Consider the following 72089-nt stretch of genomic DNA (forward strand, 5'->3'; position numbering starts at 1 on the left):
ACATGGACCCCTGGACACACCAGAGGTGGGATCAGGTGCCTAGGAGGAGTAAGCATCCCCTGTTGACAGGTCACAACCGCCATGAGCCCCATATCCTGATCAGGTAAACGGAGTTATCCGCAGTCAAAATCAGTGTGCCAAGAACGGCTTAACAATAGGTATGAAACACGTTAGACAGCATTTGACCCAATGCGAGGTTGTATTGACGAACTAGATCGTTATAACGACCATAGAATTTGCGAAATGCTGACTTCAATCGAGACTGTTGAAATCCCTGTACCATCAACTTGTTTGTCAGTAGCTTACCTCGATTTAAAAACTGACTATACCCAGAACAAGCTCTTGCATAACGAATCAGTTGAGATATATAAACACCATATGCAGGTGATAATGGAATATTGCTACATAAATGTGGGAAGTTGACGATGGAGAAGCTGAAATCATCCCGTTTGTCATACAGTTGAGTTGTTAGTTTGCCGTTAATGTCTACTTTCAATAAAATATCTAAGTATGAAGCAGAAGTGGACGACTCTGTGGTGTCCTTTATTTCGAGCTCACAGGGATATATCAAATCGACATATGAATGAAAGCTATCATTGTTAATAGACAAAACGTCATCGATATATCTAAACGTCGAATATATGGCACCGTCAACTGCAATTTGCTGCGAGCCCTCTGTAATCAGGAGGAAATAACTCGCATAGTGTTATGAAAAATGTAGGCCATTCGTAAACCCAAATTAAAGATTGTCATGTTCCATTAAGAGATATTTCGCTGATTCCTTTTCAAATCTCATTTGCTCGATCTCAAAATATTAGATTTCAAATAAATAATGGTGGTAACCAACTTATCTATAAACACTTTAATTCCCCTGACCACTCCATCTTGTCCATGGGGGTCAGGATTCGAGGACAAAATTACCATCATACAAACAATTCAACTTTAAGTACCCCTATTCGTAAGTAAAGAGAATATTACTGGATCAGGACTCTAGGTACAACATTTCCATAGGGATGCAATGATAATGTATACTATGGAGGACATTTGGGTAGTCCACAAGGAAATAACGTGAATATGATGGGACTTTTTCGACAGAAACAAAGACGTTATTGCAGTCATGGACATCGTTCATATAAAAGAACTGAGAGTTTTCAACACCAGAATATAGACTGAACTCTGTGATTATGGATGTTGTCCATTACAGTATCTTTAAACCACCGCGGGTCATGGGTGATATTCTTTCCGAATCATACCGCCAGTTCCTTAAACTCAAATTTACTAACAAAGAAATAGAGATCATCAACGTAAGCAACAGTCTTCGTCATAAAAAGGTTCAGTCTTTCATTGACATGTTCACAATTTTGATGCTACATTATGGGGGTACATGTAATAACATAGGCGATCCTCAAAAGTACCCTTAATGACATCCAAAATTCCATGAAACAAACATAAGTACAATTAAGGGGAAATGCCTAATACACTTATTGCATGGTCACATATTTTACCTCGACAATTGGAGAAAGTCATAGTCAAATTCATGCATATAGTCTTTGTCAGTAGGAAAGGAAGGACGACTCTTGTTAGTAATGTTGTTAAACTTGCACGCCACTTTTTGTATTTCGAGCGACTAATTTGGACTACAAATTAAGGCAGTGGGTTCACGGTCAGTGTGACCGATCAACATGAATGCTTACTCATCCTAGACAGCAGATATTTTTAGTTATCCTCCTTTCTGAAACATGTGAACGTGTGTGTTATTTATTTCCCTTCCGTCTCAGTATCCAACTTTGGTAAGGCAAAAAATGTCCCTCCCTCCCAATCCCATAGTACTTGTTTATTCTTTTGTTTAGGCTTGTAGTTTTCTCTTACAGCGTCATGGGCATTGAAAAGTGATGTCTGCGCATGTCTCTTACAAGGGAATTGACACGGAATGTGGCTTTGGACGGCGTTATTGGACCCAAGTGAATCTCGTAATTGATTATCAACTATGGACTATATTTTAGGATGTGTCTGATTTTAATTGAGATATATTGTCCCCGATACGTACTGTCTGCTCTAGGGTTATCGGATAGAGATAGGTTTTATTTCATAATTGTGTATTTTACATCTGATATATGCTGATATATTGTATGTTCGGTGCATTATATATATCATCTACCTATATACATGTAGCATGTCTTATTAGATGTACATATATCGTATTATCCCATATTTACCTCTTATATCTGGATATCACTCATACGATAAATCATTTGTATTCCAAAGTAAGTGTACTTACGCCGCGTGACGTAACGTGCATAGGAACTGAAATTGATGGAAATACCATAGGTGTGGTCAAATTCTTCAAAATTTAAAAACAATGAAGTTATAATGTGAAGTAATTAGTTACACGAGGTAACATACCTGTCCTTTTCATTATCCAGCCTAGTTATCGTCTCGAAAAAGTGAAACAGCATGCAGCTCAGCGTTGCAAACACCCCATGCTCATGTTTCGTATCGATCGTAGAATATTTTCGATGATCAATGAAAGAAAAATACATTAAAAGAAATAAAACCCACATTAGGTGACATGAACTGAAATCGTTTTTCTTCAAACTCAAAATGAAAACTGTGCTATTAAACACCTTCCCGCCATAACTGATCATGTCTTACTGTGCATTTTTTTTTCTGAGTGTTAGAAAACCCGATAGTTAACTTTATGAAGCGAACATACTAAGATCTTTTATCACATATTTACCCTTTATCTAGAGGATATCAACTCTCTAACTCCATGCAACAAATGAGCCAGGGATACACCACATTCAACTGCACACAAAATGATTCCATCACCTTCTTAAAGGAAGTGAACATGAAAATGTGACAAAGGGTTTAGATTTGTCATTTTGATGTATATAATGAATTCTGAAAATCACTAAGATGTAGCTTTCTTCAGTAGGGAGATATTGTATAAAGATTAACTAATCTTTTCAATCCTTGGGAGCTGCCATATTGAAAAAAAATATTACCTCCCTGCTGGATTATCTCTTAGCATCCACTAGAGGGCAGCACTGATGCTGACATCAGTAGGACACATTGTGTGTATTTTTGGCACATTGTAAGCACCAACGTTAAAATGTCATCAGCAGAGAGTGAATTAGATATGGGATATCAGGTTGAACCTGATGTTACAGAGGAAGAAATTGATTCTCAGAATAATACTTCTTAACCAGCAGTTGATTTTAATGAGAGAGGAATTTTCCTTGATTGATGTGCTTGTGGAAATTGTACAATGTAACTATGTACATTCAAGGGGTGTCTTTGTTGTCATGAGTTTGAATATTCTGTGTCAGCTAGATTGCATAAATATACACCTAAAGTGCAGTTCTCTACAAGCACATTTTTACACTGTGTGTCGAAGTCCTGTTATAATTGATACAGCTTACATTTATCCATGGATTTAATATGTATCCAGAGAGGGGTCTCAGAGGACCTGGATAACAACTTATTAAACAAGTAAGAAAAACACGAAAATGAAAATACCTTCTGTATTCACATGTATTAAAATCTTAACACAACATGGCATTTGTGTGTAAACATTTCCAACACATGTGATAGAATACAGTAACAATTCTGTTGCAGACATACTATCAAGATTTATGGCCTACAGACAGTTTATTAACTAGGTCAAACGTAGTCGGCCTCTTGGGGGGGGGGGGACAGAGTAGTTTTACCCTCATTTAATTGTTGTGACATAAATCAAGGGAGCATTTCATAAAGAGCACTGCAATTATGTAGGATTTCTTTAAAAAACATCAGACTCTGATACAGATTCTAAATATTCGTAAATAAGTATTTTTTAATGTCAATAAAGAAAATAATTGTAAATTGAATCTCCAAAATTTATCTGTGGTCCATGTACATAAATTGTTATAAAGTATATAAGTTACATGCCTATATTGCAATACTTTTATGACACAGTCACCTTAATATTTAAAATCTAATGAAATTAATTGATATGGAAACTTGAAAAATACAATGTGCTGAGTAAGTTCAGAAGTTGGAGGAGCTGGAAATATTTTGTGGGAGTGTTTTCTTCTTTTTCTTAATTCATTGTAATTAGATTTGATTTCAATTCTTTTTGCTCCAAAACCTTATCCATCAATTCTAATATGAATCCATAAACTTTTTCTGCTGTATAACAGTGACCCAGTCAACAGCAATGTGTCTCATCTACGTCAGAGCACAGATACATACTGGGAAATAATGGATGACCTCCATAAACCTTTAACTTAGAGTGTTCAATTGATCAAATCTCGTAATAGAAACAAGCAAATTAGATTTAGGCCACACTATTCAGTTTCAGGTCTTTTAAGTTTATTATGCAACAAATATTTTTTTCATGTTCACTTCCTTTAAATATACAGATGTAAGAAACACATGTACAAGCACATCTGTGACACAGATTCGCATGACTGGCATATTCATGAATAATCACACAATTTCAAAGTAACACGTTCTAAATTGTAAATGTTTTTCTCATTTAAAAATTATTGTTGATGAATTATTGTAACGGTCAATATTCATTGGTATCAATATCCCAACGAACCATTTGTAGAGGCTTAATGTTACGAATGTACTACAGGTTGTAGTTCGGAGGTAAACAAAACAATATACTGGGTGAGTATTATGGGTCTGTTAGGATAAAATATGTGACAAAAAGAATCTCCCAAGGCTCAAGAGTACAAAACAAACAACTTGTTGAAAAATAATCCTATCCAACGACAAACCATGGGAGATCCAATATTTATCTGTCCATATATCTGTCCGTATATGTTACATCACATCTTTGGTTAAAGGACTTGTCCCGTAATTTTAAAACTTGCATAATTTTATGAAAAATATTCTTTATACTATAGTTGAAAAGGATGCTAAATACAATAAAAATTGTTGTGAGCATATTTACAGAGATATTGCGAGTTGAAATTCAAATACATCAATATGCATATTTCGATCGGAGATTTACGCGCCATATTACTGTGACGTCATATGCGACAATTGGAATGAGAAAGCACGTAGTAAGCCGGTGGTGATTTAGGTGATAATCCTATTATTTTATCTATAAAACCGCTTTAACAGCATTATCTGTGTATTTACCCATCAATTAATGGACTATGGTGTATTGTGCGGCATACGGTTGCACCAATATTCAGAAGAAAGGGTGCCGATTTAATCATTTTAGTTCCTCAAAGGATGCAGCTCGGAGGATGGCATGGATCACACACAAGTTTGATGCTACATATATTAGACGGTTGTGTTCAAAACACTTTTCAAAACTTCAGCTAGACCGAGATCCTGAGAACTAGAAGGCGACTGGCTTTGCAGGGGCAAAGATTCTACTTAAAGCATGCCAGGCCTAGATGTACATGTACCTCTTCGTTTGTTCAAAGTCCCTGAGTTACGGGATAATTGTGGTTTTCTATCGATACTATTTAAATGTGCTGGGATTTTTATTGTCATAGATAAAAATATTTTTCAATGTTACAATGTTTGTTTTCAAATCGCTCGTGTCAAGTTCAAACTGCGTGTTGATGATTCTAAATAACAGGCGATTTTGTGAAAATGGCCAGCTTTCAATGCATGCCTGATGTTGTTTGTAATCTGAGCGATGAGAAAACACAGAAATCGGTAATTTTATCTATAATAATAGTTGTAATGGTCTACTCCATACCACACATAATAAAAACACAGGAAACGGTAATTTTGTTTGTAATAATGATTTACCTGGAATTTACCTGGCCTACAGATCGGCTGTTGTGTATATTTTTATGATATACACTGCACAGGAAACTTCTCAGGTTATCAAAAATTATGCTTAGTGTCTCGATTTGTGCAAAAAAAAAAAAAAATTCTACCTACATGCATACCGCATTTCTATTTCCCGAAACCTTCAAACTTGGTCATATTTATGTATTGCAGCTAACAGGTTTAGCCCATTTCAAAAACCTGTGCTTTTTAAAACTTCTAATTAAACTGTTATCTATCGTATATAAATAATTTCCTAAAATATAATATCACCCAGTGTTTCCGGGCACTTCCTGGTGTCCTGGGAGTTCTTAGTGTCGTAGGTGTAGTAGGTAAAATATCCATGCTTCGAGAGAATGAATAAATCCAAGTAGAATTGTGTACATGTACAACATGATCAAGATACCCCTCAATATGGGCCGTCTGTAGGGTTTCTGTGGACGTAGTGTTTGTGTAATGATGGTATCCCAAACAGTAGCTGACACATAGATAGTCTAACCCCCCCCCCCCTTTCTCTCTCTCCCTTACTCTCAATCATTGACTAAATGAGTAATTATTGTCATAAGATGCAACACTATTGCCATATTATTTCATCTATCTTTATTATTGCTACAGTTTTACACATTTCTCTCTCTCTCTCTCTCTCTCTCTCTCTCTCTCTCTTTATAAATATAAAACCGTGATAAATTATAAATAGCTCAATAACTATCTCTCTCTCTCTTTATAAATATAAAGCCGTGATAAATTATAAATACAAATATCTCTTCTTCCTTTTTTTTTTACTACTGTAACAGTTCTCAATAACTTATTTGTGCTTTTTTGCTATTGTTTGATTTCTGATTGTGTAATTTATAATCCATGTGGTATCCGAAGTCAATGCTATCAAAACTCAGGTATACAGGGGCTTTCCTCGAGATCTAAAGACTGCCGGTCATCATTAGCCGTGATTGTTATCAAAACATCTTTCCCAGGTAGCTGTAGACCACGGTTTTGATAACAATAACAGCCAGTACCTACAGGTATTCTTTAGATTTTGGGGAAGCCCGTGTTCGAGAGTTTTGATAGCATTGACCTGTCCACAACTGCTATTTTCTCGTAATTCAATTTTTTAAAAAAGACCCCCGGCTACGTTCATGATTTAAAATATGTATATATATCATATATTTGATAAGACATGTAAAAAGCCCTACCTAATTTACGTATTATTTTTAGCAATTGTGTTTTATTTTGATTTCGCCATGTTTACATCGTTCGATAGCTACGCGTGGATTATAAGTAAAATATTCACATCAAGGCATATTTTTTTTTTTTTTTAAATATATAAATGAAGAACATTAGTAATCAATTGAATGACTGTAAATTATAAATAATGCAAATAAGCAAAATGTTAACGTAATGTAGATGCGTGTACATGCATGTCAGTATGCACGGTATGCAGTAGGCTATATCAATAAATTCCATTCGTCGTTTTCTTGTTGAACAGTTTTAATGTAAAGGAATAATATCTAATAAAACAAATTCGTCATTGATGTAAAAAAAAATATCTACCCGTACCACACTGGTATCAAACGAAGTTAAATAATAACAGGTTTCTTCACAAAAAGCTGATCGGCGAGAGATGCGATTGTCGCATATGACGTCACGGTATCACGTGACCCGCTATCTCATTAGTAGAGATTTCGAAATCAGGAAGTCGATTTGAGTCGATTGAAATGTTAAATTAAACCTGAAATCTTGCTTTAAAAACTGGGAGATCATTTTTTATATGTATTGTGATAAAAGTTACTTCAGTTTCTAAATAATTCACGAACGTGGGACATGTCCTTTAAGGGCCATGACAAAGAAATACACTTTTTTAGTTTTATCACAAATGAGTAGGACAGGAATCTGAATCAATTCTGTCTGTTGTCGTATGTCTGTAATTAACACTTAGGTCCTGAACTATCAATTCTGTCTGTTGTCGTATGTCTGTAATTAAAACTTACCGGGTAGGTCCTGAAATATCAATTCTGTCTGTTGTCGCATGTCTGTAATTAAAATTTACCGGGTAGGTCCTGAAATATCAATTCTGTCTGTTGCCGCATGTCTGAAATTAAAACTTACCGGGTAGGTCCTGAAATATCAATTCTGTCTGTTGTCGCATGTCTGTAATTAAAACTTACCGGGTAGGTCCTGAAATATCATTCTGTCTGTTGTCGTATGTCTGTAATTAAAATTTACCGGGTAGGTCCTGAAATATCAATTCTGTCTGTTGTCGCATGTCTGTAATTAAAATTTACCGGGTAGGTCCTGAAATACCAATTCTGTCTGTTGTCGCATGTCTGTAATTAACACTTAGGTCCTGAAATATCAATTCTAGCTGTCTGTTGTCGTATGTCTGTAATTAAAATTTACCGGGTAGGTCCTGAAATATCAATTCTGTCTGTTGTCGCATGTCTGTAATTAACACTTAGGTCCTGAAATATCAATTCTGTCTGTTGTCGCATGTCTGTAATTAAAACTTACCGGGTAGGTCCTGAAATATCAATTCTGTCTGTTGTCGCATGTCTGTAATTAAAACTTACCGGGTAGGTCCTGCTGTTGTCGCATGTCTGTAATTAAAACTTACCGGGTAGGTCCTGAAATATCAATTCTGTCTGTTGTCGTATGCCTGTAATTAAAACTTACCGGGTAGGTCCTGAAATATCAATTCTGTCTGTTGTCGCATGTCTGTAATTAACACTTAGGTCCTGAAATATCAATTCTGTCTGTTGTCGCATGTCTGTAATTAAAACTTACCGGGTAGGTCCTGAAATATCAATTCTGTCTGTTGTCGCATGTCTGTAATTAAAACTTACCGGGTAGGTCCTGCTGTTGTCGCATGTCTGTAATTAAAACTTACCGGGTAGGTCCTGAAATATCAATTCTGTCTGTTGTCGTATGCCTGTAATTAAAACTTACCGGGTAGGTCCTGAAATATCAATTCTGTCTGTTGTCGCATGTCTGTAATTAACACTTAGGTCCTGAAATAATTTTGATTGCAAGATAAATGAATGATTACAATTAGATAAGAGACGAGAATTCATTATCGATTTCATTTTTAAAGAAAAACAATACAAAAGAAGAAAGAAAAAAAGAAGGGAAAAAATGTAAGCAAGGAAAGCTACATGCATTTGTGTATTATTTCATTAATCGGAAGAACCCTTTCCATAATGAGTTTTATAGATTTACAAAATTTAATTAAAGCTTTGCTATATCTTGTACATGAATTAGTTGATCGAATTGGATTTTTGCTATAATGAAAAGAATGAAGATAATGAACTTTAATCAACCTCATAAATCTTACCAAAAAAAAAAAAAATACAAAATCGAGAACGAGGCAAACATGGACCTCTGGAAACACAAGATATATATGTTGACCTCTTCATCTATAAATCATACATTATATATTGGTATGGTAATGTTGTATAAAAGCTATCAGATATTTCTAAAAGGTATTTTGTTTCTGAATTCATGCATCTCATCATATTGATATATCTAATGCTAAAAATAGCGTTAATGCAAGTATTATTCTTCTGCATACTTCACTGTAACTCACTGGAGAACATTTTTCTGCATATACACGTTATATACTGCATTTCATGGTATATATACACCACATACTGAATTTTACTGCACATACACTACACTTTACTATGAATACACCATCAATAATCTGGGCGTTTTACTATATTTAGACATGACCAGTTTGCCCAAACTCTATTTTGTATTGCTTATAGGAGTTATGAGATTGATCACTGTTCGCTATCTTCACCTTTCATGATACATCATTGAATGTTAGAATTTCTATTGTGACGTGGATTAATTTGTCATTTTTATACGTTGTTAGTATTGGTTACTATAAATTCCTAAATACACGCTAGGATTTTATCATCGCGTAATTTCGCAAGAAGCACCAATCGCGAAAAAAAAATTCTCGCTTTTATTTTTATGTTGCTAAAATACATTAAAAAACACTTGATCAACAGAGCGCTCGCGAATTCATTTTCTCGCGATTTGACGTCCATGAGTCATTTCGCGATAATAAGTACTCGCATAAAATAAGGAATCTGCAGCTTGTCACAAATGAAGAATTTTGAAAGAAAAAATGTATGAAAATGTCTAAACAAAAAACAAAAACAAAAAAACGCCCGAAAAAAAGACGTCTGCAATGCGCATAGAACAGCGTGCCGTTGTTAAAGTCGTGTTCAGCTCGGAATAAAGCCGATAGAGACAAAAAAAAACAAAAAAAAAAACAACAACAACAACAACAAGATGATGGAGGGAGCAGAAAAATATTGGACAGTATCAAAATTATTGGTATATAAGTGGCATAAAGGTTTTGGGGAAGGAATACATGTATATGATTTAAAGGACGATGTGATGTCTGAAAGACCTCTGCTATGAAAAGATAGCACGAAATCCCACGTTCATGACATCATCACAACAGACATACTTCTTACGTTAAGGGAAACCGCGTCTATGTCTTATCGTAGACGCGTCTATATCTTATCTCACTGATTCATAATATTTCACATATTATGAATGAGATGAGACACTTTTTAAAACGTAGATAAATTAGTGTTCTGTGGTAATGGCACATGTAGTCAAGCTTCCTGAAACATAAAAAAGAAACGTAAAAAGAGACCCCATAGATCGGAGAAAAATTATTATCCCTGGTTCGAATTCCCTCCATTGATTACATTAGGTTATAGTGCAATATCCTTGACCCAGGTGCCTATGGAATTGACGGCATGCTTTGGAACGATCATTACCCATAACCCGCGGTGATTTAAAGAATGTATGATGGGCAACATCCATAATCATAGAAGAGAGTCCATATGCTGGTGTTGAAAAATTCATGCGTGGACTAGTTTTGGCTTCTTCGAAGAACGTATTCAAAACTCTGAATGGAATAGAGTAAAGCTTTGTGCGAAAATGATTTGAACGTAATTGTCTGTTGACGTAAGGTAAAAGTAAATCAAGTGTGATGTCGTGTATATTTGGTCTTCATTGGCAATATCTTCGTGGTATTTGGTGATCATGTCTTCCAACAGTCTGTTGGAATCCCCATGGGCACGAATTATGCTCCTTTGCTAGCTTACCTGTTTATATATTCATATGAAGCAGACTCTATTCAAAAACCTCTACGTGAGAAGAAAAAATATCTTGTTGTGGCCTTCAATTCGACATTTAGATATATCGACGATGTATTATCTATTAACAATAATAATTCTCATTCATATGTCGATTCAATATATCCCAGTGAACTCGAAATAAAAGACACCACAGAGTCGTCCACTTCTGCTTCGTACTTAGATATTTTATTGAAAGTAGATATTAACGACAAACTAAAAACTCAACTTTATGACAAACGGGATGATTTCAACTTCTCCATCGTCAACTTTCCATATTTATGTAGCAATATTACATTATCACATACATATGGTGTTTACATTTCTCAACTGATTCAATACGCAAGAGCTTGTTCTGCGTATGGTAAGCTTTTTAAATCGAAGCAGGCTACTGACAAACAAGTTGATAGTGTAGGGGTTCCAATAGTCTCGTTTGAAATCAACATTTCGCAAATTATATGGTCGTTATAACGATATTGTTTGCCAACACAACCTATAATTGGGTCAAATGCTGTCTGACGCGTTTCATGCCGATTTTTAAGCCGTTCTTGGCACACTGATTTTGACTACGGATACCTCCGTTTACTTGATCAAGATATAGATCTAACGGCGAGTGTGACCGGTCGATAGGGGATGCTTACTCCTCCTAGGCACCTGATCCCACCTCTGGTATATCCAGGGGTCCATGTTTGCCCAACTCTCTATTTTGTATAGCTAATAGGAGTTATGAGATTGATCACTGTTCGTTATCTTCGCCTTTCATAGGCTTATTACATCTGGTCGGTTTGTATTGGTTTCTGAAAAACATCGAACGTTTAGGAAATTCATAATGTTTGTTGTTTGAAGCTTGGATGAAAGCCCGAAACTAATTAAACACAGGACAATCTTTTATCTTATTATTACCGAAATACCAACATGCATAGATGACATTATAACATAAGCACATCGATATTTTATACTTTTAGATGTTCCATATTTTTGTAATATCAAATTTCATATCTAAAAGAATTAATAAGGAAGAAGTCATTTTCTATATACATTGTGTAGAACCTAACGGACGTTAAACCTCCTTTTTCTACATCTCGGTAATCTTCATTTCCTATTTACAATAAAACGAAACAAATATCATGACAAATGGGATTACTTTAGGTTCTCCATCTTCTGCGACCAATATTTGCGTGACAGTTTTCCATTATCCCCTGTGTATGATGTCTGTGTCTCTTAAAGTATTCTGTGCATGGGGTTGTTCTGCGTGTGGTCCGTTTTGTGAACCGGGACGGGCTGCTAGCGGGGAGGGTGGTGTTGCGAGGATTTCAACGGTCTCGTCAATGTCAGCATCTTTCAAACCTGTCATTGGATCAAATACTGTCTGATAAGTTTCATAGCAATTGATAGGCCGTGATTTACACTCGGATTTTCACTGCTGATTACTGCGATTATCTAATCAAGATATAGGGCTTATGATGGGATACTTACTCCTCCTAGCTCCTTATCACCTGATCCCACCTCTGATACATCCCGTGACCCCTATTTGTCCAATTCTTAATTTTGCATTCCTTATAGAAGTTATGAAATTGATCAATGTTCGCCTTTTCATGGTAAAGCTTGATAATCGTCATTTTTTAAAGTTGATTTTATCAACTCCTCTATGTAATCACTCAGCTCAAAGTTATATGGACCTTATCATTCCTTTACAAACAGATGTCATTTACACTAGCACAAACATCCCGTGGGGATCCGGGTTAGAATAGGTCCTCAGTACCCCTTGCTAGTCGTAAGAGACGACTAAATGGGGCGGTCCTTTGGATGAGACCGCAAAAACCCAGGTCCCGTGTCACAGCAGATGTGGCACGATAAAGATTCCTCCCTGCTCAATGGCCATACGCGCCGAGCATAGGCCTAAATTTTGCAGCCCTTCACCGGCAGTGGTGACGTCCCCATATGAGTGAAATATTCTCGAGAGGGATGTTAAACAATATTCAATCAATCAATCAATCACTAGCACAAACTAGGTCGTAAAACGTTTACGTATAACATATTTTGATGCATAATTACGGTAAAATTGACTTTCTACCGTTGATCAATTGAATGTGTAAATTGAAAAACAACTGAAATATCACCAGAAATTCAATCTAATAGCAACAGCGATATTTCAAACAATTCTATTAAAAATTCTAACACGCAGACCACCGATCGTTATACAGTACAGGTCAAAAGCACGCATCCACGCGGACTAAAAGTCCAAAGCGTGGGGCTAGAAAACGTCAGTGTCCCTGAAGTTTCGGTTTCGCGTATTCTATAACAGTTGTGTGGACCTTTAAAATTCAAAGATAGCTATACATGTACACATATGTCCACAATCGGGAAATCAATCGGTGAAAGTTGCGTCAACTGATTTGTGTTAAATAGAAATTTAAGTGAACTGAAAATATCGTGCATCGCCACATTCAATGTTAGAGTTGCTGCCCACTTTATTGATAAAACCAATAGCTCGACAGTAAATTTACCTTAATTCCAAAGGCATTAACTAGTACAACAAATGTATATATAATATATATAAACCTTTATTGAATGAACAAGAGTACTTACAATTTTATATTTATCACAATCTATTTATACAATGTATAAGTTCCCCTGGCAGAACCCGGAGAATCACCAACTGCCTGAAGGGCCACCGCCCACCGTCCTTCAATTGGCAGGAGGCGCACTCACGGGTAACGGTGATGAACGAGACCTCTTGGTACCGTGACAAGAGAGAATACCACATATGAAGAGGAAATCAAGTACTTGCGGAGGTCCTCACTCTATCCTGCCTCCCCTGGTGCCATACACAGGGGTAAGCCACAAAACTTGCCCTTGGTACCTCAAGGGTCAAACCGGTCCCTAAGGTAAACAAAGGTGACCCCCACATCCCCCAGTACTGAGGGTGGTGGAATACTCAGAGTTTAGAGCCAGACATAAGTGAACTCCTCAATCGTGGTAATCCCCGAGTTCCGCCAAATGGACTTATCTAAATACAAGTTCACCCGCCAACAACGCGTTATCAGTGTTGATGCTTAACATGTGTCGAATTTCACCAACTGGTGCTTTCTGGAAAAACATACATTTAATATATGTAAAGAACGAGTCATACAACTACCACTCAAATGGGACTAATCTACCTGCTAGTTAGGAAATAGTCACCCCCCCCCCCTTTTGGGATTTAGTAAAGTTTCAAGACCCCCTTGCAAGTCTTGTGAAGCACAGCATTGTCCAAGTCGTTAAAATGGGTGTCGTCGTACCTAAACAACCTTGTCATCAAATGTAATAGTTGTATGTCTAATCACTAACCCCCCCCCCCCCCCCCCTTGCATTTTGAGAAAGCTTCGACCTCACGATTGATGTCTGCAAATAGCATGAACTTTAGAGGTACGTTGGCCTTATGCCAAAAAAAAAAGTAGCAGCACGTCTGACCAAATGATGATCTGGGACCAGTACTTTCAAACGCGGAGAGAAAGGACAAGGGACGTTATTGGCCAAAATTGGCCGCGTTTCAAAAACCGATCACATTTTGCAGGTAGAAAGGTGATAATTTTCTCGTTTCATTCATATATAACATGTACCATTTTCTTGTTGCTTGTATTGAGAATATAACGTTACAATATTGCATTGTTAACTCTGACGCTATCTTCCGACGGTTGCTTTTTCGGAACGACGTCATCGACGTTATAGGATTTACAGTCCCCTGATTCTTCTAGAATATTTTTCTAAAAGTTACAATATTAACTTTTTATATCAAAATACTCATTGATATCAAAGACTTTTGAAAACTGGCATGCTATGGAAAATACATTATTCATTTACATGTAACTTAATCGTGGTCATAGACATTTTGCGGAAGAATCTTGTGTTAATTAGAGTGAGGAAAATAATGCCTGTAAATATATTTGTTAAACGTTGTTGAGTAGAATGCAATCATATTTTCGAAGGTGCTGTTCGATATCCTCCTATTCAAATGAAATATGGACAATAAATTGGCTCTTGAATTTTCTTTTTCCTTTTTTAAACGTTGATTGAGTCGGATAAAATTACTTGTTATGCTATGTACACCAAGGACTATATAACAGGTCTGCTTACATGTGTATGCAATATACATGTTACAGTACATGATACGAATAAAATATATCTGCCTGCTGTGGGTATTTACAAAACATATTGAATAAAGTGTGGTAAATGTACATGTACTAAACGATACAAATTTATGTTGCATGAATGGGATATCATTTTCTTGGGTACAGCAAAACACCTCAAGTAATATATACATTAACTTCAGATGGTATATTTCATATAGCAAATGTATTTAAAATCCCTCACAAAAATGCGTCATGTTTATATCTTTACATTCCCCTAAATGGTCAACAAAGAGTAGTTCCAACTCTCTCTCTCTCTCTCTCTCTCTCTCTCTCTCCATATAGTGTTCATCTTTGATAAATGAAAATTACATCAGTCAGTGGGCATGTCATTGTATGCACCGACATTCAGTCTAAATCTAGAACAGACTCTGAGAAGTTGTTTAAGTACATGTATAAACAATGTAGTATATTTAAATGCTTTTCCCAGGCACTTATTTTCATACGCGAATAAGGAAATATTGAGTGAAACGCCCCCCCCCCCCCCCCCCCCCCCATTCTTGATAGTAGTATTGAATGAGAAAAAAATAGGCTTAAAATTATGAATTGAACCCATGTAGCAAAGAATATCCCCCCTCCCGGCGATTTAAGAATTCGAAGATCAGGCAGAAAGGTTTTTTTTTCATTTCCTAGTTAACTACCAACTTATCTTTCGACTCCACCCCCAATAAATGATGCCACGTGTCTGTTTCCAAGAGACAGTATATGTAACTACAACAGACCTTTTTTAAAAACGAATTTAATAAACATCATGCATCATTTTTCAATGTGCGGGCCAGGCCTATCCAGAACACCTTGACGTGAGAGAGAGAGAGAGAGAGAGAGAGAGAGAGAGAGAGAGAAGCGTCTACATATGTACATAACCTTACGGTTATACTCCAGTTTTCCTAATCATGGAGGGGCATACATCAATACTATTAATATAAACTTTTAATAAAAATCACCACAACACATATATTATATATTTTATAAGATTGATAAAAGTTGAAGTGTCATTAGACTGGTCAAGTTGTTCCCATAGCAAGAAAATGGTCGACATCACCCCCCCCCCTCCCCAAAAGTGGAGGGGCAACCCCTCTTCGATACTACGGTGTTTGAATATTTATATCTATACATGTATATATACACATGTACATCCTGCCCAATTACCTTTGTTATATAAGTGCACCTGTAAATGTGCATCTATTATATATATATATATATATATATATATATATATATATATATATATATGACCCCGTGGGGATCCAGGTTTGAGTAGGTCCTCAGTATAGCCTGGTTCCCGAGGCCTTCCGATGTGCAAGCACGAAGGCCAGGCACTCACTGTCGAATGGATTCTTCCACTGATCAAAATCCAATATGGCGGACTCAATGGTAAGTAATGGGAATGTACGTAAATGAGCGTATCATGGCTTAATTAGCTGTGTCACTTTCGATTTTATGTCATTAATTGCCAGAGACAGACCTTAGGAAATATATAATACTTGGTTTTCCATGTGACACGCTTGTTTGATATAGTCTTATCCCTTTGTTTTCAAGCAAGTAGGTGATTCGTCAACTCGCATATTTTTCACGTGTGTTAAATTAAATCTAACCGTGTCACTTCGTTTTTTCTACTATTGTTGGGTTGCATAGGGTTGCTGGTGAAGATATAGACTGAGTTTTATAGATGACACGCACCAGTTTTCCTATTTCGAACGGGCAATTTCAGATCGAATTTCCTCCACTCATTTTGACTGGTTATCCTTGTAAAGCAGTATAAATATGATTGCAACTGCTAGCTGTTTATGAATCTCCCTTGCATGTTGTAAATAATTGATATTAAGCAAGGCATAACATTTTATCCTAGAAAGATAGAAGTTACACCTACATGCACAAATTGTGTAAACACATACAATGTGAAAATGGACAATAAAGTTTTAATTTGGCCTTATGATTGATTGACTGTATATTGTTTAACGTCCCTCTCGAGAATATTTCACTCATATGGACCCAAGAACTTCCATCCAATGATTTTCAGGACCTATTATGTTGCAATCTTATGCTAGTTCAGTTTTTAATATGTAAGTTTGTCATTATTTGTTTCTCTATTTCTTAAAATTCATTCATATTCAAGGGTCACCATCAATTGCTTGTATTTAGACCTATACTTGATACTTTGGTCTTTTCAGCAGTAAGGGTCAGATCGTTCTTAATTAATTGTGTCACACTTGTGAAACAAGATTTCAGTTTATAAACTTATTCAATGATCACTCTTTGTTCTCTCTTTTCTCACAATATGCAATCAGGTACAGAGGACCTATTCTGACCCAGATAATCACTGGGTTACAAAGACATTTCTTTGAACTAGTTTTAAAGGTATTTCACATACAGAAATGCTAGATTTATTTAAATTTCAGAATATTAGACTTTCTTCTTGAACAAGGAATATATTCAATTCAAATGCTTTATTGATGACTACCAAACATGAGGCATACATTATATATACTTGTGTATTATATATCACACAAACCAGTATCAACTGTACAGAATAATGCAATATTTCTCTCCAAGGCTACCAGTTCTTAATGTATGCCAACATGGTGTAATGGTGCACACTTTCGTATCTGTACGATGGAGGAACAGGTTCGATTCCTGTTGTTGGCTTTCCTTTGAAAGAACTAGTAGAGATCTTCCATTGTTTAAGAATATGACAATATCATAGCATTTAATGTCAAAGACACACACTTGCGCAGAAAACATGTTTACTAATGAAATAGCTAAATTTCATTTACACTAATTAATTGCATAGAAAAGGTTTTTAACAGAAGAGGGTTGTGATCAAGCATTTCTTGTGCAACACATTCCAATCTGAAAGTTAGCAAAATTCCTCATAAGTGTTATCCCCAAGTAACTGAAACATGTCTGTGTTATATATTTCGAAGGTTCTTTAATCTCCACATGAAACAATGCCAAATCTCCTTTTTAAGGTCTTTCTAGTCACGTATTTCTCATGTCATACTGTGGAATGAATTGCTACTCCTCCTACTGCTAGCTAACTTTTTGATCTGAGAACTGACACTCTCAAACTTCCTCCATGAGTCTTGCTCAAAAAGCTCACCTCTGATCTAAAAATTATAAACAATGTCACAAACATCAGTATAATCAGTAAAGATTTGTATCAGGAATAGTAGTAAATACACAATACACATACATCATAAATATTAATTATGTCATAATTTTATCATAGATAAATAATGAAACAAGTCTGTAATTTTTGTAGAAGATGAACAACCAACTGTGAATTTTGAATGTCAATATATTTCCCTTTTCTTCTAAAGTTTTATATTCATGCAGGTTTTACTTACACAAACAAGAGGGAGGGAATGCTGATGTCTGCTTGTATGCATGCCACATTCGTCACTTCCACTCAGAAATTTCTCATTTTCAATAAAGTCATCTGAAGATCTGGCCTCTCCTTTTTAAAAGGATCTCCATGATGCACCTGAAATAAAACAAGGTAGGTCAGTTCATTATATACCAAAAAATCATGCATTTGTCACTATTGTGTTTTATCAATCCAGAAAATGTCAGTATTGAATTTAATCAATTTGGGATTGAATTTCTTCCACTAACAAAGGGAACATATTTTAGAATATGATAAACTTCTTAACTCACCTTTAGATGCCAGAAATAATTGTTTTTATTATTGCTATAAGAGGTGGGAAACTTGAAATAACAGACTGTAACAAATTGATTTAGTTGTTAACCTGTTCTGGAAGTCTGTAATTCTTTATTCAAGTTGGATGTCAATTCCTTCCAATATGAATTAGTGTGGAGGAGGATGGGTCCTTGAATACCCCTTTAGAAATTCTTTCTCCATCTCTTTCCATCTGGAGTCTGTAGACTACATGGTAAAATAAAGAGATCAATCTGGTTATCTTTCTTTTCTTTTTTCCACAAAACTATATTAAGAATCATTAATTTGGTACACAAGTACCACTAGACAAAATTTTCAATACAGTGAGAGGAACATAAATGCAAAACTTTGTTTTGGGGAATGAATGAGGGTTTCTCCAGATGGTGATCTTCTATATTTTTTTCTTTGAAGTTTTAGCAGGTGTGAATTTAGTATCAAATCCAAGCAGTACCAACGAGTTTGTGCAAAAGCATAACAATGAATGTTACTATAGCGCCATATCATGTACTTCAAATTATGTAAAAATTTGTTTTTGTTGTTAGATACAGAATTCCTGGCTACTACATAAGATTTTTAAATTGAAGTGTATGAACTCAGTTCTCTCATAAAGAAGACAAAGAATTTGAGTTACAAACAAATGCAAAATATAATGCTAACACAAATATAGAATACCTCAATGTATAACATTTGGCAATATATAAAAACTGTGGGCCGACCTACAAATACAATTTTGGACAAGCGGGACTGTGAGTCGGAGAGGAATAGTAACTGTTGACAATGAAATTGTTAGTGATCCCCTCTGAAATCTGCAGAATATTCACAGTAAACCAAAGTAACAACAGAAACTTTAAATCAAGCCTATTGGATCAAGCATAAAGTTGGCAGGTCAACATAAGAATTAAATAATTGACACTGTGAGAGACCATGATACTGAATTATAAAATGCATAAATAGCCTTATCTCCTACACAAGCAATATATACATCTTATTATACCTGTTGGCATGGTTTTGCATATTCATGAAGCATTATATATGAGGGTGTTTTTTCACCCACTATCATATGTTTCTTCTTTCCATATGTATGGAAAATTATCTGAAATTAAAACAATTAATATATATAGTGATACACATGTATATAATTTCGAGAATCTGTAAAATTGTACACTTTAAGTCCAATAAAAGCTTAAAACACCTCCATCATCGCACAAAAAAGTAATCGTTTAAACTTCAGCTATAGCCTATATAGTCTTATCAAAGTAAAGCACATCATGAGATCTATATGTAATCAAAAATTGTCCAAAAATGAGTGGAGGAAATTCGATCTGAAATTGCCCGTTCGAAATAGGAAAACTGGTGCGTGTCATCTATAAAACTCAGTCTATATCTTCACCAGCAACCCTATGCAACCCAACAATAGTAGAAAAAACGAAGTGACACGGTTAGATTTAATTTAACACACGTGAAAAATATGCGAGTTGACGAATCACCTACTTGCTTGAAAACAAAGGGATAAGACTATATCAAACAAGCGTGTCACATGGAAAACCAAGTATTATATATTTCCTAAGGTCTGTCTCTGGCAATTAATGACATAAAATCGAAAGTGACACAGCTAATTAAGCCATGATACGCTCATTTACGTACATTCCCATTACTTACCATTGAGTCCGCCATATTGGATTTTGATCAGTGGAAGAATCCATTCGACAGTGAGTGCCTGGCCTTCGTGCTTGCACGTCGGAAGGCCTCGGGAACCAGGCTAGTCCTCAGTACTCCTTGCATGTCGTAAGAGGCGACTAAATGGGGTGGTCTTCGGATGAGACCGCAAAAAAACTGAGGTCCCGTGTCACAGCAGGTGTGGCACGATAAAGATCCCTCCCTGCTCAATGGCCATAAGCGCCGAGCATAGGCCTAAATTGTGCTGCCCTTCACCGGCAGTGGTGAGGTTTCCATGAGTGAAATATTCTCAAGAGGGGCGTTAAGCAATATTCAATCAATCTATATGCGATATAGAGAAAAATCTGCCACAACAATGGTCGAAGTTTCAAATCGATCACAGGTTTTCGACGTTTTAAAGAAACCACATCTCGCTGGAAGATATAAATAATGATTTGCTGTTAATTTATTTTTAATTTAAACCGTTTTAAGAACCTTTGGAATCAATATCCAATTACTAATGTAGTAACATCTAATTTCAACATGCATCATATATATACATGCATGCCGCGGCATGTACGTTAAAATTGATGTAAGAAAACTGCTTTAAAGAAAAACCCGCACAAACACGTCAATATTATTAGCAACAAGTTTTATGCATTATATTTGATATATTTGTATCAAAGATAGTTTAAAAAGCGAAAAAAGTAACAGACATCCCAACTATCTAGCTCTTGAGATGTAACGTATTTTTTGCCGAAAATGAACGAATTTTGGTCCGATTTTTGTAAAAAGAAAATAAATTCAAGTTATTACAGGTCTATGCGTGTCTTTGATTATATTTTTTTTTAAATTCAATTTATTCTTAAATAATCTTATTTTGAAAAGACATGTTCCCGTGACCTTTGAAAACGAAAGTAGAATAATTTCCATTCATCATGCGGTGGATTTTTGATCCGCCTCCGTGACTCGAAAGGCAGACATCTGCATTTATTAGGTGCAGATATTTATGGCAAACCAGGTAAAGCATTAATTGTTTGACAGGACATACATGTATTTATTAAATCGCAGAGTAAGTAAAAGTTTATGAGGTTAAATGATGGAACAGTTTGCTTCAGTTCTATAACATGCAAAATATTGACTTTGCGTAACGAAAACGGCCGATTTACGTATTCATTCTTTTTTAAAATTCATATTGTTTGCAGCCAACAACCGACACCATATTGATAATGAAAGAAGAATATTAATGGATAATTAAACATGCAAAATATAAATCTGGTTGTTGCATGCAAAAGTTTTTTTTTCTTTAGTTCTATAACATGCAAAATATTGACTTTGCGTATCAAAAACAGCCGATTTCGCATTCATTCTTTTTTAAAAATTCATATTGTTTGCAGCCAACAACCGACACCATATTGATAATGAAAGAAGAATATTAATGGATAATCAAACATGCAAAATATAAATCTGGTTGTTGCATGCAAAAGTATTATTATTTTTCAGTTCTATAACATGCAAAATATTGACTTTGCGTATCAAAAATAGCCGATTTCGCATTCATTCTTTTTTAAAATTCATATTGTTTGCAGCCAACAACCGACACCATATTGATAATGAAAGAAGAATATTAATGGATAATTAAACATGCAAAATATAAATCTGGTTGTTGCATGCAAAAGTATTTGTTTTTGCTAAAGTTTATTCATAATTTATTTCAAATCAACAGATTCCGCTAAACAGCTCAACTTTAGCGTATATTCATGACGTCATAATAAAATATTACGTCATTTTCATGCAAGTGGGATTAGAAGAACATCCTAGTTGTGTAAATGAAAAGAATAATTAAGCATAGTATGAAAGTTGAAAAAATGAAAAAAATCTCGGCGGTATATAGCCAATAACGTCCCTTGTCCTTTAATTGATGAAATAAGTCCAACCTTGGTAGAATCCACAGATATTATAATCCCAAGTATACATCAAATACTTAGGTGTTGGGTTAGCTCCATTTACATAAAACAAGCATCGAACTGTTCCTATTTCATGCCTCTGACCCCAAACCAAAATATCCGAAAATTGTTATGGAGCGTAAGATGCATCCGTCCGGGACTACTGGACAATGAACAATGGAGGATCCCATTATCCAGACTACTGACTACTGTTGGATTTTCTGCAAATCTGGTATAATTTGTTAGTATGGTGCATAAACGACATGACACACCTACATCATACAGGCATGTAAAATCTAATTGTGTGATATCAAGAAAATCTAATGTAAGGAGTGTAAGCCCATGACTTCCATCTGCCCCATTGTTTGATTACTACATCTGGGATACCCCTCATCACTGCCTCTATTGCTGCCCCAATTCGCAAAATGCGTGTCCTATATATATTGCCCCTTGTTTATATTGCAGAATTGGAAGGTGGTGGTGAATTAGCTGTAAACTGATATTACGTTAGGGGATTCCATCGAAGTGGAGTGACTAATAGTAATTGCTGAAATAGTGTTTCTTACCGCTGAGAATTTGGACGATGAAATGACCGGACCCCCCACCCCCGTTTCTCGTAAAACCTAGGTTGTCAACTGGCCGAATTGATCAGTTCCGAACTGACGGATTGTTAGTACTTGCATGTTGAATAGATAGACTTGGTGCTACGTTGATGTACATAACTCACAACTCATAATCAATAACTCCCCAGGATGAAGCAGGGTGGCGCTCTTTCCTGAGGCGGTATTGTTCGTCGTAACTAGCCCACCCTGAATGACCTACTCTGCTGGCAGCTAATCGTATGTTGTGCATGTATCTTAGCATCTCTTGGGTTTTGTCGTGTATCTAACTATACACAGTGCGGATTAAACCGATTCATAGACGTATTCACTACAAACACCATTCAAGGTTCATCACTGTATTTTACTACCGGAAACATGTGTATTCACAATATATGGGAGACAACTAGTAATGACATTAGATTTCAACAAGTCATAGAGTTATCTTTCTTTTACTAATATACTATCAAAGTCTATAACATTCTAACTTGCATATATACTACAGGTTTTGTCTGGAAATTTCTCCAGATTGACGACACGTAAATGGTAAATGCTGTAGACCAAGCTTGTATGTTATATATGAGTTGACAATTTTTTATCACTATTTCGCCTGTACGTAGGTCCCGAGCCTGTTTTAACAGCAATGCAATGTCGATATAACGGCCCGCCCAAATTTTCTCGCGAATGGACTGAGGCACGTGAATGCCTATAGGGTCACACATGCTTGTATCTACTGGTGGGCGACTAACTTGAACCTGCTCCTCTAGAGCGAGACCTCCAACACATGATTGACTCATCTCAAAACCTACGTCCAGCTGATTTCTGATATCAAAACTAGTACATGTATCTGTAATGAGGAGTACAATCTCCTTTGCCTATCAAAGTCTACTCTCGTACCTCTGTCCGGTGTATTGGTTGTAGCCTCGATCTGGGCATTTCCATATGCGTTGTTGACCGCCTACAAAAGGGGGGGGGGGGGTGTAAATTCGATCAACGCCTGCGACTCCTGAACCATAACCGAAGACCACGCATTGTCGGTCATCCTGTCCGTAGAACTACCCAGTCCTGTGCTTTCTTTCCGAGTCTGAGCAAGCTGAGTGCGAGGAAACGACTGGCTGCTTACCATCTCTACCCGATTCCTAATATTACCGAACCTCCGCCTTTTTGGTCGCTTGTTTACGCTCGTTGCAGTAGGTGTAGCCCGCCGTTTTCCGTTTTTTGGCTGCATGTTGCTCGATGGTGATGGATTGACAAAATTTAAATTCTTAAAATTCTCGGATGTCCTTTCTGCACAAGCGTTTGAAATTTAAAATCGGAAATCAGGTATATTCCAGGCTTGAAACAGTCATACAATGCGCTTAGTATTCATAGTCTTACAAACGCTCAAAGTTAACAAGGCTGCAAGAGTTACCGCGCCTATCCAGTAATTAAATGCATTTATCGAAGACAATTTTTGATAAATGCCATTAATTATTTTAGTGTCCAGTCATGCAGTTCAAACTTTTCCAGACTTTCAATTGTAAGTAAAATCAAATTATTAAACCTGAGACAAGGGGTTCCAATTAGGAATACCATCAACAATTAACTACACGAAAAGGGTAAAAGAATACCGTTAATCATACACATGGACGAAGACCAAGTAAATGCGTTGAACCTGGCCAAAGAGATCATCATTTCATTATAACTGGCGAAGCCGATTGTGGAAAAAACATGCACACATATGATTAAAAAAAACCTAGCATTTCACGGTTTGGTAGGTGATTTTTCATGAAAATCCAAAAGAACCATAAAAGCAAAATTTACAATGTTCCACATTCTAACTATATATATTATTGGTTAACATTCATCTTTCAAAAGGTGTGAATCAATAAAAACAAAATATTTCATCAACCTCCTTTCATGAACGATGAAGATAACGAACAGTGACTAATCTCATAACTCCTATAAAGGTGAAGATAACGAACAGTGATCAATCTCATAGCTCCTATAAGCAATACAAAATAGAGAGTTGGACCGCTGGATATACCACAGGTGGGATCAGGGGCCTAGGAGTAAGCATTGATACACCTTTTCTCTTCAGTAATTTACACGTACTACGCCTTCTTGTGTATTGAGACAAACCATCACTCAGTGCGTCATCTACTACCAAGGTATAAATTCAAATCAGTTAGTTTTAATTTTCTCTTTCGGTTCTTACCAGAAATTAGTTTTTATCTTTGAATAACTGTCTAAGTTGTCATTCCTTTTTACTAAAGTCAGCATTTACCAAAGTTGAATCTAACGAGTTGAAACTTGCTAGAATTCTAGAACAGGAACAGAAATATTCTGAGCATGAATGATACCGAAGAAAACACTATCCTGGGCTCATCTTCATCGCCCAGCAAAGGCATTCCTACTATTCTCATTGCCTTCACTACAGATGCTCGTTTTCGTGGTAGCCTGCACGGGAAATGGAATTGTTGCTGCAGTCTTTGTTCGCCATATCAAACCAATGTCTGCAACAACGAAGTTTATTCTTTGTCTCGCCGTAGCCGATTTCTGCGTGGGGCTATCATCCACGCTCGTACGTTCGCAATTTGTCAAAAAATGTGTACACTTGTTTATTGCTATATCAAGTTGTCTTCATGATGACTTTGGCCTCCCAACTCGCTGCTGGCTTCACAACTCTTGATCGATACATAGCTATTTGTCATAACGCGTACTACAGCCGTATTATGAGACCTTCAGTTGTAAATTGCATGATTGTGTTTTTATGGACTTTTTCCTTCACTCTTGCTGGACTACCCTTTATCTACTTTAACAATTGGGATCAAGGCATTAGATGCAGCTTCGGCTACCTCTTGCATGACTGGATTTATCTGGTATCTGGTATGATAAAATATTCATGCATGGCTTTCTCGGTCTTTTTGTATGGTATGATATTAAAAACAGCTCGAAAAGTATATGCGAAATCTTTGAAGAAAGCCTCGGAGGATCCCAACAACCAACGTAACAGAAAGATAATAAAGAATATCCGTTCAGCTATGGGATACGTCACCTTGGCGCTGGTTCTCAGCTGAAGTTCGTATGAAGTGTATCGGGTGAGGTAAGCAATGTGACAATCATTCAATCGCACGCTGATATTATTACATGAGTTTGTCAATATTCCATCCAAAGTACTATGACCGAAAAGGAAAAACGATCTTCATTTGTAGGAATTTTGTTAAACAAAAAAGTAATTAATCATGAAGCTCACCCGGCGTATTCCTGCAGTGAAGCGTACATCCTATTTCTAAGATCAACAGTTTTTCTAATTGATTTAGAACCACAACCACACATAAAAGTTGATATGTAAGAATGATTGCTAAACTCTACTGACATGTTTGTCAAGATATCACAAGTACATGTAAGTCACAAAGTAAGATATTACACTAAAGTCACAATGTAACATATTACATATAAGTCACAGTGTAAAATATCACGTGTACGTCACAATGTAAGATATCACATGTAAGTCACAATGTAAGATATCACATGTAAGTCATAATGTAAGATATTACACGTAAGTCACAATGTAAGATATTACATGTAAGTCATAATGTAAGATATTACACGTAAGTCACAATGTAAGATATTACATGTAAGTCACAATCTAAGATATTACATGTAAGTGACAATGTAAGATATCACATGTAAGTCATAATGTAAGATATTACACTAAAGTCACAATGTAACATATTACATATAAGTCACAGTGTAAAATATCACGTGTACGTCACAATGTAAGATATCACATGTAAGTCACAATGTAAGATATCACATGTAAGTCATAATGTAAGATATTACACGTAAGTCACAATGAAAGATATCACATGTAAGTCATAATGTAAGATATTACACGTAAGTCACAATGTAAGATATTACATGTAAGTCACAATGTAAGATATTACACGTAAGTCACAATGTAAGATACTACACGTAAGTCACAATGTAAGACATTACATGTAAGGTACAGTGTAAGATAACACATGTAAGTCACAATCTAAGATATTACATGTAAGTGACAATGTAAGATATTATATCTAAGTGAAATGTAAGATATTACATGTAAGTCACAATGTAAGATATTACATGTAAGTCATAATGTAAGATATTACACGTAAGTCACAATGTAAGATATTACATGTAAGTCACAATCTAAGATATTACATGTAAGTGACAATGTAAGATATCACATGTAAGTCATAATGTAAGATATTACACTAAAGTCACAATGTAACATATTACATATAAGTCACAGTGTAAAATATCACGTGTACGTCACAATGTAAGATATCACATGTAAGTCACAATGTAAGATATCACATGTAAGTCATAATGTAAGATATTACACGTAAGTCACAATGTAAGATATCACATGTAAGTCATAATGTAAGATATTACACGTAAGTCACAATGTAAGATATTACATGTAAGTCACAATGTAAGATATTACACGTAAGTCACAATGTAAGATACTACACGTAAGTCACAATGTAAGACATTACATGTAAGGTACAGTGTAAGATAACACATGTAAGTCACAATCTAAGATATTACATGTAAGTGACAATGTAAGATATTATATCTAAGTGACAATGTAAGATATTACATGTAAGTCACAATGTAAGATATTAAATGCAAGTCACTATGTAAGATATTACATGTAAGTCACAATGTAAGATATTACATGTAAGTCACAATGTAAGGTATTACATGTATATCACAATGTAAGATATCAGATGTAGGTCACAATGTAAGATATTACATGTAAGTCACAATGTAAGATATTACATGCAAGTCACTATGTAAGATATTACATGTAAGTCACAATGTAAGATATTACATGTAAGTCACAATGTAAGATATTACATGCAAGTCACTATGTAAGATATTACATGTAAGTCACAATGTAAGATATTACATGTAAGGTACAGTGTAAGATAACACATGTAAATCACAATCTAAGATATTACATGTAAGTGACAATGTAAGATATTATATCTAAGTGACAATGTAAGATATTACATGTAAGTCACAATGTAAGATATTAAATGCAAGTCACTATGTAAGATATTACATGTAAGTCACAATGTAAGATATTACATGTAAGTCACAATGTAAGGTATTACATGTATATCACAATGTAAGATATCAGATGTAGGTCACAATGTAAGATATTACATGTAAGTCACAATGTAAGATATTACATGTAAGTCACAATGTAAGATATTACATGTAAGTCACAATGTAAGATATTACATGCAAGTCACTATGTAAGATATTACATGTAAGTCACAATGTAAGATATTACATGTAAGTCACAATGTAAGATATCACATGTATATCACAATGTAAGATATTACATGTAAGTCGCAATATAAGATATTACATGTAAGTCACAATGTAAGATATTACATGTAAGTCACAATGTAAGATATTACATGTAAGTCACAATGTAAATGTAAGATATTACATGTAAGTCACAATGTAAAATATCACATGCAAGTCACAATGTAAGATATTACATTTAAGTCACAGGGTAAGATATCACATGTAAGGCACTTTGTACATAACATGTAAGTCACAATGTAAGATATTACATGTAAGTCACAATGTAAGATATTACATGTATATCACAATGTAAGATATCAGATGTAGGTCACAATATAAGATATTACATGTAAGTCACAATGTAAGATATTACATGTAAGTCACAATGTAAGATATTACATGTAAGTCACAATCTAAGATATTACATGCAAGTCACAATGCAATATATTACATGCAAGTCACAATGTAAGATATTACATGTATGTCCCAATGTAAGATATCACATGTAAGTCACTATGTAAGATATCACATGTAAGGCACTATGTAAACAATTGTAAAATTTAAATAGCTTTGTTCTCACACGTACATTTAAAATAATGTATTTGAAAATCCTAACCATTGCAAAAAATAAAACATTACTGTTGCTGCTGAAATGCACTATTATACATACCAATCAAGCAAACACACAAAAATCAATGCACCCTGACATTTCATACGTTATCTGTTTGATAGGCAGTTTCAGCTTTTCAAGGAAAATCTTTTGATTCTATTTCTAATGAACATTAATTTCTGTCATGCATATCATGACCATTTACAATATAAGTTTGTAAGTTGACAAAAGACAATACAAAACAAGGGCACTATTTGCCCACCAAAATACACAATCGTACTTGTGTTTAAAAAATAAGTGTATTTTGTTGCGAAAACTACGATGCATATCAGATATTAAGAGTTCTGAATTGGGACAAATGTTTTGAAACGGTAATGGATGTGGTCTCTTCTGAATTAAAATAAGTGGAGTTTCTTTCTTTAAAGCTTTAAAATTTTCAGTTTTACGGCGACCCCAAAAAGAGGTCGTTAGTACGCATAGTTCGTTTAAAATTTAATATAGAATCCCTACTTATTAACTGATGATAAGATTATTATTTATTAACGTTAATTTAAAACTCTTCCCATCAAATATCTACGAAGGTACCAATGTATATCGTACAACTTTAATCGACACTTACAGTGTATTAGTCTGCTGTGTACATTATCTCTATTGTATAGGTATGGTCTCGATATGACTACCGATTTGACCTTCAATCTACACAGATGGCTTGTATTTCTGGGCATCTTTAACAGTGTTGTGAATCCTTTCATCTACGCCTACCAACGAAAAGACTTCAGGAAAGGGTGCCAGAAATTGTTTGGTTGCTACAGAAACAAGAGACCATCATGTTCCAACACAGGAGAGCTGAGTCATTATTAACAATTGAATATAAGTCCGTGTTCTGTGCTCGGATTAGGGTTTGTATATAACATTGACTATTTTTGAGACTAACATCCGGAAATTGGGATGAATATACACCAACATTTGGGTTTGGACAAGTGAAACACGTGATCAAATAGCTGGGGTTAAGTTCTGGCCATGAAAATAGTAATCATTATGTAATTACAATGTAGTGCAAACAAAATAATCTAGTAAAACATGCGTTGACAATTGAGTCACGCAAATTCATGAATTTTTGTATTTTATACAAAATGCCTAATGGGAAAAGTAGTGAATATATAAAGGTATTTCTGGAAATGCTACGTCAAGAAAAAGTATTGTTTATGATAATTTTGTGAATTGTATGTTTGATATATCATTTGAAACACGATACACATTTTATGATGTATTTAGTAATTGAAGAAAGATTGACGATATTAATTACTCGGGTTTTCTTATTGCTGATGATTATGACTATTGATCGTATGAAAATTGACATTTTACCATTATCTACAATAGAAAATCATTTCAAGGTAATTTCTCTGTCATGATATCCGGAAGTTCCAATGTCCACTGGTTTAAGCACCTTCGTGCAGGTTTCGTCTCTTCCGGATATATCTATATGTCCGGATACGGACATATCTATATGTTCGGATATATCTGGAAAAATCTAAACGAAAATTTTGATATAGTTTTGATACATATCTTAATACAATTTCATCACAAATAAACGCTCAGAAGTGTACTTTGCGATCCTAATTGTTTCTCGTCAGGTTATTTGATTGTGCATCTGTAAATTTCATCTTTGTCTTTTATCTAATATTTCCCCAGTGTTGACCTGCATTAATATCATATATACACTTGCAATGTATGTTTTACCATATTCAAAAATATCTAACCATTCGTATCCACGAATTATGTGACCGGTCAACTGGGGATGCTTACTCCTCCTAGACACTTGGGCCTATTACCGGTTGGGGATGCTTACTCCTCCTAGGCACCTGGGCCTATTGCCGGTTTTTCCATGGGGTCCGTGCTTCCCATACTCCTAAGTGAATATTCTTTATAGGATTAATCAGTGTTCGTTATCTTCAAATTTTGTTGTATCATATATATTCTTTTAATTACTGATGAAACCTACAATTTTCGTGTAACATTATGAACTAAGAAATAACTTGTAGTGGATCCATTCTGTTATACATGTAGTGGCATGCTATTTCTATACTATTAAACGTATACATGGTATGTTATCGTGACTTGTTTTTTTTTTATTTAAGATAGTGTGGAAATGTGTATTTGATAATTGTGCAAGTCACATTATGCACTTGTCTGTTGCATAGGAATTCAGTTGGGTTGGTCAATGGTTTACCTTGACCCAAACGGTCTACGGGGTGAACTTGATGGACCACGAGATGTTTTGTTTTGTCTGTATGCTTGTTTTACAAGTTTTCCTTAATATAGAAACCAGATGTACATGTGGGTAAAGTGGAAGAAATTTAGAATTATTCCTGGAACTCAGAGCCGTAGCAGTGAATGTTCATTATCTTGCCAATGCCTTCGGCGACAAGTAACCTCATTTTTTTTGGTATCATCTGAAAGGACCGCGACTCCCACCTCCAGATGCAAAGCGAAATAATAGTCCTACCTGTTTTAATATCTTAGCAGGATACACGCAACCAGCTGCACCATTACCACCGGTAAATATGTTCATCTTACTCTGAATTGGGGATTAAATCCCAAAGTGGAAAACAAAATCCAGTGTGCGTACCTTAAAAGTATTTTTAAATGCACCAGGAAGCCTGATAAGAGAGTGTTTGCAAACTGGGATAGAGGCACTTCGTCCTCCAAGAAAATTTCTATCAGTGGAAACAGGAATAAACCTCTGAGGTAATCATTATTTCATATTGATTACGTTGATTTATATTTATATTTTATGATATTCATTTATTCACCTCTGTCGGCGCGGGTTCGAATCCCGCTCGCGCCGGTAATTGAGGAAGTTTCCCAGTTTACTTTCGGAATGTCGGTGGTCTCTTCCCAGGTACATTGTATCTGGGTTCTCTCTTCCACCAATAAAAACTGGGCGCCACCGGATAACTGAAAAATTGTTGAGTGTGGCGAAAACCATCAATCAATCAATCATATTATATTTGAATACAACGATCCAGTCATTTTCCTTGGAAGCTAAACTTGGCAAAATTTGCTTTGATACTCGTAGACTTTAAATGTGAATAATGTAAATCTTCAAAACATTAACGTGATATCTTACAATGTTTTATACGAGCTCAGAAGAGAAGTAAAAGGCATACCTGATCTTTATGATTGTCAACGAACTGAAATCTATTCAGACTTCAAGTACCATAATTCATTGTCTACTTAGCCTTCTTGTACTGCGAAGTGTTTTTCACGCAGTCTTTCAGTACAGCAAACTGTTGTCCTGTCGGTACTCCAATATCGTGAACTGTTGTCCAATCAGGATTTTAATCTTGTGAACTGTTATCCACCCAGCCTTCCAATACAAAAGATCTCGTGGAGATCCGAGTTAGAATAGGTCACTAGTACCCCTTGTGTGTCATCTGAGGCGACTAAATGGGTCCTTTGGATGAGACAGCAAAATCCAGGCCCTTTGTCACAGCAGGTCTAGCAAAATAAAGATCCCTCCCTGTTCAAAGGCCGTAAGTGCCGAGCATAGGTCTAAATTTTGCAGACCTTCAACAAAAATGGTGTCGTTTCCATATGATTGAAATATGTTTCAAAAGTGACGTTAAATACTATACAATCAATCAATCATTCCAGTATAAAAAAGTGTTGTCCACTCAGACATAGTGTGCGAACTGTTGTCCACTCGGCCTTCTATTACTGTGAACTATTGTCCACTCGGCCTTCTATTACTGTTAACTGTTGTCCACTCACTCTTCCGGTTCTGCGAACTTTTGTCCTCTTGGGCTTCCAGTATTGAATATCGTTGTCCACTGTTCACATAATTTCAACAGAATCAGCGATTCCAAGACAGTATGTGGGAGACAATACGTGAAAAATTGGTAAATCAAGCAACCATTTTTAGTACTCTTTACAGCAGTTCATAATAACAAGGTGACGATAACAACATGAATCATTCTGATAAATCTTACGAGGAATACAAAATTTGGAATAATTTTGTAATCAATATCAGTATGTAAAGAACGGCATAGCTATTGGTATGAAACTCGTCAGACAGCATCTGACCCAATTACAGGTTGCATTGGCAAACTAGATCGTTATAGACCATAGACCAGTAACACATTACCTCCCCCCTCGAGGGATTTTTCTACACTGTTTTTTTTTGAAAGTGTGTATAAAAGAAAGGCAAATGAAGGTTGTTTGACAAATTTATGTTGGGGTGTTTTCAGGATATGGCCATTTGAATCTATCAATTTTTTTGCAAATTCAACATGGCCATTACCGTGTTCCATACCGCATTAAAGACGACATATAGTAAACACGGACAATGGGATAGGGGCTTCCCAGAGAGAACATGGCGAGAAATACGTATAAAACATAGAAGACAGCGTAATGTGTAATGTGGTACATATTTTTAAATATCTGCAAAATACAATTTTCATAGATACATTTCAGTCATGTCTTGAAATTATACTATGACAGGTATTCCAAAACAACATGTACCTATTAGCATGTTCAATACAAATAAACAGTATGATAAACGGTTCATTTCTGGATACTATAACCCACAGGCCCTATCTTCATATAATATACACAATACTGAGTTAGAAAATATAAATTTTAACATGAAAATCACTGCCTATATTTCCATGTCTTCTCACGATATATTTAATGCATGGAAGCCCATTAATGTATATAATCAATAAAAAGAAAGCACATGGGTTACTTTTGAGTATATATGCAAAAATTAGGGAAACCCTGATAAATAATGGCTCGACTATTGAGAATGGGACAGATTACAAACAATGAATTAATTTATAAATTATTTAGAGGAATGAATTATATTCTACATGTAATGGTAAAATAAAAAAATATATTTTCATACGTAAATTGAACAAATTTTCAATTTTCAGATAACTTTAAAAGATGCCACATAAAAACACACCTTTAAATATTATACCTGGAATGTTAATCCGCTTAAACCTCCTATCAACATCAATAATAAAGAGGTATCCTACATTATGGATATAATGTAGAGGATAAAGATACAATCTTTCACGGGGCACAGTTCTCAAAAGATTAGATTGATTGTTTTTACATCCCGTAGATAATTTTTCATTCATACTGAGGCGTCATCAGCTGTAGGTGAAGCACCACACATAGCGCTCAGGGTCGTGGAACCTCTGTTTTTAAGGTCATATTCGAAAGACCCATGATTCTCATTTATAAATGCCGAGCGTTTGGCGAAAGAGCAATAACTACTTATTTTAAAGTCTTAGGGTTGACGTGGCCATGACACGAGCGGGGCCTCCCGGCTCACGACCTCCTGGTTACGAAACGAACGCTCCAATACTGAGCTACCGCGACTGGTTCAAACGATTAGAGGACATGCAGAGTCCCAAGAATAATACATTGTAAATACATAGATTGTTTTACTAGCTAGAAGGTTTAAATGGTGCCTTACATGGCCTTTGTTGCTGGAGTTATCAATAATTTACCAATATTAGTTACTAAAAGTAAAACTAGAACATTGAGGAAGTTGCGCCTAATTTAGTGAACGATAAGAGAAGTTGCTCACTAACGGCACTTTTCCCCGCCCATAAATGTCTGCTCTGTAATAAAGGATCTCAAGTACAAGGGAAAAACATAAACTGGTAAAGTGTGACAAAACAGTAGAAGAAGCCATTAAAATTCTGCAAAGAATAAAAGTGACAATGACAAAATAAAAAGTTGGTTGGTTGATACTATATTGTTTAACGTCTCGCTCGAGAATTTTTCACTCATATGGAGACGTTACCAATGCCGGTGAAAGGCTGTAAAATCTAGGCCTATGATCGGCGCTTACAGCCTTTGAGCGGGGAGGGATCTTTATTATGCCATACCTGGTGTGATACGGGACCACGGTTTTCACGGTCTAATCCGAAGGACCGCCCCATTTGTAGCACAGATCCCCACGGGAGAATGATAAATAAAGTTCGATCTATTGATTGGTTGCTATAGGGGCGATGTTTTATCTAACCTGTAGAAATATCTACACTAGGTCCAATGACCGAAAGTCAAAAACTAAAGATGATATAATTCTTGAGCATCAGGGAAGGGAATTTGATTTTATCCGTATATAGATGAATACCGCGTAGAATTACGTGGTTTAGAGTATGACAATGCTCAGAGAAAGATGCTTGTCATTTATCCCGACTCGCATGACAGTGATTACAGAGTTTGAAACCTGAAATAAAAAAAGAAGGAAAATTTGGTAGCAAATTCGAACTTAGGATAACTCCAAAAGGCGAACTTATATATTCTGCAAGTGTTGGTATTGAACAAGCAAATGAGTCTGCATTTGCGTTAGCCCTTTCAGCCAAACGACAAGTCAAAGAGTCTGCAATGATGATCAAAAGGCAGATTTTTGACTGCCACAAGATTGCCAATAACCTACCACGGTGGAGCCACCTCTTCATCGTTTCTGAATACATGTGTATAGAATTGTTTGTTTTCTTTCATTTCTCTCTCAAGTCGTATCAGACAACCGATCTTTTTTTTAAATCAAAAAGGTTTGTCACATCGTGCTCTCATGACACGTGTCTTAGCTATGAATAGCAGATGGATATTACCTAAGCAACTCACGTTTAAAAAGACTTATGCACCATTCAACAAGAAGTACTGAGTCAATTACACTATTAAGCATGTTAGGTCACTGTAAAAGTTACTCACAAACCCTGGATCTTGACACTGCTATTGGCAATGCGATTACAAATTCTAGATTAATACTGCCTGCAAGCATATTTCTTACAAATGTTTCAGTAATTCATAAATACACCTCGCTACGTTCTTTAAAGCAAAATACATGTTTGCAAATTCCATATTGTGTTTGTGAGATTCTCGAAGGTTTTTTCTTCTTCATTTTTTAACAATGCTTTATTGACAAATTTCATGTTTTTGCCCCAAAACTTGAAAAGGTATCCATGCATTAGTGGCAAACAATCTGATTTACAATTAAAGGTTTATATACTTTCAGAAAATAATTGTTTTCAAAGATTCATATTACCTATATAGGATCTGACGAAGTTATCCATTTTTGGCGATTTTTAAAAAAAGAAACATAATATTTTTGACCCACACCTCGTAAATGCCCCAATACTTATGTCAACCAACTTGATATATAATCAAAGGGTTACATATGTTCACAAAATACCTCTTTGCAAATGTCAATGACATCTATATCGGATCTGAAGAGTTTCTCCAGTTTTCGGCTATAATTTTTACAAATTTTAGGGTTTTGCCCCAAAACTGGAAAAGATCTCCATACAAACAATCTGATTTATAGTTAAAGGGTTACATACTTCTAGAAAATAATTGCTTTAAAAGGTCCATATTATCTATATAGGATTTGAAGAAATTTCCCAATTCTTCAGCGATTTGTAAAGAAAAATTCATGTTTTAGCCCCAAATCTCGGAAGTACCCCAACATATTTATGTTAAACAACTTGATATATAATCAAAGGGATATCTACGTTTACAAAATACTTGTTTGTAAATGTCAATGACATCTATATCGGATCTGAAGAGTTGTTCCAGTTTTCGGCTATTATTTTTTTTTTTTTTTTTTTTTTTACAAATTTCATGCTTTTTTGCCCCAAAACTCTCAAATGCCCCCACATAGAAATGTCAAACAACCTGATTTATAATCAATAGACTATGTACTTTCAAAAAATACTTGTTTGCAAAAATCCCTAGGGGGTCCTCCATTACCTTTACTAGCCCATGGTCTATAATAACGACACAAGAATTTGCGAAATACTGACTCTAAACAAGATTGTTGAAACCCCTGTAACATCAAGTTACCTGTTTTCATTTAAAAACTTATCAAACGTAGAACAATCTCTTGCCTATCGAGTCAGTTGAGAGATATAAACACTATATTCAGGTGATGACGTGATAGATATAGGGCTGACTGAGGATGTGGTAGGTCGACGGGGGATGCTTACTCCTCCTAGACACCTGATCCCACCTCTGGTATGTTCAGGGGCCTATGCTGGCTCTACTCTTAATTAGTATTCCTTTTTTTGGACTTAAGAGATTGATTACTGTTCGTTTTCTTCACATTTTCTTTGCTCCATCAATATGGGAAATTGAGGATTGAGAAGCGTCATCCCTTTGATCATGAATTTAAGTTGCTAGTTTGTCGTTGACATCTATGCTAAAAAAATATGTAAGTGAGAAGCCGTTATGCAAGACTCTGTGGTGTCTCCTATTTCGAGTTCACTGAGATGTATTGAATTGATAGATCATTGAAAACTATTACTTATTGCTAATAAATAAAATGTAATCGATATATTTTAATTACGAGTTGAACGCAATACCAAGAGTTTTTTCCTCTCATGTAGAGATTTTAGAATAAATTTTACCTCATCAGAATATAAAAACAGGACAACAAACAAAGGACGATAGTTCGCGCCCATTGAAATTCCAACAGAGTGTTGGACGATTTGATCACCAAAGGCTACCAAGATATTGTCGATGATGAATTCCAGAATCTTTTCAATATCAAATTCAGAGTATTTGAGTTTAGAATCAAACTGATGTTTAACAAAGTATTTCTATTAAATACATGAATTATGATTAGATGAAAGGTGAAGATAACGAACAGTGATCAATCTCATACATCCTATAAGCAATACAAAATAGATAGTTGGCAAACACGGACACCTGGATACACCAGAGGTGGGATCAGGTGCCTAGGAGGAGTAAGCATCCCCTGTCGACCGGTCACACCCGCCGTGAACCTTATATCCTGATCAGGTAAATAGAGTTATCCGTAGTCAAAATCAGTGTGCCAAGAACGGCCTAACAATCGGTATGAAACATGTCAGAGAGCATTTGACCCAATGATAGGTTGTATTGACGAATTAGATCGTTATAACTACCAGAATTTGCGAAATGTTGACTTTAATCGAGACTGCTGAAAACCCTGTACCATCAACTTGTTTGTCAGTAGCTTGCCTCGATTTAAAAACTGACTATACGCAGAACAAGCTTTTGCGTATCGAATCAATTGAGAGATATTAACACCCTATGCAGGTGATAATGGAATATAGCTACATAAATATGGGAAGTTGACAATGGAGAAGTTAAAATTATCCAGTTTGGCGTTAATGTCTACTAGATATAAATATTTACTATTTTCCATTTTTGTTGAAGAAATACCTGTCCATGATGCCAAAAACTATAATCTTTAATTTATCGTGAGGAATGATTGTGTAAAGTGTTGAAAAATCATACGTTTTGATGCTGTTAATTTGAGAAAAGTTTTGGGATTTCATTTACTAGACGTTCTTCAGAATTTTTAAACATCCAAATTTGATTTACACCACGTTTGGCACAATACTCTTGAAGTATCTTCTTCATAGCTGGTCATATTTTCTATGGGAGTAAAACTAGGGGCTTGGTTGACCATCTACTGCACTCAGCAAGGTATATATGTTTGTAAGGGTTTTGTGAAGTTTTGAAATCCAATATAGAGTAACTCATATTCATTCGTCCCATCGACTGGGAAATGAAATATGTCTAAAACATGATTTTCAAGAATTTCATCTTTTGAAAGGGCAGCATGAGTATGAGTAAGATTACCAAATGTGGAGATGATGCCAATTTCGTTCGAAATGCAGTTTTACAAAGGCAACGTTGTTACAAGCTTTGTAAGCGTGAATCAAAATTTATTCCTCGTGTAAAATATTTAATTCTTTTATCACTTCTGGTTCACTAAACATGGAAGAAGTGATGGTATGCACGTTTGTTTGAATGTCTCTAACAAGTGATTTTAAGATTCCTCTTATACTTTTTTACCTATTCTGACAAGGTGCATGTATCGAGATCTTCAGTTGATATACGGCCGGCCAAACTTTTGCGGCCGTCAAATTTCGAAAACATTAGATCCCGGAAGGTAAAGACGGTGTCTCTAGAATATAACACGTGTTTGATATCTAAATTCAGACTGTTGTTTTTTTATTCAAACTCCTATAAACTTTCTTATTGTAGTTTTTTCCTATGATAGAAGAGTAGAGGTCCTTATTATCAACGATTTTAAATGTAATATATAAAACGAAGATTTTTATACTGCTTGATAAGAGCAAGGGAATGATTTCTTTTCAATAACTTGCATTTTCATGTCTTTGTGCGGATGATTTCAATGATTAAAACATGGCAAAATTAAACGACTTTATCCATCAATTTTGTCTTTAAAAACAAAGAAGGGTTACTAGTAACATATGTCGTCAATCATCATCCTATCAGCCATCGTTTGAGTGATTGATGTGACTGTTTTACTATTTCAATTTTCAGTTTACTGTTCAATCGTTAAATTAACTACTCAACTTCATGACAAACGGAATGATTTCAGCTTCTCCATCGCCAGCTTCCAAAATTTATGCAGCAATATTCCATTATTACCTGCATATAGTGTGTAAATATATCAACTGATTCGATACGCTAGACCTTGTTTTTTTAAATCGAGGCAGGCTACTGACAAACAAGTTGTGCACTGGCTTCAACGTCAGCATTTGGCAAATTCTATGTTCGTTATAACGATCTTGTTTGCCAATATAACCTATCATTGGGTCAAATACTATTGGACATGTTTTATACCGATTGTTAAGTTGTTCTTGGTACACTGATTTTGACTACGGATAACGCTGTTTACCTTATCAAGATATAGAACTCACGGCGGGTGTGACCGGTTAAAAGGGGATATTTACTTCTCCTAGGCACCTGATCCCACCTCTGTTATATCCATGGATCCGTGTTTGCACAGCTCTCTAATTTGTATTGCTTATGGGAGTTATGATATTGATCACTGTTCGTTATTTTCACCTTTCATTGATCATTTTCATTATCTTCACCCTTCAATGAGTGCAAGAAGTGCAAAAGGTCAACTTTAAAACACTCTATTTCTATAATAAACACTATACCCCAATTTTGTTCTTTTTAATGTCCCGAATTTGAATGTAGAAATACAAAATACACATCCCAAAATTATGATGATACTATAAATCTAAGGTGCAAACATCTTTAATGGTACTGCTTTACAATTTTATTATAGTGCACTGTTCTTTTATAAGTCGAGAACCACAAATATTATGCCAGTAGATATTGTATAGAAATACAATGTATAATCAACAACACTCAAGAAATGTAGAGGAAGGATGAAGCTAACACCAATGCATTCATCCCGTTCATGCTGGAATAAACAAGAGGTACTGTGAGCAATGCTCACTAAGAATACCCAAATGGTGTTGGTAATAGGTATAAATTACCTCTTTTCTGAGAGTAAAATACAAATGGAATGACAAACCGAACCAAATTGCTACTTCGATGTCCAGTGCGCGTGACCTTTGACCTTTTGACCCCAAAATCAATAGGGAACATCTTCATCCCATGGGTAGTCCATATGTATGATATGGTGACTGTAGGTGGAAAGGATAACCCTTTAGAGCCCGGAAACCATATTACTACTTCGATGTCCAGTGCGCTTGACCTTTGACCTTTTGACCCCAAAATCGATAGGGAACATCTTCATCCCATGGGTAGTCCATATATATGATATGGTGACGGTAGGTGGAAAGATAATGCTTTAGAGCCCGGAAACCATTGCGTCTACAGACGGACGGACGGACAGACAGACGGACAACCCGATTGCAGTATACCCCCCACACACACACACACAACTTGTTGCGGGGGGTATAAAAAGTAAACTTATAGTTAGCTTAATCGATAATACAAATCCTTGTTTACATATGCCATATACACATGATATAGATGAAAGGTGAAGATAACGAACAGTGATCAATCTCATAACTCCTACAAGCAATACAAAATAGATAGTTGGCCAAACACGGACCCCTGGATAAACCACAGATGGGATCAGGTGCCTAGGAGGAGTAAGAATCCCCTGTCGAGATATTTCTTTCATAATGAATATGCATTCTCTCTAACTAAACGAATAAACAATTAAAAGGAAAGGACAAAGGTCCGTGTAACTAAACGGCAAAATGCATACCACATACAAAATCCCTACACGTACATTAAAAGCGTTGCATGTTGATGAAGTGTGTGCATCTTTCAAACTATGAGAACAGTTGTGTGGTGTGTTTTTTTGTTGTTGTTGTTGTTGCGAAATTGGTGTCATCTCTTCTTGGACAACTATTTGTAATATTATGTCACGGATTACCATACTTAAATGTGATAAATGAAGACAATATTCACAATTTCACATGTACAATTATATATTTGTTACAAATAAAATAATAATAAATTAACAACAGCTTGCTTCGGTATCCGGTTTTACGGTACTGCATGGCGTGTAGATGTTCCTGAATTTAACGTCCGAGTCTGATCCACTCTTTTGTTGACCGATGTCGTGGGAGTCCACATGGACACATCACACATTAATGTTGATGCACCCCAACTATGGTTATTACAGTAGTACTTGGTACAAGCTAAAACCTTGTACCTCAGAATAGCACAACAAAGGCAATAACATATAGTATACTGGCTTTAACTTGTTACAGAATAATGGTATATTAGCTGATAAACTGTATTTAATAGCCATCGAAATTGCAGAGAAAGTGAATGCCTCCTTCTCACTGGACTGCCCCGTTCCTAATGAGAGCGTCGAATGACGTTTTAATGGTTTTAGTGATCAAATACACTGAGGTTCCATACAGGGTACTTACATTCTAAAACGAGGTCCCAAACAGGGTAAAGGTTCGTTTAATTTGCTCCAATGTGAATCGAAAGCAAGAGTACCACAAACAGTGCAACATACACCCGTCGGGCGGTGAAATTTAACCTGTAAGCACATTATGCATTCTGAATTGATATCGCACACATTTTGAATAGAAAAACCTTAAAGTAGGTCATGTTACGGAAAAGAGTCCGGGAACATGACAAACGTACAAAAACTATAAAAAGATATGGATAGATTTCAATGTGACACCTTTTCAAAAGTGACTTTTACTTGATATACTGTCTGTTGAAAGCAACTTCTCATGCACAAAATAAAAACAACAATGTAACACACCATTGGCATTCTGTTTATGTTAAGAACATTAAATGCAAAGTTATGGTCTGATACAAATGTTGATAACATTGTGACCATGCAGTGAACTTGACTTTGGTTAACTCATGTTAAATTCGTGACCATGAGATACTGTCTACTCATAATTAATTTTCGTTTCTAATACCCCACCATCATAAAGTTAATAACTACAGATTATTTTAGATTAGTCTTACTTATGACAGGTCTCGTTGATTCGTGATCCTGACACGCTAATGCTATGTCATGTGGGTTTCAACCATCTCATTGTTTTATATCCATTGTTAAGTGTTCTTTGTATGCTGATTTGGACTACAGATTACTCCGTTTCCTATCAAGATAGAGAAGTGCGAGTCTGAGCCCCCGACTGGGTGGAAATGTTAAACAATCATTCCTTGTTGTAGCATACACTTCGCAATATTTATGTACTTCGTTACTAGCTTGAAAATACGGATGTATATTTAATTGCTGTTATAAAATTTAGAAATTCATTTCAAAATTAAGGATTATCTCCCTCATGCATAGCTCTTATCTTTGGACGAATTTGGCTCCACTTGTTTGGCACGCTGTTTTTTGGCTATATTTAGATTTAAAACTTCATAGTTATTTCGGATTTCAAACATTTTGGTTGAGCATCACTGAAGAGACATTATTTGTCGAATTCGCATCTGGTGGATCAAAATTGGTACCGTATAAGTTTTACATTATAGAAGTTCAATTTATCATTCATTAACAACCTGAGTACAAAAGGAGCGAGCAACTTCAAATTAGTAGATTATACAGGATTAGCTAAGTCATTACCCCATGGCAGGTAGGTAGAGGAGGATTTCAATAATAATATTGACGATATGTATTTTGAATTTTTACACTTTAACATATTACAAATAAATGCATTAATTTCGACAATTCTGCAAATGTTATGACTATTGTGCCTAGAGACAAAGTTTTCATTACTAATGCTATTCAATGATTGGTGAGGAAAAGTAGTAAAGCAGTCAGCACAAAAGAACGATCCATCATATTGGGCAAAATATAGGTTTTTACGCAATTAAGTCATTGCTGAAATAAGACGTTCTGAAGAAAATTATAATTAGAAACTTTCAGAACAAGGTGAAAGGAAAATTATGCCAGGCAAATGGTAGAAAAAAGTACAATCTCTTTGCAAAAGTTAATAACCACCAGAACTTATGTCGTCTCTTAAGTCATCAGCTATAACATTATTTCATCCAAGTGAAAAAGCAGATATATTAACTTTATTCTTTGTGAAGCAAATACACAATGGTACATCTGAACATTTACCAATTAGGTTGAAAATATTTCATCCATTAAATTCAAAAGGTGGTCTTAGATGGATTTAGAACTTCTTTTAAATCTGTTACTATAAATTCTGGAGTCTCTTAGGGGTGTGTTTTAGGCCCATTCTATAAATGACACAGATGATACATTTACTAATAATGTAAGGCGTTTTACTGATGACACGTCTTTGTATTCAATTACTGATGGTGACATAATAAGTACTATTAAAAGTCGGCGCGAAAAAATTCATCAACTATTGTGATTTTCATAAAACTTATTTAAGAATATAACGATCTAGTTCGTCAATACCACCCATCTTTGGGTCAAATGCTGTCAAAAGAAGAAAAAAATGTTTTACTGTGGCCTTGAATTCAACATTTAGATATATCGACGACGTTTTGTCTATTAACAATAATAGCTTTGATTCATATGTCGATTCGATATATCCCCGTGAGCTCGAAATGAAAGACACCACAGAGTCGTCCACTTCTGCTTCATACTTGGATATTTTATTAAAAGTAGACATTAACGGTAAACTTATAACTGAACTGTATGACAAACGGGATGATTTCAGCTTCTCCATCGTCAACTTCCCATATTTATGTAGCAATATTCCATTATTACCTGCATATGGTGTTTATATCTCTCAACTGATTCGATACGCAAGAGCTTCTTCCGTGTCTTGTCAGTTTTCAAATCGAGGCAAACTATTGACAGGCATAAATGTAATTTTCCCGGAATTTACAGATGTCCAAATATGCCAGTTTTTCTCTCCGCCGTATCACAATACGCATCGTGGGACGAAATATTACGACATACTGAAATATCGGTAAAATCGCACATCCCTAAGTAATATGATATTACAATTGATCAAAGTCGAATCTTATTATTTATTTGAGAAAATACATTTAAAGCCTGTACTGCTATCACAATCTATGTTCTACATCTATGAATTATTCCAAAATCCACCAACACTACAAGTTCTTTTATCTTCAAGATTTATTAGACGCATGTAAACTAATCATCTAAATAATTTTGAGTAATTATAAAAATAAATACAATCTACTTAGTATGTATGCAACACCGATTGAAAATACCTACATCACATCTTAAAATTTCACAAAACAAACGTGCTAGCTACCAAAGCAAAGGGCTGAATAGATTGATCAATAAATTGATACACCTTTCCTCTTCATTCATTTACATATACCACGCCTTCTTGTGTGGTGACAAACCATTACCTAGTGAGAGAGTTACTACCAATGTATAAATTCAGATCGGTTAGTTTTCAGTTCGTCTTTCGCTTCTTAACAGAAATTGGTTTCTATGTTCGAAAGCCTGCTTTAAATACGAAGGCCACCTTCCTATTTACTAAAGAGATCATTTAGAAAATTGAATCCAGCGCGTTTAAACTTCCTAAAATACTAGAACGGGAACAGAAATCTGCACATGAATGATACGGAAGAAAACACTACCCTGGACTCGCCTTCATCGTCCAGCAAAGCCATTCCTACTATTCTCATTGCCTTCACTTCACTACAGATGCTCATTTTCGTGGTAGCCTGTGCGGGAAATGGAATTGTTGTTGCAGTCTTTGTTCGCCATATCAAACCAATGTCTGCCACAACTAAGTTTATTCTTTGTCTCGCTGTAACTGATTTCTGCGTGGGGTTATCATCAGGCTCACAGATCTTTTACTTGTTCTATCGAAACTTGACAAAAAATGTGTACACTTGTTTATTGCAATATCAAGTTGTCTTCATGATGACTTTGGCCTCCCAACTCGCTGCCGTCTTCACAACCCTTGATCGATACATAGCTATTTGTCATAACGCGTACTACAGCCGGATTATGAAACCTTCAGTTGTAAATTGCATGATTGTGTTTTTATGGACTTTTTCCTTCACTCTTGCTGGACTACCCTTTATCTACTTTAACAATTGGGATCAGGGCGTTAGATGCAGTTTCGGCTACCTTTTGCATGACTGGGTTTATCTGGTATGTGGCACCACCATATATTCATGCATGGCTATCGCGGTCATTCTGTATGGTCTAATTTTGAAAACAGCTAGAAAAGTATATGCGAAATCTTTGAAGAGAGCCTCGGTTGATCCCACCAATGAGCGTAACAGAAAGATAATAAAGAACATCCGTTCAGCAAAGGTTATGGGATATGTCACTTTGGCCCTGGTTCTCAACTGGGGTCCATACGAAGTGTACAAGATTCGGTAAGGAATATTACTTTCATTCAACTACACGCTGGTGTTAGTACAAAAGTTATTGTAACAGTTTGTCAGTATCCCATCGACTGTACACGTATGAGGTAGAAAAAAAAACCTAATCTTTTCACAAACCTGTGATCTATATTTTCTCAACGGAGATCGTTCACAGAAATGAGTATTCTAAAAAAAAATTTAAAATTACATCGTTTTATTTGCTAACTACGGAGGATAAGAAATGACAGTGGATAAGAGGGACAAATTTTGTGAAACTGTTTTGGATGTGATTTCTGAAATAAAATATGTGTAATATCTTTTTCTTTAAAACTTTAAAATGTTCAGTTTTACGGCAACCTAAAAAAGGCCGTTATCACACGTTTTAAAATCCAATACAGAATGCCTGCTTATAAACTGATAATAAGATTATTATTCATTAACGTTAATTTAAAACTCTTCCCATCAAATATCTACGAAGGTACCAATGTATATCGTACAACTTTAGTCGACACGTTTTAGTGTGCTGTATACATTATTTCTTTTGTATAGGTATGGTCTCGATATGACTACCGATTTTACCTTCAATCTGTCCACATGGCTTGTGTTTCTGGGAATCGTAAACAGCGTTGTAAATCCTTTCATCTACGCCTACCAACGGAAAGACTTCAGGAAAGGGTGCCAGAAATTGTTTGGTTGCTACAGAAACGAGGGACAATCAGGGTCCAAAACAGAATCAAAATCCAACGCAGGGGAGTTGTGTCGTTATTAGCAAAACAATGCATGTATGTGTCCATATTCTCTGCTTTTTATATTATATTGACTATTTATAAAGAGATTGATATCCAAAAACTGAAATGAATATATCCTAGCATTTGGGGTGGGACAAGTGAAACACATGATGAAATATCGGAAGTTAAGTTTTGGTAATGAAACCATATATCATTTTGCAAAAAATGCAAATTAATTATTCTAGTAAAACATGCGTTAACAATTGAGTCATGCAAATTTATGAAGCTTTGTATCCTATACAAAGTACCCAGTGGGAGAAATAATGGATGCATAGATGCATTTCTGGAAATAGCACATGAAGGAACATATTGTAAATGATTATGTTTGATACACTGTAAGTTTGATATTTTGATTGCAACATGATACACATTTTATGATGTATTCAGCAAGTGTAGAAATATTAGCGATGTTTTGATACCCAGACCTTCTTATTGTTGATGATTATGCTTATCGACTTTATCAATATTTACAGCCTACAATTGTCTACAAGAGACTATCATTTCAAACTTATTTCTCAGCTATGATACCCGAAATATAAGTTCCGATGCCTACACGTTTAATTATCTAAGAGCAGATCGGTCTTTTCTGGACATACACAATATCTGGGAAAATTTAAACGGAAATTTCAATGCATAAATCTGCGATACCATATTGCAACTTTATCACAAGTAAACGCTCGATAGCGTAATTTGCCATCACAATTGTTTTTCGTCAATTTGAGTGTGCTTCTGCAATTGCATCTTTCTATTGTTTTTGTTTTAAATGTCCCCGGTTTTTACCTACATGTATACCATATATAATGATCAATGTATCTTTCACTAAATTCAATCCGTATGATTACAATCCTAACATACATTTCACTATTCTTATCCACAGACAGTATGACAGGTCCTATTAACTTAGTTAACTTTGACACTTGATCCCATACCTGATGTTTCCAGGAATCCATGGTTCCCATACTTTAACTTTTGTATTCTTTATAGAATTTGAGATCAATCACTGTTCGATATCTTTGCTTTTTGTCATATTATATTTATTATACTGACCATTACTACAGTTTTGTGTATCATTAAGAAATGACTTGCAATGGATTCATTTCGTTATCGTGATATGCTATTTTCGTATTACCGTATCACTGTACTGTTATCGTGACATGTTTTTCTTGTACTAACGTATCACTGTACTGTTATCGTGACATGTTTTTCTTGTACTAACGTATCACTGTACTGTTATCGTGACATGTTATTCTTGTACTAACGTATCACTACGGTTATAGTGACATTTTATTTTCGTATTACCATATCACTGTACTGTTATCGTGACATGTTATTCTTGTACTAACGTATCACTGTACTGTTATCGTGACATGTTATTCTTGTACTAACGTATCACTGTACTGTTATCGTGACATGTTATTCTTGTACTAACGTATCACTACTGTTATAGTTAGATGTTATTTTTATATTGCCGCATCACTGTACTGTTATCGTGACATGTTATTTTTGTACTACCGTATTACTGTACTGTTATCCTGACATGTTATTTTTTGTACTACCGTATTACTGTACTGTTATCCTGACATGTTATTTTTGTCCTACCGTATCACTGTACTGTTATCGTGACATGTTATTTTCATACTATTAAACGTATCCTTTGAGTGTATTCGAGACTTGCTATTTTTTATCAAGATAGGTTTTAGCGGGTAGATGCTGTCTAATTTCTAATTGTACAGATGAGATTATTCAATGCGATAACTTCCTTGTCAGTTCCACTAGTTCTATTGTCCTGTTTGCAATATGGATATAGAGGTGGAGTTGGTCTGTGTTTACCTTAGCCCAGACAATCTATGGGGCTGAACTTAATAGGTCGTGGGAGAATTTGTTTTCTTTGCTTGACAAGTTTTCATGCATATAGAAACTAGATGTACATATTGGTAAAGTGCCACAAATTTAGAATTTTGCCTAGCGTTCAGACCCGTAGCAGTGTATGTTCTTTATTGTGTCAATGCCTTCCGTGACAAGAAACATAAGATTTTTAGGTATCATCTGAAAAAACCGGGGCACGAACCAACACATGTCAAGCGTTTGTCGACGGAAGAGTCATACCTATTTTCACTTCGTAATAGGAGATATGCAACCAGCTGCACTACTGCCATCGGTAAATATGTGATATCGTGCTCCGAAGTGAAGATTGAATACCCGAAGGTGGAAAACAAAACTGCAAAGAATGTGTGTATCTCAAAAGTAATTTTGAAGGCACCAGGGAGCACGATAAGGGATTTTACAAGGGTTCATACGTTCTGAAAGCTAGGATATAAGCGTCTCTGGAGTCGTTTATCCTCCAGAAAAATCCTTAGTGTTAAATTGCTGCCAAGCTAAATGCCATGGGGAGATATTTGTTCTTCACTTGTACAAGTTTTAGAATAAATTCTGCCTTAAAAGAATATAAAAACAAGTAATTATGGAGCACAATTCGTGGCCATGGGAATTCCAACAAACTGTTGGAAGACCTGATCACCAAAATACTACGAAGATATTGTCAGTTAGGAACTCTAGCGTCTTCTTAATATAAACTTTAGAGTAATTGTGCGCAAAATCAGAGTGGTGTTTAACAAAGTAATTTCCGTAATGACTCATTGCTGGATTTGAATATTTTCTAATTCCATTTTATTGAGAAAGCAACTGTTTATGATGTCAAAACGTCTAGCGTTTAATTTATCTTGAGGAATTGCAATGTAAAGTGCTGAAAAGTCATACGCTTTGATTTTGCTGATTTGAGAAAATGTTATGTGATTTCAAAGTTATTAAAGGTTCTTCAGAATGCTTTACAATCCACATTTATTTTACACCACTTCTGGCATATGCTGTGGTACCGAACATTAGAAGTTTCTACACAGCTGTAATTATTTTCGGGAGGAGCAAAGATAGGGACTTTGTAGAACATTCACGGGATCAGCAATATATCTATGTAAGGATTTCTGTAACATTTAGGAATCCAGTATTGGTATGGTAACTCATATTCATTCATCCCACTGACTCAGATATTATATGTATTTAAAACTAAAATATGATTTTGAAAAAATTCATCTTTTAAAAGGGCAGTTGGGGTGCAAGCAGAAATACCAAACGTGAAATTAAGGCAAAGTTCGTTTGAAATACAGTTGTAAAAATGAACCTTACAAACAAAGACAAAATTGTTAAAATCTCTGTGGAACCAAATCATATTTCATATGTAACATATCTAATTCTTTTTATCACTGCTGGTCTACTACATACGAAAGGATAATGGTACGCACTTTTGTTTTGATGTTGCTAATACATGCTTTCAATATTTCTCTTTCATTTTTTACCCATTCTGACAAGGTATCGAATGTTTCAGTTGATATACAACCAGTCAAACTTCATGCAGTCGTTAAATGTTGGAAACATTAGATCCCGGAAGGTAAAGATGGTGTCTATACACAGTATTACGTGTTTGATATCGAAATTTCTGTTGACATTGGAATTCAAATTATTAATTTTTTTCCAAAATCTTATCAAGTCCCTTAAAATACAATCTGTTTCTGTGGTATATGAGTATTTGGTACGTATTACATGTAGCTACGGTTTCGAGAGGGACATGCGATAAGAAAATTTAATTATATTCTGCTTGATAAGAGGAAGAAAATGTTGTTTGCAATACAGATGCATTTCCACGCCTTTTTTTTTGTATGGACGATATCAATGATTAAAACACGGCAAAATTAAACGACTTGATCCAGATGACAGTTACTAGTAAATGCAAGGTGAAGATAACGAACAGTGATCAATCTCATAACTCCTATAAGCAATACAAAATAGATAGTTGGGCAAACATGAACCCCTGGACACACCAGATGTGGGATCAGGTGCCTAGGAGGAGTAAGCATCCCCTGTTGACCGGTCACACCCGCCGTGAGCCCTATATCCTGATCAGGTAAACGGAGTTATCCACAGTCGAAATCAATGTGCCAAGAATGGCTTAACAATCGGTATGAAACACGTCAGATGTAACTCATATTAAAGATCGAATTTCGTCATTCTTCAACAAAAATGTGTCATTGTTAGTGCGATTAAAGAGGTTCGCACCCGAGATTTCTAATAATTTTTTGGGGGAGTTTGTTTTCGATTTCTACATTGAAGGAAAATTAAGAAATTTATAAGAAAAACCGGGGTCGTAATGCTTGCTATTGAATTAGAGTGTTCTAAACATGACCCTTTTGCACTTAACATTGACTCAAGATTTATTCAATTACACTTGATTTTTTTGTTGGTATCAACACAATATAAGCAACACAAATCAATCATTATATAAAATGGAAGCATAATCATGTCTTTTAACAGTATCGATTAAAAAAAAGTGGAAATAATAATGCTCTTCTTGTACTTGATATACGAAAAAAAATCATGACATCAAATTTGCGAGTTTAAAAGGACATATCAGGAGGGATGCCAGTTTCTAAAATTTCACATAATTTTCAAATTCTTGTCTTAAAATTTAAAACAGAATTTGAAAAAAGTAGGGTCTGGAGATAAAAATTTTAAAGTATTAGCGGCAATACTGAATTTTATTTTTACAAAATTTCGAAGAAATTATTTTAGACTTTTTTTAAGAATCGACGTTCTTTTTGGAAAAATATATCCACCAAATAATAAATTAGAACATTTGAAGTAGTTCCAAGTCTCAACTACTTGTATCATAAAATTAAAATGGCCGTCGCGATCGGCGGTGTGTTAACAACTCTCTTACTTTGGAGGATTTGTCAACTTCCTGTACCGAACAAGTTATCATGGGCGACTTCAATATATACCAATTAAAGTCTTCAAGTTTTAAATCTGCGATGGAAACATGCGGTCTTACTCAAATGATAAACGAAACTACCCGTGTGATGTGCGATAGCAGTACGTTGATAGATCATATATATGTTAACCATCCCGTATTCTATGGCTCCAGGGGAGTAATACCAATCGGGCTGAGCGATCATCACCTTGTATATTCGATACGAAAGAAATTTAAAGCTGTTTCACCTCTTGATAATATCCATGTAAAGTATACAGATCAAAAGAAACTAATTGAAAGAAATTTTATTAACGATCTTAATGCTGTTGATTGGAACTCGCTGAAATCATTACCCGACATCGATAGCATGTGGTCGTCTTTCCATTCTATGTTCATGACAGTTGTCGACAAGCATATGCCGATAAAAGAACGAAGTATCCACAGTGACTCTGAGAAGTGGATGAACGATGATATTTTTTCGGAAATGCGACAGAGAGATATATTACACAGCCAAGCAAGAAAGTCACGTGATGAATCCGACTGGAAATTATATACGACCGCAAGAAACAGGGTAGTTAAAAATTAACGATGCTAAACGCGAATTTGTGGAAAGTGCAATAAATCAAGCCAATACAAAATCAAAAGACATGTGGAAAAAATTAAAACAATTCTTACCAACGAAATCGGCAACCGCTACACCAACATATTTAGAAATGGACGGACAACCCGTTACAGATACAAAAGACATGGCCAATACTTTTAACGACTTCTTTTGCGGCATTGGACACAAATATGCAGATTTTGACAGTTCATTGCCTGAAATTGAACAATTAATGCCTAGGGGGTCTTTTAGCATTCCAAATATTTCTATTGATTTTGTCAGAAATGAAATAAATGCTATGTCAAATTCGAAGGCTACGGGGTTAGATGCTATTTCTGTAAAGCTGTTGAAAATTAGCTCAGGTGTGATTGGTGAAATTTTAACATATCTGTTAAACATGTCTATAAAAATGTTCAACCCGTGTCAGTTTTAGCAATCGTGACAAAAATTATAGAAAGGCATGTTTTTAACTCATTTTAGGAGTATTTGGGTAAAAACAATCTTTTAACGGAACATCAATCCGGTTTTAGACCAAAGCATTCCTGCGAAACAGCACTTCATAACATTATTGATAAATGGTTAAGTAATATAGATTGTGGCAAATTAACAGGTGTTCTTTTTATTGATCTTAGTGAAGCCTTTGACACTGTCAACCACCAGGTATTGTTACACAAGCTTTTATCGTTTGGTATTTGTCAAAATTCTTTTAAATGGTTTCAGTCTTATCTTAGCGGAAGATCACAATGTGTTAGATGGAAAAGTGTTTTGTCGGATGAAAAAATGTTACAATAGGAGTGCCTCAGGGGTCCATATTTGGTCCATTGTTCTTCATTTTATGTGTTAACAATTATCCTAAATGCCTAAAGCACTCAAATGTCTCTATATATGCAGATGATACATCTCAGGATGTTTCACATCAATCTATTGATGTTTTTTGAGCAAAGGTTACATGATGATCTTTTACTTACGATGAATTTGGAGAAAACAATGTATGTTGATTGGCACTGCACAAAAACTCTCAACGTGTAGAAAAATGTGTATCAAAGTAGGAGATATTGTTTTAGATACTGTTAAAACGGCCAAACTTCTTGGTGTACAAATAGATGCTTATCTAACCTGGTCTGTACACATAGATTCTTTATGTAAGAAACTTTCACAGAAAATAGGCATTTTACGTCGTCTGCAAACTTTTATGTCAAATGCAGTATTATCGAAAATTTATAACACTGTTATATTTCCTCATTTTAATTATTGTTGCACAGTTTGGTACTCAACCAAAAACAGGGTTTTTATTGACAGACATTTTAAATTACAGAAAAGGGCAGCCAGAATTATATTGAATGTGAAAGTAACTCAGCTTTCTACAGCTGATATTTTTAGCGTTCTTAAATGGATGTCTGTTCATGATTATTTAGTATATAGAAAACTAGTGCTTGCTTTTAAGGTTCTTAATAACATGACACCAGAATATATGAACGTTTTTAGTCAGCCAAGTTAGTTCCAGAACAACAAGAAGTAGCGATGGTGGCATTTTATATTTATCAAAAGTTCGAACTGAATATTATAAACGGTCTTTTAAGATATCCTCCGCAATTTTATGGAATCATTTAATTGAGTCTCTCAGAAGCTGTGGTTCTATTACATCTTTTAAATCAGCATATTTGTAGCATTATTACTCAAATAAGTGATATATAGATATGATGTATATGTTTATTTTCCCCCAGTGATATCGTGTGTATATTTTATGTATATATTTTATATTATGTAATCTATTTTTCTATTCTCTCATTTATCTGTCTGTGAATATGTTTTATACAGGACCACAATGTAAACTAGTCATTTGTACTAATTGTACTATCCTGTCTAAATAAAAGAATTTATTATTATTATTATTCATAAATCATGAAACTGAAATACACGTATAAGAGATATATTGAATGAAACAGAAACTGTATAATGCAGATCTAAAACTGTTTGATTCATCAATCCTTCCGCCACAAAATATAGTCCCCGCCAAATCCTTTAAAAATTTGAATTGACACAAATGTTTTCAACTGGATAGAGTTCAGTAATAGTTTTGTACTATGTTTGCACCAATGGGATCAATATTGAACCACTAAATATTTAGTTGTAGCATCCTGCGCAGTTGTGCTCAAAAGTTCAGGAGTTAATTACATTCAGGAAGTTAGCTCCTCAGATTTTGAGCACAAATGCGCGGTATGCTATAAATTGAAATGTACACGTTACTAATTATATGTTGATCGCATTAGTCCGCACATATAACATATCTATTACTTAACCCTATACAGTTGACAGTTTTGTGTCAATTCAAATTTTGAATGGAGTTGGCAGGAACTTTTTTGTGATGGAAGGATTGTTTAATCAAATAGATTTAAATCTGCAGTGCTTTTACTCTTTCTGTTTTATCTAATATGTGTTTACTTTGCCAATACAACCTATCATTGGGTCAAATGCTGTCTGACTTGTTTCATACCGATTGTTAGACCATTCTTGGCACACTAATTTTTCCTATGTATAACTCCGTTTGCCTGATCGGGACATAGGGCTCACTGTGGGTGTGGCCGGTCAACAGGGGATGCTTACTCCTCCTAGATACTTGATCCCACCTCTGGTGTGTCCAGGGGTCCGTGTTTGCCCAACTCTCTATTTTGTATTGCTTATAGGAGTTATGAGATTAATCACTGTTCGTTATCTACACCTTTCATATCGTCGATTTTTATACCCCTATAGTTATATTTCAAGAGTCCGTGTTTGTTCAACTCTTTATAGGAGTTATGAGATCAACGTTCGTTATCTTCACCTTTTCATGTTACCAGTACTTGAGATTTGGAACTAATTCAATTTCTTAAATTCATTAATTTGGATGAGACATTATTTTCCAAACAGAACACCGATTCTTTAAAAAGTCTAAATCAATTTACTCGAAATGAAAAACAATCAAATATTTTCGCAAATATAACCCCATTTTTAAAGTTTCATTAATAATTTTAAGATATTACTTTGTGACTTATATGCAATTTAAGAAATTGACATTACTCTTTATATGTTTTCCTTTATTAAGTGCAAAAGGGTTGTTATTTATTCCCAATATACTGAATTGAATTAAACATATCTAATTGACAAAAACATCATACGTATTAGGCACACGTTCAAAAACTTAGATAGCACTCTCTCATTACATTGATTTATAAAATTGTCATACATTATGAGCAAACTACAATGGATACAAGAAATACAATCTGTATATCAGACTTATTTGTGTTTACAAAGTGTACAGATAATAGCATTATTAAATTATAGTCAATCAAACGGCCGTATACACGTAGAAAAGATGAAATAGCTTGGAAAGGTGTTCAGATTGTACATCAGAAAAAGATCATTCCCCCATAACATTAGACACATTTAATGTTCCAGTCAGTGGTTTGGATGAATATGAGTTACCGTACCTATACTGGATTCCTAAACTTCATAAAAACTCTTACAAGCAAAGATACATTGCTGGATTCAGTAAACTTTCTACTAAGCCCCTATCTTTGCTTCTCACGAAAATATGTACAGCTGTGAAGGAGAAAATTCATACGTACTGTGCGACTACATATGCCAGAAGGGGTGTAAATCAAATGTGGATTCTAAAACATTCGATGGCATTTTCAGTTCATTTGAAATTGCAAAACTTTTTTCAAATCAACAGCATCACAATGCATGACTTTTCAACTCTTTTCATGATCATTCTTCACAATAACTAGACTTTTTGACATCATAGACAGTTGCTTTCTTAACAAAACTGGAAAACGGAAACATGTATATCTAGTGATCAGACAATAAAAAATTACTTTGTTAAACTCCACTCTGATTCCACGCACAAGCACTCTGAAGTTGAAATAAAAAACATGCTGGAGTTCCTCATTGACAATATCTTTTTGGTGATCAGGCCTTCCAACAATCTGTTGGAATTCCCTTGGACAAGAATTGTGCTCCCTTGTTAGCTGACTTGTTTTTATATTCTTATGAAACACAATTTATTCATAAACTTCTACATGACAAGAAAAACTATCTTGTGATGGCCTTCAATTCGACATTTAAATATATCGACGACGTATTATCTGTTAACAGTAATAATTTTTATTCATATGTCGGTTCGATTTATCCCTGTGAACTCGAAATAAAGGACACCACGGAGTTGTCCACTTCTGTTTCATACTTAGATGTTCTATTGGAAATAGATATTAACGACAAACTAAAAACTTAACTTTATGACAAACGGGATGATTTCAGCTTCTCCACCGTCAACTTCCCATATTCATGTAGCAATATTCCATTTTCACATGCATATGGTGTTTATATCTCTCAACTGATTCAATACACAAGAGTTTGTTCTGCGTATGGTGAGGTTTCAAATCGAGGCATGCTACTAACAAAGGAGTCGATGGCTGAGGGGTTTCAACATTCTCGTTTAAAGTCAACATTTGGCAAATTATATCGTCGTTATAATTGGATGAAATGCTGTCTGACGTGTTTCATACCGATTGTTAGGTCGTTCTTGGCACACTGATTTTGACTATAGCGTTTACTTGATCAAGATATAGGGCTCATGGCGGGTGTGACCGGTCGCAGGGGATGCTTACTTCTCATAAGCACCTGATTTCACTTCTGGTGTATCCAGGTGTTAATGTCTGTACAACTTTCTATTTTGCATTCCTGATCAGAGTTATGAGATTGATCACTGTTCGTTATGTAAGGTGAAGATAGCGAACAGTGATCAATTTCATAACTCCTACAAGCAATACAAAATAGTTCATCTTTCATGCACATCTATAATGTATATATCATTGAATGAAAGTAATTTGTTCATTTAACAGTGTCTTGCTATAGTATATCTTTGTTACTTTCTATTATGTGCTCTCGAGCGAGACATGTTTGACGCAAACATTAAGAAATATGACGTCCCACAAAGGGCCGCTACTCCAAATTTCCGTTACAGTAGACGAGGTATCTATAGAGAGGGATCTGTATGATTTTTACAAGATAAATAATTGATAGAAATACGTACATATTCCGCCATATTGCCGACTATAAAATATACCGGTCGGACATAGTGATATGGACGGCAATCACGTGGCACAATTAAACCAATGAAAAATCGACATTTTAGTCCGAGGGCTGATATAGCATATTATATGGATTTTGGCATGTGATATTCTATTTATCATATACTGAACTTCTTCAGACTTAGATATCGGCCTATCCGAAAATGTGAGTTCTGTTTTCTTGATCCAGAACGTAGTGCGCTTGCTTAATTTCGTTTCAGACTTCCAGGTAGATAAAAATATAGGATATATAAACGCTTACTTGTTATCTGATATGAATCTGTCAGTTAATGTTTTTTTATTATTATTATCAAACATTAGTTACACAGGTACATATACTATCAACATTCCACCTAGACATACACACATACACAGATAGAAGGGGTTAGATGCCATAACTGTTTGCACATGCATACAAGAAAAAGAATATATGGAGACAAAATATATAGCAATATACATTGTAGGCTTAGGCATTATTTGAGAAGAGGGACCTCCACTCTGACTATCTATTTTCAAACAAATCCTCACGGTACAATTTCCTTTCTAATAAATAATGATTAAAAAGATATAAAAGGATATCATTAAATATAATACTTTTTCTTGACACTCTGAATACATATTTCTGATGTAATAAAATAATCAGATTTAAACCAACAATTTTATCTACATCACCAAATATAATATTATGTACATTGAACATAATTATTTTGCCCATTTTTTTCTCTGATAAAATAGTCCAAAGATGACCAAATTATTCTAACATTATCACAATCATAAAATGTGTTTAATGATCTGTGGTGCCTTTGAACAGAGTGTCTCTTTTGTCAAATATTTTAGATTGGTATACACTTGTTTCCAGTTAAAATCATCTTGAAGTGTTAAAATATTAGTCCACTCTTCACAAACAGGTTTGTGATGAACATGTAATTGAGACATAAAGAAATCATATATTCTTCATGAACCCTTCTTATCTTGACATAAAACTTTTATTAATTCAGAACGAGCTGGTCTTCCAACTAAAGTGAGATCCAAAAGTTTCATTTCTGGCATTGTATGCAAAATACCATACTTAAGTCCCTTATATACATTAAAATGAAATTTTATAGAAAATTATTTTTGATGTTTTTATATGTAATAATAAAACATTGACTTGTAAATAAATCAGAAACTACATGGAATACCATTTTATACTAGGATATTAATAAAAATACATTTATTTTGTACCATAATTCTGTCATTGTACCATAATGGTTCTGAATGCATGTTGTATTCCTTCACAGCATTTAGCATTCTCCTGAACCAAGTGAGTTTCATATTTAAATTAATCATTCTACAACCACCATAAGCGCCGTAAATTGACTGGAATATTGCCAAAACGGTGCAAAACCATAATCAATCAATCAACCACCAAATTCATAGTCTAGTTGGAATGTTTTTCTGGCTATTTTATCTGGTTTATTATCCCATATGAATTTAAACGGTATAGTTCCTTAAAAAAATCTTTACCATTATGCATTTGGTTTAGGCAGATGCTAAGTGAATGATTGCTTTTGGAGAGCAAGGTACTTTTTAACTACTGTTATTTTACTAAAGATAACAATTTTTCTTTTTGACCATCATAATATCTCTTTTTGAATCCTTTCTAATTTGTTATCAAAGTTCAGTTGTTCAATATTTTCAAGGTTTGCTGTATATGTAACCTCAAAAATTGTAAATGGTTGTGTAGACCAGTTCTGACCTGTATTGTCACACAGGGTTTCATCAGAACCATCTTTTAAACCAATCCAAATAGCCTTGGTTTTATGAATATTGGGCTTCAATCCTAAAAACTGGAAGAGGAAATTAAATGCACTTTTAAGACTTTTTTCGGAACCATCTAAAAACAGTACTGTGTCATCTGCATACTGGGGTAAACAAACATAATCCTTTTCTATCCTTATTCCCTTGATGTTTCTTATTCTGTCTAATCATGAGTCCCATGATTTCTACACAGAGTATAAACAAATTTGGAGAAACTGTGTTCCCTTGACGACAACTTCGTCCTATCAAGAATAAATCTAAAAAGATGCCATTCTGTAAAACACAGAGTTTATCTTTGTTATTTAATACTGAAAACCATTATACTAACTTTAAAGCAAAATTAAAAAACCTCTCAAAGTTTTGAGCATCCATAAAACAGAGTCAAATGCCTTTTCAAAATCACTAAGCAATATGATACCTGGTTTTCAAAGGTGCTGTGGATAACATCATATATAACACGAGTGCTTTCTCCAATAAATCTACCTTGAAAGAAACCCTTTTGTATAAAATAGTCTAAAACTTGTTTAATTTTGTTTGCTGAACAGGAGGGGACAATTTTATAAGAAATTTAAGAAGCGAAATTGGACGCCATTTTTTAAAGGAACTCTCTTGGTTAATCTCCCATAGAAAGTATGGAAATTATTCCTTGTTTTTGTGTAAAGTCAGCAAAAGTTCAGAATGATCAAAAAAGTTGCGGAAGTGATGTAATCCCGCATTTGCACCATTACGGAGGTCGTAAGGAGTTTTAGACCTCCCCCAAATAAAATTGGAGAAGTCTACATTATTGCAGTTAAACGAAAGGAAAAGAAAACAAAAGAAAATCCAGTCAAAAAAGTTCATTTTCATTGGACAATTACTGGTGTGATGACCAAGTTCATTTTGATTGGACAATTACCGGTGTGATACCTAAGTTCATTTTGATTGGACATTTACCGGTATGATACCTCTCAACATTGTACCAGAAACTGTCTTACTGTAGAACTAAATTAAAAATAGATCTATATTTATTGGTTGAAAAGTAATAATTATATGAATGAGATGAAATTACTATAGGTAATAAAAGTTTCTGGCACCAAAGGAGAATAATTAATATTCATATATTTAAGCTATTTCAAAATTAAAGGCCAACATTAGTTCTTGCATAGTTATTGGAATTAGCTTTCACCTTCTAGTTGACTAATCACACTCACAGGAAGTGGAATTTGGCGGTAAAACCATGACAACATGTGTCCCATCAAATTGTGTGGACAAATAGGTGCAAACAAATATCGAATCTACTGGGTATTTGGAAAATGAATGCAGTGTCAGCAATGATTATGAAGAAAGATTTATTATCCTTCAAGACACCGAATAATAAAGAATACCCATTCAGCCTCTGCAAACTATCATGCATCACAGATAACAACGACAGGCAATTATGGTGGAAAATGGAGCCATTCACACCACCTTATTCTGGGACTCAAAACTAGGGAAGAAATACATATGGCATGCTTTGGACAATGCTTTTACATCATGGAGATTATGTGACCAACAATATGCCAAGAAAAACGTCAAGCTTTGGGACATTTTAGCCCAGGAGAGGAATGTCACAGATGTGACATTTTACCTATGCACATGTGTAGACTGAATTTTCTTTCGAGAACCATGGCTACTAAATCCAGAGGATGTACAATAAATGGGTCATCTGTGGGAATATTTATTTGAGGAATAATCTTTTATTCTATAGCTGACAGTCATTGACCCTTATTGGGTTTTTTTTGTTTAAGGATTTTGAACATTCAGCATATTGTAATATACGTGAGGATTTCATAATCAATATAAATTGAAAAAAAATTATTTTGGATTTATATTGGGTCAAATGCTGTCTGACGTGTTTCATACCGATTGTTAAGCCGTTCTTGGCACACTGATTTTGACTGCGGATAACTCCGTTTACCTGATCAGGATATGGGGCTCACGGCGGGTGTGACCGGTCAACAGGGGATGCTTACTCCTCCTAGGCACCTGATCCCACCTCTGGTGTGTCCAGGGGTCCGTGTTTGCCCAACTGTCTATTTTGTATTGCTTGTAGGAGTTATGAGATTGATCACTGTTCGTTATCTTCACCTTGCATTAAGTAAATCAAACATAGCTACACTCTGTATGTCGGCATGCTCGAGTGGTACAGGTAACATCCGGTGTCAACAATAAAAATATAAATCACACCCACTGACTGTAAATTTTGAATTTCAAATGAAAATAAATGCTTTCATTTTCACTGAAAAAAATACAGCTTAGCAAAATTTTTTTTACATTAAATTCAATTTATGTCCAGAAATGTACACTGATCAGAAGAGCATGCCTGGAAACATCCTGATTATAAACTTGAATCAGTATTTTGATATTTGTAAACAACTCCCTACAATCTAAATGAGGCCCAAAAAGTCAATTCTACTACCATATTTCTCATTGGCTGCTATTTATACTTCGATACCGACCTTTAAGTAATGAAAAATAACTCTTACAGTTTGTTTCTATAGTCTTTTTCAAAATGCTTTGTAACAATGGTTGTTTTCGTATCTACATGTACCTTTGATAAACAAATTTCCCACTTCTATGTCTGTGTTTTTTTTAAACTCATTCTGTAAGCTCAAAGACACTGATTTTCTTTTTTCTTTATCACTCCAATATAGAACCTATAACTGAGGCATAAAACAATGAAGAATCTGTTCTTATAACAGTATCCTTATGTACAAATCAATGCAAAGATAGTGTCATATCATTACATGTTTATTCATTTTCAAAAGAATATATCAAAAGATAATTTAAAAATGCTTAATTTCACAACACTTACAATATCTTATTAAAATTTTTATCATATCAACAAACAACAGAATACATAAAAAATATAAGCATTGCAATTGCATATCAATTTTTAAAACAAATAATATTAGTAGTGGGGGATACAAAATTTCTTGATATCATTTTAGTACACTTATTATAAAATTGAAATCCAAAACCGATACATTTGTAAACATTGTTAAGTGAACAGAGCTGATGATATTAATACGTACAGTGTGCATGATCTGTGTGTGAATATTGTAGAGGCTAAGGGGTCTTGTTTACATTGTACCGTAGTAACTTATCCATGTACACATTCATCAAGATATGTAACATCCTATTCAGTTCATTATGAATTTATGATATACATGTAGATGTATATGCATATGTACAAAATTTAGAGTTCATATTTTTGATTATCAATTCATTTATTACTTTTATGCACACGTATGTGCAAGAACAATATATTACATATATATATATATATATATATATATATATATATATATATATATATATATAACACCTACTGGTATCTAATTGATCATTCATGTTATAGACTTGATTCAAATACTCCATATCTGAATACTTAAGTATTCAATCAACCTGTATGTTACATATCCCTTTCCATAACTTTGTTATAAAATCAGGAATTGTATATTATAATGTCTACACATTCCTTCAGAGTATATTTTGTTATAGTTTCAGTGTGTAATTCTGATATTAAGGATGCATGCTTCACCAGAGAAATTTGATGTAGATGAAAAGAACCTTTAGCTCAGCAGTCAATATCCTAACCTACTGAGCTACTAAGCTAGGCATTTAAAAAACAAAAGAATAGACAAATATTGGTAATATTGATTTTTTTCATCCACATTTTAAAAGAAGTCAACAATTATGACAATGCAGAGTACCTCCTTAATTCTAGTTTGAAAAATTAATATTTTGAAATGACGAAATTACTTTAAACACTGCATTGCTCTGTGTTAAAATCTTTCCCTCCCAGTCTCTATATTCCCTATTCTCATCTGTCCAAGTATGAATGCATGCTTTCCTTATCTATCAATTCCTTAACCGAGTAGTTGTTGATACTTCTATTTAAGGAGGTATGCTATACCAGAGAAATTTGATGTACGATATTTACAACAATATTTTGAAGTTGAAAATTTTCAAATTTACTTAATTTTGTTACAAAATACAGTTTTTGGTAGAAGGTAATCTAAAAAAAAAATTAAAACCCCTGCTGGACTCGAACCTGCGACCTACAGTTCAGCAGTCGGTAATCTAACCCACTGAGCTACTCGGCTAGATATTGGAATTCAAAAGGAAAAATCAAATATTGCTGATAATGATTTTGACATCCATGTTTTTAAAGGAATTCAGTCATTATAACGATGTAGAATACCTCCTTCAAGCCCAAAGCATTTTTAAATTTCCTTTCAGCTGAGCAATGCTATATATTTGTCCTTTAGATGAGAACTGCAGAAGGTGTTTGTTTTTCTATTCAACTTTGTATATTTGTATATTTTCTTGTATATACATGTATTATTCTGTCTTTTAATGACAAATAGCAATAGATACATGTATATGTAGAGATAATGTACAATGATATTTTTACTATCTGAACTCCAAAAAAAATAATTTCAAAAATGTTGAAGAACTTTAATACAAGGTGAAGATAACGAACAGTGATCAATCTCATAACTCCTATAAGCAATACAAAATAGATAGTTGGGCAAACACGGACCCCTGGACACACCAGAGGTGGGATCAGGTGCCTAGCATCCCCTGTTGACCGGTCACACCCGCCGTGAGCCCTATATCCTGATCAGGTAAACGGAGTTATCCGCAGTCAAAATCAATGTGCCAAGAACGGCTTAACAAACGGTATGAAACACGTCAGACAGCATTTGACCCAATGCGAGGTTGTATTGACGAACTAGATCGTTATAACGACCATAGAATTTGCGAAATGCTGATTTCAATCGAGACTGTTTAAATCCCTGTACCATCAACTTGTTTGTCAGTAGCTTACCTCGATTTAAAAACTGACTATACGCAGAACAAGCTCTTGCATAACGATTCAGTTGAGATATATAAACACCATATGCAGGTGATAATCGAATATTGCTACACAAATATGGCAAGTTGACGATGGACAAGCTGAAATCATACAGTTGAGTTGTCAGTTTGCCGTTAATGTCTACTTTCAATAAAATATCTAAGTATGAAGCAGAAGTGGACGACTCTGTGGTGTCCTTTATTTGATATAACAAATCGACATATGAATGAAAGCTATCATTGTTAATAGACAAAACGTCATCGATATATCTAAAAGTCGAATTGAAGGTCACAGCAAGAGATTTTTTCTTCTCACGTAGAAGTTTTTGAATAAATTCTGCTTCATATGAATATAAAAACAGGTCAGCTAACAAAGGAGCACAATTTGTGCCCATGGGAATTCCAACAGACTGTTGGAAGACCTGATCACCAAAGACCACGAAGATATTGTCAATGAGGAACTCTAACATATTTTTTATTTCAACTTCAGAGTACTTGTGCGTGGAATCAGAGTGGTGTTTCACAAAGTAAGTTTTTGAATGACTGATCACTAGATATGAATATTTCCGTTTTCCGTTTTTGTTGAAGAAGCAACTGTTTATGATGTCAAAAAGTCTAGTCTTTAATTTATCGTGAGGAATGGTCGTGTATAGTGTTGAAAAGTCATAGGTTTTAATGCTATTGATTTGGGGAAAATTCTGTGATTTAAAGTTGACTAAAAATTCTTTAGAATTTTTTAGAATCCACATTTGATTAACACAACTTCTGGCATATGTAGTCGCACAGTACGTTTGAAGTTTCTCCTTCACAGCTGTTAACATTTTCGTGAGGAACAAACATAGGGGCTTGGTAGAGCACTTACTGGATCCAGCAATGTATCTTTGTAAGGGTTTTTATGTAGTTTAGGAATCCAGTATGGGTAGGTAACTCATATTCAATCGACCCATTGACTGGAATATTAAATGTGTTTAAAACTGAAGCATGGTTTTGAAGAATTTCATCTTTTGAAAGGGCAGTTGGAGTATAAGTATGATTACCAAAAGTGGAATTAATGTAAAGCATGTACATGTATATAGGGTTATGTGAAACAAACAACACCAATGGCAGATAATATTGTAACGTGTTTTCCAAGGGTTCTTTTCAAAGGATAAAAGGATCTCATGAACTATATGCAAGGCGAAGATAACGAACAGTGATCAATCTCATAACTCCGACAAGCACTACAAAATAGATAGTTGGGCAAACACGGATCCCTGGACACACCAGAGGTGGGATCATGTGCCTAGGAGGAGTAAGCATCCCCTGTTGACCGATCACACCCGTCGTGAGCCCCATATCCTGATCAGGTAAACGGAGTTATCCGCAGTCAAAATCAGTGTGCCAAGAACATATATATATATATATGGAATTTTCCCGGGGCTCTACTTGGGCCAATAATTAAATACATGGAATCACTATCATTTACAAGGATTATTCTGTTTTACTAGGATACTTGTCCCGGGTTCTGTTTTTTTTTTTTAAATACACTGGGACACAAGCCGAGGTTCTATTCACACGGTTCTGTAGAGATGGCTGGGCACTTTGCACCTGGTTCCGAAACTAAGTTCCTATCGCTTGTGAGTAGTCGGTGCCTCACCCTTATTCAGGATTACTACACCTTGTATCTCACCACAATTCCTTAGTTTGTCTTTCACCAGTGGCTTATATTTCTACCCCAACCTTTCAAATTCTTTTCACTATTAATTCTTTAATAGTTTACCTTCTAACTCTGGCTCCTTCTACCAACAGCGGGCTGCTTACGAAAGACGAATGCTACCTCTGCAGTCTCTTATATAGCAAAGGGTTATACCCATTCAAATAGGGGTAAACAGGATCTCGGACTATTCCATTAGTCTGAGTCACTTCGGTGTTGGAAGGTATTGGCCTATTGTATAGCTCATTACTCATTATACTATATTCATGGGAGGAAATCATGAACAAAAAGTTATCTCATTTGATAAAATTGTGACCAAAAGTAACATTTTTAAAAGCCTTTTTATAATAACTATAGATAACAAAAACAAATTGTCGCCTTTATAAACAACTAAGTTTGACCTTCTTTTAACGTACCACAAAATAGAATTGAGAATGCACACCGTACCTTACATCTATCGATTCAACATTCCTCTTAAATGATGCTTTTAAATAACCCGATGGAAATTTTACGAATGATTTTATGTAAGCAATGTCTTATAGTAACGAAAAGAAAAAGCATCAGCGAATATTCTTTACTTCTCAGCTGTCTCAGCTGTACCGTTAGCATGAAATATGGGTACCTTGTGGCTATTTTGGCATATTTTGGCATAAAAGGGCGGCAAGTGGAATAGCTACATTGTACATTTGGACGTAAACACAGTATTTTAGGGGATACATATTCCACTGTCATAGCACACTAAATTCGATCCCGATGCATTTGAGATGAGTGCACTACTGTCGTGGAATTTACATGTAAAATCACTGTCGAAGTTTTTTGTTTATATCGTCAAATGTGTGACGACGGTTGTTCTTGTCATGTGCAAATACCTTGCTGTTGAAATACCAAGCGGACAGTACCAAGGGTGTTCGTCGAGTTTCTGTATGCAGTTTTGTGTTCTGTTCAGTAATATGAATTCCTCTTTCATAGATTTACGGTGCTGATCATGCTCACAAGGACTGGAAGGGTTCCACCACTTCTGTTTCCAGGAACTCGGTGCATTACAAGGATATCCGCAGGGTTGACATTTATGTTGACCTTTCGTTTAAGAATCGCGCATAGGTTCTCTTTGAAATTTTCTTTCGTCTGCTCTCGACAACCCAGAATTTTTATGTTACATTTTTGCGAACACTGTTGGTTAAAGTTTGCCATTGATATAGCTTGTTGAGCATTCCTGTACGTCGTTCAGCTTCTGTAACTCTCTTTTTTTTTTGTAAATTTCTCCCTTACATCGGTTAAGTCCATATTCGGGGCATCAAATGTTTCTACGTTGTCTATGCTAGCCCTCAATACTTCGGCATTATCCTGTTATTTACTTCACGGATCAAATAAGTTTGACGTTGTTAGCGTTAACGTCAATTTCATATGTGTACATGTTTACGACAACTATTACACTTTCTGACTTTAATTCCATACATTTCGAGACCTTTTATTTTGGATCCCTGCGACTTATATTGATTTGTTCGTACAAAACAATCTTAACAAATACAGAGGCGAAGCAAATAGCAGGAGTAAATAGCTATGCAAGTTCTTTAAATCTACTCAAAACCTTGGAATTTATTTGCTTCGCGAAGCAAATAAGAGGAGTATATATATACTGAACCAGTTCATTCTAAATAGCACGTCAAGGGGAAGATTTCCCTGGAAAAGGGTTTCTTTGGGGGATAAATATTTACAAATGGGGCTTGGTATTTATGGGGGAACAAGTTAAAAAGAGAGAACAAATCAAGAAAATAGAACGTTTTTATAGAAAGCGAAGCAAATAACAGGAGTAACTAGCGACGAACGTTCTTTAAATGTACTCAAAACCTCGGAATATATTTGCTTCGCAAAGTAAATAACATAAATATCGACGCAAGTTCTTTAAATCTACTCAATACCTCGGAATTTATTTGCTTCGCGAAGCAAATAACAGGAGTATACATATATATATACTCAGCCAGTTCATTCTAAAGAGCCCTACAAGGGGAAGATTTTCCCAGGAAAGTGTTTCTTTGGGGGAGAAACATATAAAAATGGGGCTTGGTATTTTTGGGGGGAACAATTTAAAAAAGAGACCAAATCAAGAAAATATCACGTTTTTATAGAAAGCGAAGCAAATAACAGGAGTAAATAGCGACGCACGTTCTTTAAATGTACTCAAAACCGTAATTTATTTGCTTCGCAAAGCAAATAACAGGAGTAAATATCGACGCAAGTTCTTTAAATTTACTGAAAACCTGGAATTTATTTCCTTCACAAATGTAATTCAAAGGGAAAGCGCAAGAAAAATGAAGAAAAATACCACTGGAAGTTTCATAATATTAGCTTTCATTTCTTCCGTATTTACACTGTACACAAGCACTATACATACTAAAGTGCGTCTTTTACTTGTACATAGAAATTAAGTACATCCATGTTTCATCATATCAAATAAATTTTACGGAATAAATCAGTGATATTAGGTAAATGTTACTTTATTCGGTATATTCATATCAAGGATGTAGGCGAATTTGATATGAAATAAAATTGGCCTTGATCCACGCATCAAGTGCGTGTTTTACTTTTACATAGAATTAAGTACATCCATGTTTTATCGTATTGAATAACTTTGAATTGCTACTTAGAATGAACTGGTTCAGCATATATGTATTCCTGTTATTTCCTTCGCCTCTGTATTCGTTATGATTGTTTTGTACGAATAAATCGTTATTAAGTCGCAGGGACCCAAAATGAAAGGAGTCGAAATGTGTGGAATTAAAGTCAGAAAGTGTAGTAGTTGTCGTAAACGTGTACACAGATGAAATTGACGTTAAAGTCAACACTGTGAAACTTATCTGATTCGCGAAGTAAATAACAGGATAATGCCAATACAATAGTTCTAGGTGTGGATTTCTCTATGTCAGATTCTAATATCATTTTTTTTAGTTCCTTTTTTATTTCGTCTTTGATTGCTTATTTTTATGTCTTTAACAGATTCTCTTTTTAGTTCTGACAATATGTTTTTCACGACCTCACCAATATCACTTTTAGATACCATTACTTGCTTTTTCCGTCAAGGCTTTCGTGTATTGAATTTAGGTCAAGGTCATCCGCGGTGTCACCTATATTGTCTGGGGCACAACTGCATTTTAACTGCATTCGATGTCGATTTGATGTTCAGTTGAGTGATATTTTTCTTTTTGTCATCTTTGACACTAGTAGAGGGTAGCGTTGCTGATTGACAAGAACGGCGATCTCCCATGTTTTGTGTGAGTACATGTAATACTCGAGGTAAAGTTCAGGGAACACCCTATATAATGATCTATAAGTTATTCAAACAGTCTTTGACGACTCACCGTGCATTCCAGACTATCACCACCAGTGTTCATGATCAATGCACTTTGATACACGTATATAATATAGCCAATAAGAAAGCCACTTCAGTAGAGCTCGATAATGACCATTTCATGCTTCGCTCGGTCCAATGGTCACACTGTACATACAAATCAATCTGTCTTTATTAGTAAGGGATACAAGACTCCGATGGTCTATTATGTCAGATACGGGACTGGCACGAGCCGCGAAGCGGCGAGTGATCAGTCCCGTATCTGACACAATAGACCATCGGAGTCTTGTATCTTACTTAAAACATTATTCTATCGAAAAACAAATGCATCTAAAAGCAAAAATATACATTGGTATAGACAAATATATTTACACATTTTGTTTCTGATTTGTTTTTAATATTTAATATATTAGGAATTCATAAACTTTAATGGCACACAAGGTCAACTCTTGTCTTTAATTCACAAAAAACTGTTAGCTCATCATTTCAATTGTCATAATACGATACTCCTCAAAACAGGGTTTTGTTCTTCATGGAAAGCGATTCGAATGCTCCTATTGTCTGAAGACTGTACTCAACAAAACTGGTTTTCTTTTTTGGATGAATGAGGGTACGTAAAGGGTGTTCGGAAAGAATCTTTTAAATAAAACAAAACATTGGTTTCCCACGTTCCTTTCTGCGAACCATAATAATATGATACTGACACGTAGGCCTATAACTGGTATAAAAACAAAAGCCACACCCCTCTTTTAGCATTTAGTCCGGGTGCCTTGAAGAAATGGATTCAGATGATTGAAAAGTACATGAGTTTGCGGTAAGATTATTCATTATTTCTACAAATTCTCCTAAATGTATTAACAATTTTCTGCACATTGTTTATTTTGTTTGTTTCATTCTTGTTGCATACAAATTTCTTTTTAATTATTTGTAGCCCCAGCAGTGGAAAATGCAATGCATTATACCTCAGACCAAAAATCGCTCCTAAGGGGAATGTATGGTACGATGACGTCCCAGTCAGGGTACATCAACTGCAACAGATTGTGACCAAAATGTGTAAAGAGGCAGGATTTGATGGGTTTTTTTTTTATAAATCACTCTCTTCGGGCTACTGCCGCTACACGCCTATATGCTGCGGGTGTTGACGAGCAACTTATAGCGGGGAAAAAACTGGTCACAGGTCATCTGCGATTCGCAACTATAAACGCACCTCCGAGGAACAATGACAGAGTGTCAGTGATTTGATTCAGAAACCGTCCACAGTGTCCCCGCTGGAGCCGAAGAAAGTGAAGCTCAATGAAAGTGTTTCCTTTGGATCGGGAAAAGAAATGAACATCACTGCCGGGGATGTAACAGTGAATTTGCGATTTTAATGTGCATGTGTTTAAATGAATGATTGTGACATGGATTTATAACTGTGGTGTCTAAACGATTTCATATACGGTAAAATCGGATTATCCATGAAACACTCATTTCGTATAATTTACTGGAATATTTCACGCCTTGAATATTGTATTTGATAAACAATAAATAAGTTTTCACGCACAACGAAGAGTGGTCTTTGTTCCTGGTTTTTACTGTCAGTCCAGTATTTCTCATAATATTGGCCTGCTCTTAATAATACTGGACTATGTTCAGTACAGTATGAAAAATAAAGTAGTGTCAAGACAAAGAACGGACGTCACAACAATGTTTTAATAGTGAATACAAATCGCAGTAATTTGGTATTGGCGGATGGTTCTAATAACAGTGTCCTGGGATCCATTTAGTGTAATTTTCATTAAAATATTGTCTCTGGTGCTGGTGTGTACTGTGGGTTCCAGGCTCATCGGATAAATTCAGAATTTCATTTCATAATTTTACATCTGATTCATGCTGTCATATTCAGTTTGTATATTTGGCGCATTATCTGTATCAATATACATGTGGTATATCTCTTGAGATGTAAATGTATCATAATTAGCTGTCCATATCTTTGTCTATATCTGTTATATCACATCTTTGATTATAAGACCACCATGTGACAATTCCACCATCAGTTGTATCAGAAATCATTATGACAGGAATCTAAATCAATTCTGTCTGTAAGCTATTCATTTAAAGCTTAGGTCCAATGATAATATCGGTTTATCGCAATTTGGATAATCGTATAATAATATTACTCACCCCCTTTTTATTATGTAGGACAGATCTTATTATTACTCTCCCATTCTTATTATTTCGGAACATGCGCGTTATTTATTTCCCTTCAGTTTCACCATCCAATCTTGGTATCCCCCGCCCAATCCCAGAGTATTTGTGGATTCTTTTCTTTAGATTTGTGTTTTTCTTTTACAGCGTCATTGCTATGGAGAAGCGATGTCCGTTCACATTATTAAATATACATGTACATTGACCACATATTTACCCTTGTTTCCAGTAGATACCACCCACACGATACTGTCCGTATCCCGCCGTAGGTATTCCTGTGTCATGTGACGTATTGTGCATAGGAACTGGATCAGGGTGACAGAATTCCAAAACTAGTAAAAATCAATGGAAGTGGCGACTGTGTTATTAAATTCATCAAAATTTGACAACAATGAAATCATATGTAAAGTGATTAGTTAAAAAAGTGATCAGTTAAAATCAAGGGAATAGACATGTCATATTCATTAGCTAGCCCACATGTGTAGTTATTGCCTCGAAAAAAGGAAATCAGCCTGCAGCTCGGTGTTGCATACAACCCCTCATCATGTTTTGTATCGATTGTAAAATATTCTGAATTATGAAGGAAACAAACATACATTTCAAAAGAATTCTTGAATCCCCTCCGTTCAGAACTGATCGTGAGGTACTTTGTAAATCTTTCCGTGTGTTAGAAAAACCAGTAAGTGCTCTACCAAGCCCCTATCTTTGCTCCTCAAGAAAATATTAACAGCTGTGAAGGAGAAACTTCAAACTTACTGTGCAACTAAATATGCCAGAAGTGGTGTTAATCAAATGGGGATTCTAAAAACTTCTGATGAACTTTTAGTAAACTTGAAACTTTTCCCAAATCAATAACATCAAAACCTGTAACTTTTCAACACTATACACGACCTTTCTTCACGATAAATTAAAGACTAGACTTATTGATATCATAGACAGTTGCTTCTTCAACAAAATTGGAACAAGGAAATATTCATATCTAGTGATCAGTCATCCAAACACTTACTTTGGAAAAAACCACTCTGATTCCACGCACAAGTACTCTGAAGTTGAAATAAAAAATATGCTGCAGTTCCTCATTGACAATATCTTCGTGGTCTTTGGTGATCAGGTCTTCCAACAGTCTGTTGAAATTCCCATGGGCACGTATTGTGCTCCTTTGTTAGCTGACTTCTTTCTATATTAATATGAAGCAGAATGTATTCAAAAACTTCTACGCGAGAAGAAAAAATCTCTTGCTGGGGCCCTCAATTCGACATTTAGATATATCGACGATGTTTTGTCTATTAACAATAATAACTTTCATTCATATGTTGATT

At 35.1% G+C, this 72089-nt stretch overlaps 2 protein-coding genes and 1 long non-coding RNA gene across 4 annotated transcripts; 2 read left to right on the forward strand and 1 right to left on the reverse strand.

The window, feature by feature from the left end:
- Nucleotides 1-17795: 17795 nt before the first annotated feature.
- Nucleotides 17796-20544, reverse strand: LOC130051947 (uncharacterized). Of its 2 annotated transcripts, none has more exons than XR_008800228.1 (5): nt 20442-20544; nt 19777-19875; nt 18853-18989; nt 18451-18587; nt 17796-18210 (listed from the first exon to the last, which is right to left on the reverse strand). It is a non-coding gene; the product is annotated as an uncharacterized LOC130051947 (long non-coding RNA). The 2 variants fall into 2 exon arrangements; XR_008800229.1 differs by having other exon boundaries at nt 20427-20448.
- A 5153-nt stretch (nt 20545-25697) lies between these two features.
- Nucleotides 25698-29806, forward strand: LOC125680109 (lysophosphatidic acid receptor 3-like). The gene is given in 2 exon segments (XM_056153512.1): nt 25698-26068; nt 29605-29806. Coding segments are annotated over 2 exon segments (573 nt in total).
- A 15397-nt stretch (nt 29807-45203) lies between these two features.
- LOC125680110 (histamine H2 receptor-like) lies at nt 45204-46337 on the forward strand. The gene is made up of 2 exons (XM_048919550.2): nt 45204-45580; nt 46118-46337. Exons 1-2 carry the CDS (start codon nt 45204-45206, stop codon nt 46335-46337), a joined length of 597 nt encoding a protein of 198 aa, XP_048775507.1.
- Nucleotides 46338-72089: the final 25752 nt, after the last annotated feature.

The sequence above is a fragment of the Ostrea edulis genome, chromosome 2, assembly GCF_947568905.1.
Source record: "Ostrea edulis chromosome 2, xbOstEdul1.1, whole genome shotgun sequence".
NCBI classification, from domain to species: domain Eukaryota; kingdom Metazoa; phylum Mollusca; class Bivalvia; order Ostreida; family Ostreidae; genus Ostrea; species Ostrea edulis.

Bases quoted from the DNA above. Each gene is read 5' to 3' on its own strand.
- LOC125680110 (XM_048919550.2), top strand. From the start codon at position 45,204: ATGAAACCTTCAGTTGTAAATTGCATGATTGTGTTTTTATGGACTTTT. The intron at 45,581-46,117 runs GTAAGGAATATT...TCTTTTGTATAG, and splicing joins TACGAAGTGTACAAGATTCG to GTATGGTCTCGATATGACTA.